The 60213-nt window shown below is 58.0% G+C and overlaps 1 protein-coding gene across 1 annotated transcript; it reads right to left on the bottom strand.

Moving 5' to 3' along the window:
* Positions 1-15779: 15779 nt before the first annotated feature.
* On the bottom strand, positions 15780-53972 carry CARS1 (cysteinyl-tRNA synthetase 1). Its single transcript, XM_007535863.3, has 22 exons — positions 53889-53972; positions 49298-49389; positions 48242-48330; positions 47005-47101; positions 45759-45857; positions 45437-45586; positions 32864-33004; positions 32568-32656; positions 30985-31106; positions 27882-27994; positions 27386-27514; positions 27054-27183; positions 26851-26954; positions 25908-26005; positions 25261-25450; positions 24612-24680; positions 21273-21354; positions 19189-19269; positions 18751-18818; positions 16537-16596; positions 16233-16316; positions 15780-16013 (listed from the first exon to the last, which is right to left on the bottom strand). Exons 1-22 carry the CDS (start codon positions 53911-53913, stop codon positions 15879-15881), a joined length of 2247 nt encoding a protein of 748 aa, XP_007535925.2. The 5' UTR covers positions 53914-53972; the 3' UTR covers positions 15780-15878.
* Positions 53973-60213: the final 6241 nt, after the last annotated feature.

Below are 60213 nucleotides of genomic sequence, written 5' to 3'. Positions count from 1 at the left end.
ACGGAATCACGGTGCCGTGAGGGTGTCGTGAGCGTCCCTGCAGGAGACCAGGGTCCGGAAGGTGCGCGCGCCGCTGGGGGAGCCGCCAGACGCCGGGATTTCTGTTCCTTTCCACATCTACCCCGGCTCCCAAAGCCTCTGTGCCGGTGCCCAGGACGCACAAAGCCCGGGCCCTGACCTGCCTTCCTCCGGCGGCTGCGGCCGCAGACCGGCTCTCCACCAGCTCTCAAACCAGAGCGGACCCTCCCTCACCTCTGCCGGCACCAGGCCTCCTGCCACAAGGAGAGACAGAGGGGCCGGAGAGACAGAGGCAGCCGGAGGGCTGCACGGAGGAGGAGTCCGGAGGCCCCGAGCCGCCCACGTGGCCGGCCAGCTCCCCGCGCATGCGCCCCGCCGCCTTCCCGGCTCCGCAGGTTCGAGACCCGCCGTCTGCGGGGGGGGCAGCGGGCGCATCGCGGACGCCGGGTCAGAGGTCAGCCCGGGCCTCCGCACCGCCGGCGACAAGCGCCCGTCCCCGGCCCGCGCCCACCTCACGCCGCCCGGCCGCCTCACGCCGCCCGCAACCACCTCACGGCCCGCGCCGCCCGCGCCCACCTCACGCCCCGCGCCCACCTCACGCCGCCCGGCCGCCCGCGCCCACCTCACGCCGCCCGCACTCACCTCACGGCCCGCGCCGCCCGCGCCCACCTCACGGCCCGCGCCCACCTCACGGCCCGCGCCCACCTCACGCCGCCCGGCCGCCCGCGCCCACCTCACGCCGCCCGCGCCCACCTCACGCCGCCCGCAGCAGTGGCGCCGAGTTTCACTGGCTCCGGGGCTGCGCCGCCGTGGCCGCCAACAACGCCGCCGCCCATTGGGCGAGCGCCGGGCCCCGCCCCCGGGAGCAAGGCGCGCGGCGATTGGACGAGGCCTTCGCGCGAGGCAAGTGGCTTCCGGAGCCGCGCAGGCGACCAATGGGCGGCGGCCCACGGCGCGCTCAGACTGAGGGGCGCGGGAGGAGGCGAAGGACGCGTGACGTCAGCGTGCACGTGAGGGGCGGGGCGGGGCGGGGACCACGTGGAGGGCGGCGGCGGCGGCGGCGGCGGGGCCTGCGGGGAGGAGGCGGCAGCTCGGCCTGAGCCGCCCTGGGCGCCTGCTGCTGCTGCTGCTGCTGCTGCTTCTAGCGTTGCCCTTCTTCCGCAGGAGCTGCGGCCTCAGAGCGCGGCGCCCGGACCGGAGCAGCACCCAGCACCCAGACCAGCACCCAGACCAGACCAGCACCCAGACCAGCACCCAGACCAGCACCCAGACCAGACCAGCACCCAGACCAGACCAGACCCAGACCAGCACCCAGACCAGACCAGCACCCAGACCCAGCACCCAGACCAGACCAGCACCCAGACCAGACCAGCACCCAGACCAGCACCCAGACCAGACCAGCACCCAGACCAGACCAGCACCCAGACCAGCACCCAGACCAGACCAGCACCCAGAACAGTCCAGACCAGCACCCAGACCCAGCACCCAGACCAGACCAGCACCCAGACCAGACCAGCACCCAGAACAGTCCAGACCAGCACCCAGACCAGACCAGCACCCAGACCCAGCACCCAGACCCAGCACCCAGACCAGACCAGACCAGCACCCAGACCAGACCAGCACCCAGACCAGACCAGCACCCAGACCAGACCAGCACCCAGAACAGTCCAGACCAGCACCCAGACCCAGCACCCAGACCAGACCAGCACCCAGACCAGATCAGCACCCAGCACCCAGACCAGACCCACCATCCAGACCAGCACCCAGACCAGACCAGTACCCAGACCCAGCACCCAGACCAGTCCAGACCAGCACCCAGACCAGACCAGCACCCAGACCAGACCAGCACCCAGACCAGACCAGCACCCAGAACAGTCCAGACCAGCACCCAGACCAGACCAGCACCCAGACCAGATCAGCACCCAGACCAGACCCACCATCCAGACCAGCACCCAGACCAGCACCCAGACCAGACCAGCACCCAGAACAGTCCAGACCAGCACCCAGCACCCAGACCAGCACCCAGACCAGACCAACACCCAGACCAGACCAGCACCCAGACCAGCACCCAGACCAGACCAGACCAGCACCCAGACCAGACCAGTACCCAGACCCAGCACCCAGACCAGACCAGAACAGCACCCAGACCAGACCAGCACCCAGCACCCAGACCAGACCCACCATCCAGACCAGCACCCAGACCAGCACCCAGACCCAGCACCCAGACCAGACCAGACCAGCACCCAGACCAGCACCCAGACCAGACCCACCATCCAGACCAGCACCCAGACCAGACCAGTACCCAGACCCAGCACCCAGACCAGACCAGTACCCAGACCCAGCACCCAGACCAGACCAGCACCCAGCACCCAGACCAGACCCACCATCCAGACCAGCACCCAGACCAGACCAGTACCCAGACCCAGCACCCAGACCAGTCCAGACCAGCACCCAGACCAGACCAGCACCCAGAACAGTCCAGACCAGCACCCAGACCAGACCCAGCACCCAGACCAGACCAGCACCCAGACCAGATCAGCACCCAGACCAGACCCACCATCCAGACCAGCACCCAGACCAGACCAGCACCCAGAACAGTCCAGACCAGCACCCAGCACCCAGACCAGCACCCAGACCAGACCAGCACCCAGACCAGACCCAGCACCCAGACCAGCACCCAGACCAGACCAACACCCAGACCAGACCAGCACCCAGACCAGACCAGCACCCAGACCAGACCAACACCCAGACCAGCACCCAGACCAGACCAGCACCCAGACCAGCACCCAGACCAGACCCAGCACCCAGACCAGCACCCAGACCAGACCAGCACCCAGACCAGATCAGCACCCAGACCAGACCCACCATCCAGACCAGCACCCAGACCAGACCAGCACCCAGAACAGTCCAGACCAGCACCCAGCACCCAGACCAGCACCCAGACCAGACCAGACCCAGCACCCAGACCAGCACCCAGACCAGACCAGAACAGCACCCAGACCAGACCAGCACCCAGAACAGTCCAGACTAGCACCCAGACCAGACCCAGCACCCAGACCAGACCAGCACCCAGACCAGACCAGCACCCAGAACAGTCCAGACCAGCACCCAGACCAGACCCAGCACCCAGACCAGACCAGCACCCAGACCAGATCAGCACCCAGACCAGACCCACCATCCAGACCAGCACCCAGACCAGACCAGCACCCAGACCAGACCCAGCACCCAGACCAGCACCCAGACCAGACCAGCACCCAGACCAGACCAGCACCCAGACCAGACCAGCACCCAGACCAGACCAGCACCCAGACCAGACCCACCCTCCAGACCAGCACCCAGACCAGACCAGCACCCAGCACCCAGACCAGACCAGCACCCAGCACCCAGACCAGACCAGCACCCAGACCAGACCAGCACCCAGAACAGTCCAGACCAGCACCCAGACCAGACCCAGCACCCAGACCAGACCAGCACCCAGACCAGATCAGCACCCAGACCAGACCCACCATCCAGACCAGCACCCAGGCCAGACCAGCACCCAAAACAGTCCAGACCAGCACCCAGCACCCAGACCAGCACCCAGACCAGACCAGCACCCAGACCAGACCCAGCACCCAGACCAGCACCCAGACCAGACCAACACCCAGACCAGACCAGCACCCAGACCAGCACCCAGACCAGACCAGACCAGCACCCAGACCAGACCAGTACCCAGACCCAGCACCCAGACCAGACCAGAACAGCACCCAGACCAGACCAGAACAGCACCCAGACCAGACCAGCACCCAGAACAGTCCAGACCAGCACCCAGAACAGTCCAGACCAGCACCCAGACCCAGCACCCAGACCAGACCAGCACCCAGACCAGACCAGCACCCAGACCCAGCACCCAGACCAGACCAGACCAGCACCCAGACCAGACCAGCACCCAGACCAGACCAGCACCCAGACCCAGCACCCAGACCAGACCAGACCAGCACCCAGACCAGACCAGCACCCAGACCAGACCCACCATCCAGACCAGCACCCAGACCAGACCAGTACCCAGACCCAGCACCCAGACCAGTCCAGACCAGCACCCAGACCAGACCAGCACCCAGACCAGACCAGCACCCAGAACAGTCCAGACCAGCACCCAGACCAGACCCAGCACCCAGACCAGACCAGCACCCAGACCAGACCCACCATCCAGACCAGCACCCAGACCAGCACCCAGACCAGACCAGCACCCAGAACAGTCCAGACCAGCACCCAGCACCCAGACCAGCACCCAGCACCCAGACCAGCACCCAGACCAGCACCCAGACCAGACCAGCACCCAGACCAGACCAGACCAGCACCCAGACCAGACCAGTACCCAGACCCAGCACCCAGACCAGACCAGAACAGCACCCAGACCAGACCAGAACAGCACCCAGACCAGACCAGCACCCAGACCAGACCAGCACCCAGAACAGTCCAGACCAGCACCCAGACCAGACCCAGCACCCAGACCAGACCAGCACCCAGACCAGACCCAGCACCCAGACCAGACCAGCACCCAGACCAGATCAGCACCCAGACCAGACCCACCATCCAGACCAGCACCCAGACCAGACCAGCACCCAGACCAGACCCAGCACCCAGACCAGCACCCAGACCAGACCAGCACCCAGACCAGACCAGCACCCAGACCAGACCCACCCTCCAGACCAGCACCCAGACCAGACCAGCACCCAGCACCCAGACCAGACCAGCACCCAGCACCCAGACCAGACCAGCACCCAGACCAGACCCAGCACCCAGACCAGCACCCAGACCAGACCAACACCCAGACCAGACCAGCACCCAGACCAGACCAGCACCCAGACCAGACCAACACCCAGACCAGACCAGCACCCAGACCAGACCAGCACCCAGACCAGCACCCAGACCAGACCCAGCACCCAGACCAGCACCCAGACCAGACCAGCACCCAGACCAGACCAGCACCCAGACCAGTCCAGACCAGCACCCAGACCAGACCAGCACCCAGACCAGACCAGCACCCAGACCAGCACCCAGACCAGACCAGCACCCAGACCAGTCCAGCACCCAGACCAGCACCCAGACCAGTCCAGACCAGCACCCAGACCAGACCAGCACCCAGACCAGACCCAGCACCCAGACCAGCACCCAGACCAGACCAGCACCCAGACCAGTCCAGCACCCAGACCAGCACCCAGACCAGTCCAGACCAGCACCCAGACCAGACCAGCACCCAGACCAGACCCAGCACCCAGACCAGCACCCAGACCAGTCCAGACCAGCACCCAGACCAGTCCAGACCAGCACCCAGACCAGACCAGCACCCAGACCTGCCAGAGCTGAGCAAGGCTCTGAGGAAATAAGAAAAGGAACAGTCCATCCCATCTTGTTCTCAAAAAGGTCTGCAGCTGCTCTGAGCACACAGGTGCAGGGCGGGTGGAGCAGGGGCCGCCAGCTTGGTCCAGGGAACCTGACAGAACTCTGTGAAGCCGGGGTGGGGTAGACAGCGCCGTGAAACCCCAGCTCCTGTCCCTTGCCCTGCCATGAAGCAGTGATAATCAGAGGTCTGGTAAAAAATGAATAAATATTAACCAATTAAGAGGAGGAAGTAGGGAGCCGGGAGGCAGAGCAACGGGTTAAGTGCACATGGTGGAAAGTACACAGACAGGAGTAAGGATCCCGGTTCGAGCCCCCGGCTCCCCACCTGCAGGGGAGTCGCTTCCCAGGCGGTGAAGCAGGTCTGCAGGTGTCTGTCTGTCTCTCCCCCTCTCTGTCTTCCCCTCCTCTCTCCATTTCTCTCTGTCCTATCCAACAACAACAACATCAAGAACAACAACAACGACAATAAACATCAAAGGCAACAAAAGGGAAAAAATAAATTTAAAAAAATAATAAGTTAATAAAGAAAAGAGAAAGTCATGAAGCCTGGCCAAGCCACCACCACACACCCCAGCTCTGCACAGAGTCCAGGGTAGAAACCTCAGACAGAAAGCGGGCACCAGAGAGTCAGAGTCAGGCGGTAGCGCAGCGGGTTCAGCGCACGTGGCGCAAAGCGCAAGGACCAGCGTGAGGATCCCGGTTGGAGCCCCCGGCTCCCCACCTGCAGGGGAGTCGCTTCCCAGGCGGTGAAGCAGGTCTGCAGGTGTCTGTCTGTCTCTCCCCCTCTCTGTCTTCCCCTCCTCTCTCCATGTCTCTCTGTCCTATCCAGCAACAACGATAATAATAACTACAACAATAAAACAACAAGGGCGACAACAGGAAATAAATATTTTTTAAAATTTTAGAAAAAAAAGGAAGCGGGCACCAGTGTGATCAAGCAGTGGGTGGCGGGGGGCTGCTCTGGCCCCTCCCCTCGTGGGCTGCACAGTGGGGTCCTCTGTGCGCCGCTCTCGGCTCACCCACACAGCAGGTGCGAGTCCGGGAGCCCTAGGTGGGGGTGTTGGAGCTGGGTATCAGGGCCCCGGGCCCAGCAAGGTGCCGGCTCAGCTCCGGGCCTCTGGCTCTGTCTCCCGAAGTGGGAACACGGCACCCTGAAGGACCGGCCCTCGGTTTTGGGAGACGGAGCGACTGGTGCCGTCCTTAAGCTCCACATGCGTCAGCATGGCCGTCCCCGTCCCCATCCCCGAGAGCCGGCCCGGCCCAGCACCTCGGTGGCCCTGGCCAGGTCGACAGGCTGCCTGTGGCGATGGGCTTTTCTTCTTAATTTTTAAAAATATTTCCTTTGGGGCCGGGTGGTGGTGCACCTGGCTGAGTGCACGTTGGAAGGCGCGAGGACCCAGGTTCGCGCTCATGGTCCCCACCTACAGGGGGGAAATTTTGTGAGTGGTAAGGCAGGGCTGAAGGTGTCTCTAGTTTCTCTCCTCTCTCTCTCTCCTTCCACTCAATTTCTGGCCGTCTCTAGCCAGTAAATAAAGATAATAGAATATTTTAAATATCTTATTATTGATGTATTTATGAGAGGGATAGGAGGAGAGAGAGAAAGAACCAGACATCACTCTGGTACATGTGGTGCTGGGGATTGAACTCGGGACCTCATGCTTGAGAGTCCAAAGCTTTATATCACTGTGCCGCCTGCTGGACCACCCAAACTTCATTTTTTGTTTCAATAATCTTTTTATGTATTTGTTGGATAGAGACAGCCAGAGATTGAGAGGGGAAAGGGAGACAGGGGGAGAGAGACAGAGAGACACCGGCAGCCCTGCTTCACCATTCGCAAAACTTTCCCCCTGTAGGTAGGGACTGGGGTCTTGAACCTGGGTCCTTGCTCATTGTAACATGTGTGCGACCACCCAGACCCCCAAACTTCTTTGTATTATTTTTGGCCTCCAGGGTTCCCTCTGGGGCTCGGTGCCGGCACTAGGAATCCACTGCTCCTGGAATCCATTTTTCCCATTTTGTTGCTCTTGTTGTTGTTATTGCTGTTGTTGTTGTTGGAGAGGACAGAAAGAAATGGAGAGAGGAGGGGAAGACAGAGAGGGGGAGAGAAAGACAGACACCTGCAGACCTGCTTCACCGCCTGGGAAGGGACTCCCCTGCAGGTGGGGAGCCGGGGGCTCGAACCGGGATCCTCACACCGGTCCTTGCGCTTTGTGCCGCGTGCGCTTATCCCACTGCGCCACCGCCCACCTCCTCAAACTTTTTTTTTTTAAGATTTTATTTATTCATTCATGAGAAATGATAGGAGAGAGAGAAAGAACAAGAAGACGTCACTCTGACACATGTGCTGCCGGGGATTAAACCCAGGACCTCATGCCTGAGAGTCCAAAGCCTTATTCACTGCGCCACCTCCCGGACCACACTCATGCTTCATTGTTCAAGAATTTTATTGTTCAAGCCCCTGATCCCCACTTGCAGGGAGACAGCTTCATATGTAGTAAAGCAGGGCTGCGGGTGTCAGTCTGTCTCCCTGTCTCCCCCTCCCCCTCCCTTCTCAATTTCTTTCTGTCACTATCCAATAATAAACACTTTACAGAGGCAAAATTAAAGAAAGCTTATTTCATTTATTTCTTTATATATTTATTTATTTATTTTCCCTTTTGTTGCCCTTGTTGATTTCATTCATTTTTTATAGGACAAAGAGAAATCAAGGAAGGGGAGAGGGAGAGGGAGAGGCCTGTAGCGCTGCTTGTTGAAGCTCCCCTGCAGGTGGGGAGCGGAGGCTCAAGCCCAGGCCCTGTGCAAGGTCACCCGCGCACTTAGCCAGGTGCTCGCCCAGGCCCCAGGACAGTTTCTGGCAGGTGCATCCCTGAGCTGACCGACCCCGAAGGCCTCTGAAGAACATGGAATTTGGGGCCAGGTGGTGGGGCACCTGGTTGAGTGCTCACGTCACAGTGCACAAGGTTCCATCCCCCGGTCCCCACCTGCAGGGGAAAAGCTTTGCAAGTAGTGAAGCAGGGCTGCAAGTGTCTCTCTGTCTCTCTTCCTCTCTAGCTCCCCCTCTCCTCTTGATTTCTAGTGGTCTCTGTCCAAGTAGTAAAGATAATTAAAAAAAAAAAAAAAAGGGTGTCGGGCTGTAGCGCAGCGGGTTAAGCGCAGGTGGCGTTAAGCTCAAGGACCGGCGTCAGGATCCCGGTTGGAGCCCCCGGCTCCCCACCTGCAGGCAGGTCCCTTCACAGGCGGTGAAGCAGGTCTGCAGGTGTCTGTCTTTCTCTCCCCCTCTCTGTCTTCCCCTCCTCTCTCCATTTCTCTCTGTCCTATCCAACAACAACGACATCAATAATAACTACAACAATAAAACAACAAGGGCAACAAAAGGGAATACATAAATAAATAAATAAAAGAGGAAAGTCGGGCGGGGGCGCAGCGGGTTAAGCGCAGGTGGCGCAAAGCACAAGGACCGGCGTCAGGATTCCGGTTCGAGCCCCCGGCTCCCCACCTGCAGGGGAGTCGCTCCCCAGGCGGTGAAGCAGGTCTGCAGGTGTCTGTCTTTCTCTCCCCCTCCTCTATTTTTCTCTGTCCTATCCAACGACGATGACATCAAATAACAACAACAACTACAACAGTAAAACAAGGGCGACAAAAGGGAATAAATAAGAATAATAAAGAATGTGGCGAGTGGGTGGGTGGGGAGAGTACAGATCCAAGAAGGATTCAGAGGACCTAGTGGAGGCTGTATTGTTAGATGGGAAACTGGGGAATGTTATGCACGTGCAAACTATTGTACTTACTGTTGAATGTACAACATTAATTCCCCAATAAAAAAAAAAATCCATGATTAAAAAAAAGAGTGGAATACCATGCCTCCGGGAACGTCCCGGACCTTTGTGAAGATCGCCCTGGACACAGGCCCCTGGGCAGCCCCTCATGCCCCCTGTACTGTCCATCCTTACTCCAGTCCTTGCGCTTTGTGCCACCTGCACTTAACCTGCTGCACCACCGCCCGACGCCCTCTGTTCCCCCAGAGCACTGTTTAGCTCTGGTGGCGGTGGTGCGGGAGGCTTCTTGAGTCTGGGATTCTGGAGCCTCAGCCACGAGAGTCTCTTTGCGTAAACATTATGCCGTCCACCCTCTGCCCGTCTCCTCCCCTTCTGACAGTGACCCCTCCAGAGGAAGCTCAGTCTTCTGTGGTGTGCCCCTCAGCTCCTGGCTGCTGTTCCTGTGCCCGGCACTCAGGATGAACAGGAAGTTGGGGGCAACCTTGCCCGGCACTGGCAGAAAATGGAGACGAGGAGCTGGAGTTTGAAGGAGGCCCCAGTGGTGGCACGGCCTTCCTCTGACACCGTGTGTGACAGTGGGAAGTGGCGTGTGCTCCCCACCAGGCCACGGGGCCCGGCAGGGGCCGCCCGCTTGGCCCGAGACTGAGTCCTGAGCCCTGACAAGCGTCCGGACTCCCACGCCGCGAGCATGCCCAGCTCTGCCAGCCGCCCTCCCTGTGCCCTCCGCGGCCGTGCCAGGCCTGACTGGGGCCTGGCTCTCTCAGTGCTGCCACACGTGCGCCACCGTGGCTGCTGGCACCTCGGCTGCAGGGTGCTCTCCCTCTCCGTGGGGGCCTTCCCGCGGTGCTGAAATTTGGTTTCTGTGGAAGGAGAAGCGCTTCTTCTGTCACAGGTAGGTCTGTAGACTACGGAGCTGACGCCTGTGGCCTGCAGTGGTGGTGAAGCTGCTCGACATCCTGGGTGACATCACTGTGGCGGCCTGACCCGTGGCCCATCATCCTCACTGCTGCTCTGGGCGTCTCAGACTCGGCCAGAAAGAGCTCCCCCCCCTTTTTTTTTTTAAAGATTTTATTTATTTATTAATGAGAAACATAGGAGGAGAGTGAAAGATCTTTGCCAGACATCACTCTGATACATGTGCTGCCGGGGATTGAACTCAAGACCTCATGCTTGAGAGTCCGATGCCTTATCCACTGCGCCACCTCCCGGACCACAGAGCTCCTCCTTTTAAAATTATTTCGAGGTAATTCTAGATTCCCAAGAAGTTAAGTTGCAGGGCCCCTTCCTTCATCCCAGGCTGTTGTACCTGCACAGCAATCCACTCCTCCCAGTAGCTTTTTTTTTTTTTCCCATAAAGGGCTACTGCTGGGGCTCGGTGCTGGTACCACAAGTACACTGCTCCTGGAGGCTATTTTTTTTCCTTTTTGTTGCCCTTGTTTTTTTTTGTAATTGTTATTATTATTGCTGTCGTTGTTGGACAGGACAGAGAAATCGAGAGAGAAGACGGGGGAGAGAGGCAAGCCCCTTGCAGGTGGGGAGCCCGGGGCTTGAATCAGGATCCTTAGGCTGGTCCTTGTGTGTTGTGCCATGTGCACTTAGTCCACTCAAGCCCGCCCCCTCCCAGTACGTTATTTTTTAAATATTTATTTATTTATTCCCCTTTGTTGCCCTTGTTGTTTTATTGTTGTCGTTGTGGTTGGACAGGAGAGAGAGAAATGGAGAGAGGAGGGGAAGACAGAGACAGAAAGACAGACACCTGCAGACCTGCTTCACCGCCTGTGTACCAACTCCCCTGCAGGTGGGGAGCCGGGAGCTCGAACCAGGATCCTTACGCTGGTCTGTGTGCTTTGCACCACGTGCGCTTAACCCCCGGCTGCGCTACCGCCCGACTCCCCCATTATTATTATTATTATTATTTTATTTATTTTTTCCTCCAGGGTTATTGCTGGGCTCGGTGCCTGCACCATGAATCCACCGCTCCTGGAGGTCATTTTCCCCCCTTTTTGTTGTAGCCTCATTGTGGTTATTATTATTGCCATTGTTAATGTTGTTCGTTGTTGGACAGGACAGAGAGAAATGGAGAGAGGAGGGGGAGAGAAAGACAGACACCTGCAGACCTGCTTCACCGCCTGTGAAGCGACTCCCCTGCAGGTGGGGAGCCGGGGGCTCGAACCGGGATCCTTATGCCGGTCCCTGCGCTTTGAGCCACGTGCGCTTAACCCACTGCACCACCGCCCGACCCCCTATTATTTTTAATTATCTTTATTTATTGGATAAAAACAGCCAGAAAATGAGAGACAGAGAGAGAGAAGCAGAGAGACACCTAGAGCCCTGCTTCATCACTTCATCACAGGTGGGGACCCCCTTGAACCTGGGTCTTTGCATGTACTATGTGCTGTCAACAGAGGCACCACCACCCGGCCCCAGCTTTCCCCTTCTTCGGTAGGACAAACTAAGAGAAGCGAGGGGCGAAGGCACCTGCAGCCCTGCCTCGCCATTTGCAGAGGATGGAAGCCGGGGCCTCCAGCCCGGGTGTGCGTGGCAGCGTGCCCGTCGCCCCTCCCCCGTCTTGTCGCGGGCGTCTGTGGGCATGATTTTACCGCAGCACTGCCCGGGTCTGGCTCACGCTGGTGCTGGGGACTGAACCTGAGGTCTTTGGTGCACCAGCTGTGAAGTGTCTTTGCTGAACCACTATGCTGCCTCCCAGCTCTGCAGGCTTCGGGTGCTGTTCTGTGGCCTCAGAGGAGGGTGCGGTCTACGTGACCCCGGGCGACTTCTCGGTCTGCTGCTGTGACATGCTGAGATGTCATCACGTGGCTTCCTCAGAATGTGACCGTGGGGGAGCGTGCGCGGGCGGGAGCGCAGCGGGTTAAGCACACGTGGCGCAAAGCACAAGGACCGGCGTGAGGATCCCGGTTCGAGTCCCCGGCTCCCCACCTGCAGGGGAGTCGCTTCACAGGCGGTGAAGCAGGTCTGTAGGTGCCTGTCTCTCCCCGTCCGTCCTATCCAACGACGACGACAACAATAATAACAATAAAACAACCGGGGCAACAAAAGGGAATAAAAAAAAGAATGTGACCATGGGGGTTGGCCCTTCTGCTCCTCAAAGGTCCCGGACACATGCCCAGCTGTGGTGTGTGTCCTCCTGCCGGGACTCACCAGCTTCTGGAAGCTTCCCCCTTGGGGACCAGATGGCCCTGGGCTCCCTCACTTTGGACGCGGCCGTGCCCGTCCTCCAAGGAGAAGCTGCGTGTGTCCTGCTCGACTCTGGCGTGTGCAGGTAGCCGGCCGCGCGGCTCCCACCTGCCTGCAGACCCACCTACGCTGCTCCTCTCTGCACTACAAATCCACTGCTCCTGGAGGCCGCTTTCTCCATTTTGTTGCTCTTGTTGTTGCTGCTGTTGCTGGATAGGACAGAGAGAGATCGAGAGAGGAGGGGAAGACAGAGAGCCAGACACCTGCAGACCTGCTTCACCGCTTGTGAAGAGACCCCTGCCCCCCGCAGGTGGGGAGCCTGGGTTCAAACTGGGATCCTCATGCTGGTCCTTGAGCTTTGCACTATGTGTGCTTAACCCGCTGCGCTACTGCCTGGCCCCCACGGCTTTTTAATTTTTATTTATTCATGAGAAATGACAGGAGAGAAAAAATCTAGTACATGTGCTGCCAGGGACTGAACTCAGGGCCTCATGCTTGAGAGTCCAATGTCCTAGCCGCCGTGCCACGTCCTGGACCCGTACATTGTGCCTTTAAAATTTTTTTTGACATTTCCTTTTGTTGCCCTTGTTGTTTTATTGTTGTAGTTCTGTTGTTGATGTCGTTGTCGGACAGGACAGAGAGAAATGGAGAGAGGGGAAGACAGGGGGAGAGAAAGACAGACACCTGCAGACCGGCTTCACCGCCTGTGGCTCGAATCGACCGGGATCATTCGCGGGTCCTTGCGCTTGGCGCCATGTGCGCTTAACCCACTGTGCTACCGCTCGACTCCCTGAAATTTTTTAAAAAAATTATTTGTATTGGATAGAGACAGCCAGAGAAGGAGACAGAGGGACACCTGCAGCCTTGCTTCACCACTCGAGAAACTTTCCCCCTGTAGGTGGGAACCAGGGGCTTGCACCCGGTCCTTCAACCAGGTGGGCCACCGCCTGAGCCCACTGGCAGTGTTCTTGCATTCAGGGCTGGCATGGCAGCCCGCTTTGGAGACTGTGTGTGTGTTCACCACGGGCACAACTTAGACCCAGGACGCTTCAGGGCTGTGGTGTCGGTCTCTCCACGTCTACCTTTCTAGCAGAGAAGCCGTGCCTGGACTGAGTAAGGAGAAAGGTCACTGCAGCGGTGAAGCCCCAGTGACGGCAGAGCTCACAGACACGGCGGCTGACAGTCAACACGCTCACTGGGCTCGCACACTATACAGCTTGAGTAAGAGGCCGATGTGACTGGCAACAAGACTGGGTCCAGTTGGATTTCTCTGCTTTCTCGTTCATTTTGTGTAACGTGCCAGGGCTTGAGGACTGCATGACCCCACCCCCAATCACAGACAGACAGACAGAGAGAGGGAGAGAAAAAGGGAGGTGGGGAGGCTGGGCAGACAGCACGGGGTTCTGCACAGACTCTCCTGCCTGAGACTCTGAGGGCCCAGGTTCAATCCCCAGCACCACCATCAGCCAGAGCTGAGCAGAGCTTTGGGGAAAAAAAAAAAAAAGAACAAAAGAACAAAAGACGGAGTGGGGGGTGGAGGACACACTGGCCACTTGGGGGAAGCTGGTAGCACCGGTGGGCACCTGGGTCCTCAGGAGGGTGAAGTCTTTGCTGGCCCACGCCTGGACTTTGTTGGCCTCAGAATCCACCCCAACTGGGGCTGGGGAGATACTTGTCGCAGTCCCAATTTGCATGCTGGAGGCTCGGAGGCCGTGGGTTCGATCCTCGGCACCCTGGGGCCAGAGCCTGAGCAGGCCTGTGACAGTCTCTCATTCCTCTTGCTCCTAAGTAAGCTGGTATTTCTGCTGTGATCAGAGCAGAGCTCAGCTCAGCCCTGGCTTGGGTTGTGGGGGTGAAGCTGGGCTCCCAGAGCCCCGGCCTTTTGTAGAGCCATCTTGCTGCCTCCCCACCCACTGTATTTTTCCAAGAGTGAGGCTATGCCGCGTAGGGCTGCACAGCAGGGGGCTGGGCGGTGGCGCACCTGGTTGAGCGCTTGTGTTATAATGTGCAAGGACCCGGGTTCAAGCCTCTGCTCCCCAGCTTCAGGAAAAAGCTTCACAGGCAGTGAAGCAGGGCTGCAGTATCTCCCTCACGCTCTTCCCTATAAAAGATGGACGGGGACCGGGTGGTAGCACAGCTGGTTGAGCACAGGCGTTACAGTGGGCAAGGACCCAGGTTCAAGCTCCTGGTCTCTGCCCGCAGGGGGAAAACTTCACAAGTGATGAAGCAGGGCTGCAGGTGTCTGTCTTCCTGTCACCCCCTTCCCTCTCAATTTCTGGCTGTTTCTATCCAATAAAGATTAAAAAAAAAAATGGACGGAAAGTTACGACTACTCAAGTGTGTTAGTCTTTTTCTGGTTCCCTGTGCAGAACCTTCCTGTACCCCTCCCCAGGAGTGTGGGCAGGCCCTAGGGACACCCTCACAGAGCAGAGACCACAGAAAACTGACTTTTGAGGTGAGGTCCTGGGAGTACAGCAGCTGTTTGGAGAAGTGCATTTTGGGAGCTGAGCCAGAAGGGGCAAAGCTGCCAGTGTCCCGGCCCAGGACGCAGGGGCCAAGGAGTGTGAACGGGTCCCGCTGGCCCAGGACGCGGGGCCAAGGAGTGTGAACCGGCCCCTCCCCAACCATCAGCCTTCACGTGACGGAGTGGGGCAGAGAGCACGGCTGCTCACACAGCAGAGGGTCCAGACTCCAAACCCGCCCCACCGCAAGCCAGTGCTGGGTGGCACGCTTGTTAATTATGTCTCTGGAATTGTCAGTCTGTCCGTTTGGGGTGGTGTCAGTACAGACAGACATCTGGCACGCTGCCTCAGAGCCTTCCTCCCTGGGTCGACGCTGTCTATATGGGACACACTGACACGGGTAGATGTGTAGACACTGGAGTCCTGGGCTTACAGGGTATTCCTGTGCCAGGCTGGGTGCCCGCCCGAAGCCTGCCTGTGCCGTCTCTGGACAGTGTCCTAAGGGGCCGAGGGGCAGTAAAAGGCCCACAGAGGCTGTCCCTCCGCACTGATGCCCGTGTCCAGGAGCCTGTCCCCGGTCCTAGGCACCCACCCCGGGCCGGTTCCTGGGTCTGCCCACAGCCTGAGCAAGCGTGAGAGTCAGGGCGGGGCCCTCTCCTATCTCGGCCGCGTGCCGATGGCTCCGGCTGCCGCCGGCCTGCCCTGCTGAGCCAGCCCTCGAGGGGCCAGGACACCGGTGTCCGCTCGCTCATAGAACCAGAGGGGCTTAGTGAGTGGCCTTTGTCTGGGGGCCAGCGGGGCCAGCCGGTCTGAGCCGGTCTTTCCCTACTCAGCACTCGGGGAGATCAGCTGGTAGCAGCCCCCGCTGACCCGTGGGACCTGCCTGCTGAGCCAGCACCCCGCACAGTGCTGAAGCCCAAGGTGGCCGCAGAGACCCCGGCCCTGAGTTTAGAAGGATTTATTGCAATGTCTCCGACGGAGGGCGCGGGACAGGCACCCGGACTCGACTCAGTGTAGGTCCGAGGGCCTGGGGCTCGAGGTGTCACTGGAGGCTCCCGTTCTGAGCCGTCTGCAGGTATTCCTTGTGGAGCTTCTCCTGGGCTTCGAAGAGCTTCCTCAGCTTCTTGGCTTGGCCCTTGCTCAGCTCCTTACCTTCCATGTCGTGTGTGGGCAGCCCCTGGAACCCAGAGGGAGTGTGAGGGGGGCTCTGGCCTGTCAGCAGGGGCAGGAAGCCAAGGGTAGGGGAGGCAGGGACCTGGGGACAGCGGGCAGGTGTAGCCGGGAAGGAGCCCCCGCCCTCGCCCCACAGGCCTGAAACAGGCCGGACAGTGCCCCCCACAGCCCCACCCGGGTGTGCTCTGCTCACGCAGCTGGGCCAGAGGAAAGGAGCACTCACGTTCTCATCAAACCGGGAGTACTTGTCTCTCTCAGACAGGAACATCTCACTGGGCGGGACCTTCATGCGGGCCAGCTTCGCCGCCTAGAACAGACCTGTGGTCACCACCGGCCCCGCCCCAGACCGGGTCCTGCTGCCCACGAGGGGCTATGGTGCTGGGAGTGAGGGAGACCAGGGCGCGTATCGGGCTGGCGGGGTGGGTGGGGCACTCAGAACCACCTCGGGCCGTGAGGCGTGGGCCACCCTCAGCCTGGGCTCCCTCAGGGCCACCCTCCCTCACGACCCCTGGTAGGGAGAGAGCCACCTCTTGCTCCTGCTTCTTCCTGGCAGCCTCCTCCTTCTTCTTCCTCTTCTCTTCTTCCACCTGGGGAGAGAGCAAGGTCGGTGAGCCAGAAGTACTCAGCAGGAAGTACTGTGTACTGTGTGCCCACCCTGCTCCAGACACAGCAGCCCGGTCGGTGAGGGCCCTGCTGCGCGCGCCCCCGGCCCTGAGGAAGTCGCGGAAAGGAGGGTCAGCGTCACGGGAAGGACAGCGAGCCCGTGTGACACGCCAGAGGCCCACTTCCAGTCCGAGAAGCCCTTGGCCGAGGAAGTGAGACGCAGGCCGGGTGTCTCCGGAGGTTGGCTCAGGCCACCGTGCAAGCAGCCGGGCCGCAGGGACAGGGAGGAGGAGCAGGTCTGGGAAATGAAGGGGCATGTCGGGTTTCAGGCGCTCAGGCCGGTGGCGCACACAGGAAGGAGCCTGGGGAGTCGCCCCCACAGGGACTGTGGGGGTCCCGGCAGACGAGGTCCCCTGGGGAAGAAGGTGCTGGGGGGGGAGGGGAGGTCAGCAGTGGGGGTCTCAGCGGGCAGTGACGGGAAAGCGGGGGACGGAGGGCCGCAGCAGACACGGCAGAGCTCAGGAGGGCCTGCTCTCCGCCCAGGAGGTGTACTCAGCCGGGCGCCCACACCCTGAGAGGAGCGCAGCGTGCCACTGGGCCAGTGGGCCTCCCTCCCCGCCCACCCAGGGCCGCCCCTGCCGCTGTCTCCCCCACGGTGGCCACAGATGGAAGGGGAGCCCCGGGTCAGACGTGAGCTGCGGGGAGGCAGGCCCAGGCTGCCACCCGCCACCCTGCACGGCTCTGAGTGGCGCCGCACCCCGAGGGCAGAGCTCCCTGGAGAGGAGAGCCGGGAGCCCGGTCAGGGTGGCAGGGACATGAGCAGCCCATGCCGACTCCATTGGAGGGCCACAGTGGGCCAGACGCCATGGAGCCCAGAGAGGAGAGAGCCCCGTATAACCCGGGTGGCAGAGAGCGGTGGGAGCGGGGACCCTCCACAGGCTGGCCGAGCCCCAGCTCCAAGGGCAAGTTCTGTCTCATGGAACGGAACATTCCAGGTGTTCCGGCCGTGAGCCTCCTCTCCTCTCCTCTCCTCTCCTCTCCTCTCCTCTCCTCTCCCCTCCCCTCCCCTCCCCTCCCCTCCCCTCCCCTCCCCTCCCCTCCCCTCTCCTCGGCCGTGGCTCTCTCTGCGGAGCCAGCCCAGAATCTTTCCGCCCTGGTCGCCCGGCCTCCCCAGCTCACTGCTCCCGTCTCCTCCTCAGGCTTCTTCTCTGCGGCCCTCTTCCCCGCGCTGCCTCCTGCTTCTGCCCGCACGCTGCTGGGTGCCTCACAGGCCAGGCCCAGTGGCTAGGTTCCGGGGTCTCGTGCATGGCAAAGCCGTCACTCTATCCTGCTAGCCCCAATAAATCGTTTTAAAGAACATGTATTTTATGTGAGCGAATGCGAGAGAGCCCAGAGCCCTGCTGAGCTCCAGCTGATAGTGCTGGGGACTGAACCTGGGGCCTCGGAGCCTCAGGCAGGAGAGTATTTTAAAAAATATATTACTGTTCGAGCCCCCGACTCCCCACCTGCAGGGGAGTCACTTCACAAGCTGTGAAGCAGGTCTGCAGGTGTCTGTCTTTCTCTCCCCCTCTCTGTCATCCCCTCCTCTCTCCATTTCTCCCTGTCCTATCCAACAACAACAGCATCAATAACAACAACAATAAAAATAAATAAATAAAATATATTTTTAAAAAATTATTTATTCCCTTTTGTTGCCTTTGTTTTTATTGTCTTAGTTATTATTGTTGTTATTGATGTCGTTGTTGTTGGATAGGACGGAGAGAAATGGAGAGAGGAGGGGAAGACAGAGAGGGGGAGAGAAAGATAGACACCTGCAGACCTGCTTCACCGCCTGTGAAGCGACTCCCCTGCAGGTGGGGAGCCGGGGACTCGAACCGGGATCCTTACGCCGGTCCTTGTGCTTTGTGCCACCTGCGCTTAACCCGCTGCGCTGCCGCCCGACTCCCTCTGGGCGGATCTTTTCAGAGAGGGAGAGAGGGAGAGAGGGACAGCTACCACTGCTCCAAGACTCCCTTCAGGCTGCGTGTGGCGGGTGGGCCGCCCCTCTGCCTCCAGGCTCACTGGGCGCCGCAGGCAGGAGAGCCCCAGCGGCATCTGTTTTCAGAACACGCCGCACTCGAGTCCCCCACTGCACTCACCCTTCTCTTTCCTTCTCTCTCTTTCAACAAGGTGTCTCTGTCAACCAGCTTGACGACGGTCGGAAGCCCTGAAAAGTGAGGCCCTGGTGAGAGGAAGCCCGTACTCTGGCCCTGCGGGCGGCACCGCTCAGAAAGGCCACGCGCTGCCTGTGGCTGGACAGTCTTGCTCGCGACAGAGGCTCAGGGTGGTGGGGAGGCCGCCGCCTGACGACGGCCCTGTGACACAGCATCAAGTGACCCAAGTGACGGGTGGGGTCCTAGGAACAGACGGCGAGTCCAGCGAGTCTAAGTGAGGGTGGCCCAAGCGTGGACGCCACGCCTGTCGGAGGCCAGGTAGGTGACCTGGTCCGTCCTCTGTCCCAAGACTCCATGCCTGCCCGGCCTCTCCCGCCTGGTGCCGTCCAGTCAGAGCTCCGTGTACTGAGCACCAGCACCCACCTTCGTGATCTTCAAGCCGCACGCCGAGCTCGGGCAGGACGTCATCCCGCAGGGTGTCACAGAGCTGCAGGACCTCGGGCACTGCGGGCAGAGAGGGCAGGGAGTCCAGGGGGACTTCACAGGCCTGCAGGGACACACGACTCCCGCCCAGCACTCACCAGACGCCTCAAAGCCCAACCACTGAGGAGAGTCACACTCCTCAGGGGACTCTGACCTCCCAGCACGGCAACACCCGCACCCCACTGCTGTCCTCCCGCACCCCACCCTGCCCCAGAAGGGCCATTGTGAGGGGTCTCCCCAGCCCCTCAGGAAGGGGCTGGCCTGGGGTTGTCCGGAGGACCCCTGAGGTGCAGTGACGTGAGGGCTGGCGCTCCAGCAGCCTCCCCTCTGCGCGGGGCTCGGTGCCCGCCCCGCAGGGCTGCACCTTTTCTCTCCTCCTCTTTTACTTGGTAAGACAGAGAGACAGTGAAAGGAGAGATCGAGAGACAGAGACCCCTGCAGCTCTGCTTCCTGCTCATGAGGCTTCTTGAACTTGTGTCCTTGCACAGGGTGGGGTGTGGGCTCAGCCGGGTGCCCCTGCCCAGCTCCCTGGGGCTGTCTTTCTCCTCAGCCCTTTTCTGGGTCCCTGCTTGGAAATGGAGGGTGGCAGGTCTCATCACACACAGAAAGGCGACAGGGACACGGGCCGTGCCAGCACCGAGGACGCACCCTGCTCCCCCTTCCTCCCTGCGTGCGGCCCGCCGTCTGAACTCTTCCCAAGCGGCCCCTGGTCACGCACCAGCAGCTTGTGGCTCTCCAGGCCAGGCCTGACCCTCCTGCCAGCAGGACTGTGGGCACTGAGCTTCCTGTGTCTGCCCAGCAATGGGCCGGGGCTGGGGGTGGGGGCAGAGGGTGGACCCAGGTCAACCCTGAGATCCTCATTCAGTCTTTTAAAAATATATTTATGTGGGGAGTCAGGCCGTAGCGCAGCAGGTTAAGCGCAGGTGGCACAAAGCAGAAGGACTGGCGTGAGGATCCCGGTTCGAGCCCCCGGCTCCCCACCTGCAGGGGAGTCACTTCACAGGCGGTGAAGCAGGTCTGCAGGGGTCTGTCTTTCTCTCCCCCTCTCTGGCTTCCCCTCCTCTCTCCATTTCTCTCTTTCTTACCCAACAACAACAACAACTACTACTACTACAACAATAAAACAGTAAGAGCAACAAAAGGGAATATTAAAAAAGAAAATCTAAAGAATAAATTTATGTGGTCTGGGAGATGGTACAGTGGATAAGTGCTGGACCCTCGAGCATGAGGTCTCAGGTTCAGTCCCTGGCAGGCAGTGCTTGTGCCAGAGTGACGTCTGGTTTCCTCTCTCTCTCTCTCTCTCTCTCTCTCTCTCTCCTATCCCTCTCATTAGTAAGTAAATAAAATATTTGACAATCTATTCATTTTGGATAGAGAGAAATTGGGGGGCGTAGACACCTGCAGCTACTTCACCACTCGTGAAGCTTCCTCCTGTAGGTGGGGACTGGGGGCTTGAACCTGGGTCCCTGCACACTGTAATGTGTGTGCTCGGCTGAGTGCGGTCCCCCCGTTTCAGTCTTAGTGACTCAAGGCCACCCCAGGGTCCCGTAGCCAGGCGGAGGCAACGCTGTCTGTCTGGTGCTCAGACCGGGTCTGGGAGAGACCCCCTCGACCCACTCATCTGGGAACCGCAGGACTCAAGGCTGGCTGGGACAGAGAGCAGGTAGCTGGGGGAACCCCACCCCCCAGGGCAGAACGAGACTCCTGGGTATCCCCCGCCGGGACCCACACGCACTACAGGCCGGCTGACCCAGCAGAGTGGCCGCTCAGGAGGGCGGGTGCTTGAGCCCTGAGGGTCACCCCTCGCTCAGGTGACAAAATCCCGGTCCCTCCCTGAATCCTGGTCCACCCCCGCTCCCCGGCCGGCTGCCCTGCCCTGCAAGGGACCCCCAAAGAAGCCTGCAAGCACCGGGCTCGTTCAGGGGTTTGCTGCCAGGCCCGGGTGTCAGGACACCGCGGCGCCCACAGTGCTGGGCACAGAAGCTGGCAGGGAGCTCACCGAGCCCACAGAGCGGCGGCCTCACCTCTCTTCTCCCGGGCGATCCTTCGCACCCCTTCCCGGAACTCGGACAGCGCCTGCAGGTACGGCATCACGGTGGCCTCGAGCTGTGGAGAGAGGCGCCCTCAGAGCAGCTCGCGGGCTCGGGGGACACTGTCCCAGAGCTCGGACTCGCCGGTCTGACGCTCGCTCCACGCCAGGCACGCAGGTCGCAGGTTTAGGGCGCCCGGCAGAGGCTCTCTCCTCGTGCAGGGGGACCAGACCGAGAGCAGGCTCGAGACTCCCCACTGAGCTAGCCAGCCTCACGGGGGCTCTGGGGCTGAGTCCCGGGGGCAGCCCCTCACGGCCGTGAGCAAGAGCGAGCAGGGCTCTGTGGAAACACAGGAGGAGGCCCTCGCCGCTCTCTCGGCCCTGTCTCTGGTCTCCTCTCTTCTCTAGCCCTTCCTCGTCTCCATAAATGCTCATCTATCTCCCTGAGCAAGGAAAGCTTGGCAGAAAGCGAAACTGCCTCCCTGCGGGCTAGGATGGGCAGAGGGTGGGAGGTGGACTGAAGCGCGGCGTCCGGAGCCCCAGCCCCGCGCCGCAGACGCCAGACCGACGCTCTGCCCCGCCTCCCTCACCCTCTCTCCTACCTGGGATCGTGAACAGACGGACACTCACCGAACATAAAGACGCCACCCCCCGAGAGGCGCCGAGATGTGGTCTGGTGGCAGAGGGCACACCTCCCGTAACTAGGGTCCCCGGTTCGAGCCCGGCAGAAACACCACCCCGCAAAGACAAACCAGGGGCTGCCGGGTGGTGGCCTACCCAGTCGGACACCCGCTAGTCACCGTGCGGGAGGCCTGCGCTCAAGCCCACGGGCCCCAGCTGCAGAGGCGGCCTGGAAGCTTCGTGAGAGGTGACGCAGGGCTGCAGGTGTCCCCCCCTCTCCCTTTCTCAGCCCTGCCCTTTGTCAAAGAAGAAAAGGAAAGGAAGAGAAAAAAAGGGGAAACAAGTAGCCACACAGCCGCCGGCGGCAGAGGGACCCCGAGAGAACCGAGGGAGGGAGAGCGCGCGGAGGCGGCGCTAAGCTCGCCGGCTGGGGACTGCGCAAGCCGGCCTGCGGTCAGCACCTACAGTGACAGAGGCCGCCTCGGACGCAAAGCCGGACAGACCGCTGCCCCGAGAAGTCTGCGCTCATCGCCGCTGTCTCTACGCTTCTGAAGTTCCCACTGAGCCGCGGCAGCTGGACAGCGACGGCGCGGCGAGGGAGGGACAGCAGGCCCACGGCCCTAGCCCGCGCCGAGGCCCAGCCCGGACTTCCAGGGGCAGGTGCCGGTGAGCCCGGCGCAGCGGAGGTCGGTCACCCGCCAGCCTCGGCCGCTGCACCTGAACAACGTGGCCCCGCCCGCAGGCAGGCGAGGTGATGCGTGACGCGGGCCGGGCGCTGCCTCTGAGCACCCCACCTGCTGGGAGCTGTGGGCCGGGCGCCGGGCACAACACCCCACACAGCCACGTGGCATCTCGCATCTTCAACAGCTTTTTCCCTTCAAGTCCAAAGACCGGCGGAAGGATCCCGGTTCGAGCCCCTGGCTCCCCACCTGCAGGGGAGTCGCTTCCCAGGCGGTGACGCAGGTCTGCAGGTGTCTGTCTTTCTCTCTTTCCCCTTCTCTGTCTTTCTCCCTTTCTCTGTCTTTCCCCTCCTCTCCCCATTCCTCTCTGCCCTATCCAACAATGACAACATCAACAACAATAAAAGCTACAACAATAAAAAAACAAGGGCAACAAAAGGGAATAAATAAATATTTAAAAAAAAGATAAGAAAGATCGGGAGTCGGGCGGTAGCGCAGCGGGTTAAGCGCAGGTGGCCCAAAGTGCAGGGACCGGCAGAAGGATCCCGGTTCGAGCCCCCGGCTTCCCACCTGCAGGGGAGTCGCTTCCCAGGCGGTGAAGCAGGTCTGCAGGCGTCTGTCTTTCTCTCTTTCCCCTCCTCTCCCCATTCCTCTCTGCCCTATCCAACAATGACAACATCAACAACAATAAAAACTATAAAATAAAAAACAAGGGCAACAAAAGGGAATAAATAAATAAATATTAAAAAAAGAAAAGAAAAGATCTAGCATCACTCACACAAGAACAAAGCAGCTCTGTGAGGGAGCGTCTACAGTGCCACAGTGACGGCAGGGTCTTGGGCTCACAGAGCCACCGGGCACGTGGCGCCCCTGCTTATGGCATCAAGCAGTCTCTCTGCTCGGCAGCTCTGCAGAAGCACCGCAGCCCCCTGCAGGCTGGGGTCTCAAACCCCTGCTGGGAGGGAGCCTCTCCAGGCTGCACCGGACTCCTCTTTCACGTCACCATTAGTTCTTGTTTCGCTAGCCATGATGCTGTCTCCTCAGCCCTATACTTAAGCTTGTGCAGATGCACTGTTTTTTTAAAAAAATATCTCTATTATTATTTTTATTTATTGGATAGAGACAGCCAGAAATCAAGAGGGAAGGGGGTGGTAGAGAAGGAGAGAGACAGAGAAACACCCGCAGCCCTGCTTCACCACTTGCAAAGCTTTCCCCTGCGGTGGAGACCGGGGGCTCGAACCCGGGTCCTTGAGCATTGTAACACGTGCGCTCAACCAGGTGCGCTACCACCCGGCCCCAGATGCACTGTTTTTATAATTTGCTTTTCCCCCACTTTTGTTGCCCTTGTTGATTTATTGTTGTTGTTATTGATGTCGTCATTGTTGGCTAGGACAGAGAGAAATGGAGAGAGGAAGGGAAGACAGAGAGGGGGAGAGAAAGACAGACACCTGCAGACCTGCTTCACCGCCTGGGAAGCGACTCCCCTGCAGGTGGGGAGCCAGGGGCTCGAACCGGGATCCTTACGCAGGTACTTGTGCTTTGTGCCACTTCCGCTTATCCTGTCTGCGCCACCTACCACCTGTTTTTTAAAGAACGGCCTATTGGTGAGGGAGAGGGGACCTGGGCACACGTAATGCCAGGGCTCAAACTTAAGACTTCCTGCTCGAGTCCAGCGCACACCCCGTGCCGTCTCCGACGGGATGCCGGGGACACTGGTTCTAGCCAGAGGCCTTCTTAACTGGCTAGCGTGTCTGCTTACTATGCTGTCTCTCCTGCCCCGCCAGGCAGGTGTGAGGGCGGGTCTGTGCGGAGCCCGATGCCACAGCAGCAGAAACCATGGTGCCAGTCACTTGCCAGCTACATTTAGTGGCACACAGGAGGCAGACATGTGGCTGAATGTCGTGTGTCTGAACACAGGTCCACACACGCAGGGAGACGGGGCCCACGAGGAACGGGGCAGCTGGGACAGGAGGTGGGAGAGTGCCCTCACAGTGGGCACGGGGCTCTGGGGCAGGCCAGGCAGCTCTACTCACATTCTGGCCGGTGCCAGGTCCCCCGACCGGGAAGCCCAGGGAGCTCTCCCCTTCGATGGCCCCAAAGATCTAGGGGAGAAACACACATTCAAGGTGAAGGTCCCGGGCGCAGCACGTGGCACCTGCACTTGGAGGGTGAAGTGACCTAGCTGGGGGAGCGGGACAGAGAGAGGGACACTCTGAAGAGCCTGCTCCCCGGTGAGACCCGGCTGTGTGGTCTCCGCCGGCCGAGGTGGCGGGAAACGACAGCAGTGAACAGCAAGGGCCAGTCGCCCAGCCCGCCAGGCTGCAGACTCCGGGATGTGCTGGCGGGAGGGGACATGCAGTGAATCCACCTCACCTTCAGCGTGTGGGGGAAGGACAGTGTCCCCTCACCTTCAGCATGTGGGGAGGGACAGGGTCCCCTCACCTTCAGCATGTGGGGAGGGACAGGGTCCCCTCACCTTCAGCGTGTGGGGAGGGACAGGGTCCCCTCACCTGCAGCGTGTGGGGAGGGACAGGGTCCCCTCACCTTCAGCATGTGGGTGAGGTACAGGGTCCCCTCACCTGCAGCGTGTGGGGAAGGACAGGGTCCCCTCACCTTCAGCATGGGGGGAGGGACAGGGTCCCCTCACCTTCAGCATGTGGGTGAGGTACAGGGTCCCCTCACCTTCAGCATGTGGGTGAGGTACAGGGCCACGCTCTCCAGCAGGGCACGGTTGGGCTGCCTCCTCTCCGCCTTGCGCGCTGCCATGTATAGGTTGCACTGGCTGACCAGTGCCCGCAGCTCCTCCAGGACGGTGCGTGTGTCCACGTTGTCACAGAGCGCCTCGTGAACGGAGCTTTTCTTGTCGTAGAAGCTGAGCGAAGGGAGTCGGACGGTAGCGCAGCGGGTACAAAATGCAAGGACTAGGGTAAGGATCCCGGTTCGAGCCCCTGGCTCCCCACCTGCAGGGGAGTCGCCTCACAGGCGGTGAAGCAGGTCTGCAGGGGTCTATCTTTCTCTCCCCCTCTGTCTTCCCCTTCTCTCTCCATTTCTCTCTGTCCTATCCAACAACGACAACAATAATAACAACAAGGGCAACAAAAGGGAATAAGTAAATAAATATGATAAAAAAAATTATATAAAAAAAGAAGCTGAGTGAGAAGGGGAAGGGGCTGAGGACAGTCAGAACGACACTTCGGTGGGTGCCGTGCGGCCCCTGGTGGGCAGTGGCCTCAGTGAGGTTATGGTGGCCTGACCTTCTCCCCTCCCCCCCAAGAGCGTGGGACCCGGGTCTGTGGCACAGGGAGGGGTGTTGGCAGGGCCCTCCTCACCTCTGGTTTAGTTCTCTTTCCTCCTCGTCCCACTTTTCAAACTGGCCGGTTATATCCACAGGGGCCCGAAGAATGTCTTTCACATTCAGGAAAAACTCCTAAAGTCAGAAAATTCAGTTTAATTTAGACAACCCTTCCAGCTAGAAGATACCTGATAAAGAACTGTGTGTGGGGGGGGAGGGCAGACAGCATAATGGATATGCAAACAGACTCTCATGCCTGAGGCTCCAAAGTCCCAGTTCCAATCCCCCCCCCCCCACCACTATAAGCCAGAACTGAACAGTACTCTGGTTAAAAACAACAACAACATAAAAACTGTGTGTGTGACTTTAAGTAAAATCTGAAAACCTGGGCTGGAGAGACAGTACAGTGGTTCTGCAAAAGACTCTCCTGCCTGAGGCTCTGTCGTCCCAGGTTCAGTCCCCAGCACCACCATCAGCCGGAGCTGAGCAGGGCTCTGTCGTGTAAAATAACTAAAAATAAAAAATCTGATAACTCACAATCCAAAGACATCACACACATCGTAAGAAAGAAAATTTTCTTTTCTTTTCCATTTCTTTCTTTCTTTCTTTCCTTTCCCTTTCTTTACAAAGCATTGCTCAGCTCTGGCTTATGGTGGTGTGGGAGCTTAGACCTGGGACTTTGGAGTCTCAGGCATGAGAGTCTCTTTGCAGAACCATGATGCTATCTACCCTCACCCAGAAAGTAGAGTTTAAGTTTTTCTTTGGGACAGAAGGTATTGCCCCTTGAGCTGGGGAGAAGCTGGGTCAGTGGATTCAAGTCTGAGAGAAACGGACACACAGAAAAGCCGGTCTCAGGAGCCGGCAGAAGCCAGGACCGACCCTTCCTCCCCCGCTCTCGCTCTGCTGTTTCTGCCTGAGAGGCAGGCGCGTGTGTGCGTGTGGCGGGCACGTCACCTCAGGGCAGGAGGGAGGGGACTCACGCTCAGGAACCTCTCGTACTGCAGGGCCGACTCCATGGTGTTGCTCGAGTAGTCCAGCGTGTCCTTCCAGGAGTGCATGAGAAAGGCCAGGCGCAGCTGCCGCGCTGGGGGACGGGACGGGACAGGACGGGATGGCTGTTCACACCCCGCGGCCCGGCTCGGCTCGAAGGGGAAGGCCGGGGCCCTGGGGACGGCGCGGTTACCTGAGTGCTTCTTCAGGGCGTCCTTGATGGTGATGAAGTTCTTGAGCGACTTGGACATCTTGCAGCCTGCGATCGTCAGGTGGCCCGTGTGCAGGAAGTACCTGACCCAGCAGTCGTTCTCAAAGTAGGCCTGTGCGCGGGAGACAGACGGGACGGTGGCCGTTGGCACTGCTGAGGCCCGAAGGGCGTCCCCCCCCAGCTGGGGCGGCCAGAAGCCAGGCCCCCCTGGCCGAACGCAGGCTGTTGGCGGAGTCGCGCTCTACGGGACAGCACCCGTGACGGCCCCCCCGCCATGGGCCGGCCAGGAGCCAACGGGCGGAGGCCTCGCCTACCTCGGACTGTGCCAGCTCGTTGTCGTGGTGGGGGAACCGCAGGTCGAAGCCGCCTCCGTGGATGTCCATGGAGGCTCCCAGCAGGGTCCCAGCCATAGCGGAGCACTCGATGTGCCATCCCGGACGCCCCTGGGGGCGCAGGAGCCGCGTGACCCACGGGCCCCAGGTGTGAGCCTCTGCCAGTGCAGCTCACGTGGGCTCGGAGGCCCTGCTCCCAGGAGAAGCTGAGCACGTCACAGGGACCGGCAGAGGGCAGGCACACCCCAGAGCCGTGACACTGAGCCCAAGGCCTTCAGCAGCGGGGCTTCCGAGAGCCTGCGCCCCTCACGCCAGCAGCACGCGCAGCCCACGTGCCCAAGCGGAGTCAGAATCTCCAGCCGGGCTTCTTCATGAGGGGCGCCTTGTGGCACGTACAATCACTCGGGGTGCAAGAGCCCCAGAGGGAAGGTGTCCCTCTCTGTCCCCCATGGCCTCTGGTCCCAGCCCCAGGGCTCACCTTGCCCCATGGGCACGGCCAGGACGGCTCCCCTGGCTTGGAGGCCTTCCACAGGGCGAAGTCGTTGGGGGCCCGCTTCTCGCTCAGGCGGTCCGCCGAGATGCTCAGGTCACCTGTGCACACGGGGATGAGCCCCTCAGTACCCCGGGGCCAGGACTCTCTCCTGCCGGGCTGGCCCTCAGGCCGCAAGGCTCATGCCCTCCTTCCGGCTGGCTGTGACCAGGCTTGGTGCTGTCTGGTGCGCTGATATGTGGGCCGCCTGGCAGCTCTGAGGCCACTGGCTTTCACCCCGAGGACCTTCCCGCTGCCTTCCCGCTGTCCCCTCTGTCCCTCACCCTCACCCGCAACAGATGACAGAGGAGGCCCCAGTGGTCGGGCACGCCGCCATGGGGACTCTCGTCCTAGCCCCTTCTTTGCAGGAAACGAGGGGAAGACGACGGGAGAGTAGTGTCTGAGAGCCATGAGCACGAGCAAAGGGGAGCGAGGCTCTAGAGTCCGGGGGCTGCAGGACTAGGGCCCCAGAAAGCAAGTCACCACCGGCCCGAGGGGAGCCCGCCAGGCCGGGCCGGAGTGTGGGGAAGGGACGGCAGATAACACTGAGCCGGGCGAGCCACACACAGGGCGGAGGGGCCAGAGCCCCGGGACGGGACTGTGTGGCACCACGGCGGTTTCGCTGGCTCAGACTGCGGGCGTGAGGGAAAAACCTTGTGGTCACCGCCACCTGCCTATGACGGTGACCTGGTGACCAGAGAACAGCCTTTGGCCGACACCAGGCCCCAGAGGGCCTCCGGAGTGACTTGACTTTCCCGGGGTGTGAGTGTACCTGGCGTGTGTGTGTGTGTGTGTGTGTTTATGTGTCTGTATCTGGTATGTGTGTGTCATCTGTATCTGGTGTGTGTGAGCGTACCTGGTGTGTGTGTGTGTACCTGGTGTGTGTGTGTACCAGGCGTGTGTATGAACCTAGTATGTGTGTGTATATGTACCTGGCGTGTGTGTACCTGGTGTGTGTATGTACCCGGTGCACGTGTGTGTGTACCTGGCGTGTGTGTATACCTGGTGTGTGTGTGTATGTACCTGGTATGTGTACCTGGTGTGTGTGTGTATGCGTCTGTGTGAGTGCATCTCGTGTGTGTGAGTGTACTTGGTGTGTGTGTGTTTATGTTTCTGTATCTGGTATTTGTGAGCTGTCTGTATCTGGTGTGTGTATCTGATGTGCGTGTGTGTGTGCGCGTCTGTGTGCGCGCGTGGTGGAGGTGGAGGTGGTGGTCTATGTGCTGCCCTTTCCTGGGTCCTGTCGCCCCCTTGTGGAAACTCTTATCATGACAGGGCTGCAAACAGTAAAGTTATCCAAGACATTTCAAGCAATAAACTAAGCCACAGGGCTGAGCTGCTGGACAGCCAGCCCAGAGGGAAGTGCGTGGCCGCCAGGAGGGTGCAATGGTTAAGGGCTGGGCCCACAGGCCTGAGGTCTTAAGTCTGATTCCTGTCACTATGTGCTAGAGAGATGCTTACAAGAAAAGCCTTTACGCTATAAAGCAGATATTGGGAGTCGGGCGGTAACACAGAGGGTTAAGCGCACATGGAGCCAAGTGCAAGGTCCGGTAAGGATCCCGGTTCGAACCCTGGCTCCCCACCTGCAGGGGAGTCGCTTCACAGGCGGTGAAGCAGGTCTGTGGTGTCTGTCTCCCCCCTCTGTCTTCCCTGCCTTTCTCTCTCTCTTTAAAAGATTTTAATTTATTTATTAATGAGAAAAATAGGAGAGAAAGAACCAAGCATCGCCCTGGTACATGTGCTGCCGGGGACTGAACTCCGGACCCCATGCTTTAGAGTCCAGTGCTTTATCCACTGTACCATCTCCTGGACCACTTCCTGTCCTCTCTCGATTTCTCTGTCCTAGCCAACAAGGACAGCAGCAACAACAATGGCAGAAAGATGGCCGCCAGGAGCAGGGGATTTGTAGTGCAGGCAGGCACCAAGCCCCAGCAAGAACACTGGAGGCAAAAATAAATAAATAAATGGGAGTTGGGCAGTAGCGCAGCGGGTTAAGTGCATGTGGCGTGAAGTGTAAGGACCCTGGTTGGAGCCCCCGGCTCCCCACCCGCAGGGGAGTCGCTTCACAGGGGGTGAAGCAGGTCTGTGGGTGTCTGTCTTTCTCTCCCCCTCTCTGCCTTCCCCTCCTCTCTCCATTTCTCTCTGTCCTGTCCAACAACGACAACAATAACAAGGGCAACAAAGGGAATAAATATTTAAAAATAAATAAAAAAGAGGGCGGGGGTAGATAGCATAATGGTTCTGCAAAGAGACTCTCATGCCCGAGGCCCCAAAGTCCCAGGTTTAGTCCCCTGTGCCCTCAGCCAGAGCTGAGCAGGGCTCTGAACAGGGGACTCTGACGGGAGAAGGGTGAGGGCCTACCGGCTCCACTCCTGCCTGCAGAGACGGCAGTGGGCGCCCGCTCACTCACAAGAACAGGGCAGCGCCGAGCTGTGCGTGTGCAGTGCCAGGGGTCAAACCTGCAGCCCGGGGCGGTAGCCCCATGCTCTACGCCAAGCTGTGGCCCAGGCCGAGACTCACTCCTTGTTTCTTAAAAGCACAATATTCCGGGAGTCAGGCTTAGCGCAATGGGTTAAGCATATGTTGCACAAAGCACAAGGACCGGCGTAAGGATCCCGGTTCGAGCCCCCGGCTCCCCACCCGCAGGGGAGTCGCTTCCCAGGCGGTGAAGCAGGTCTGCAGGTGTCTGTCTTTCTCTCCTCCTCTCTGTCTTCCCCTCCTCTCTCCATTTCTCTCTGTCCTATCCAATGATGACGACGACAACAATAACAACAATAACCATAACAACAATAAAAAAACAAGGGCAACAAAAGGAAATAAATAAATATATAAAAAACATTTTTAAAAAAAGCAGAATATTTTGGGCCAGCAAAGCAGACCACATGCACAACCACATTCAAGCCTGGGACGGTGGGAACTGCGGGCGTGATGCTGCGGTGGGACACTCACCCCCACGCCCACTGTGTGGTCTCAGTGTAGAAAGGACTCGACACCCTTTGTGGTGTGTGAGCACTGCCCCCAGCTCTCAGTGCTGGGCCCCCTGGTTCCTTACCTTCCCCCTCCTGCAGGGCTTTCTGATCCCCCACGGCCTCCGGAACCAGCTTCCCATAGGAGTGCTTCTCGCTGGCAGCGAACTTGGCCGTGTCAAAGTAGACAGACCCATTTGAAGCGTAGCTGGAAGACAATGAGCGTCAGGCAACGGTGACGCACGGGTTCAAAGTCGGCAGCCCCACGGCCCCAAGGCCTGAGCCGGGGCCCTTCCAGACCACAACCGCCGTGGAGCTGAGTGGGGACACAGTGTCCGCAGCAAGGACACTGGACAGCCCGGGCAGTGGGTGGCCCGTCCCTCTAGCAGACCCCCAGCATGCAGCTCCCTTCCTGTCCCTTACCGCGGCGACAGAGCCACCTCTGTGTGGCGTGTCTTCCCCATGGTCCCCAGTCTACCCGCCTGCAGGACTGGCCAAAGCCCTGCACCTCCCAGAGCCACCCCTGACAAGCCCAGCCCGGAGCCCAGCTTCTCTGCCCCGGGCTGGGTACACAGTCTGGTGCCGACTGGGCATGGTGCGGGGCCTCACGCGCCCCCTCTGGCCAGGGCACTCAACATCCGCCTGCCTCCTATCTGCACCCCTTTCACCCATCTCTTTCTGAGGACGCCACTGCAGAGCCTGAAAAGGGCTTCACGCGCACACAGCGTGCTAGAACGCAGGTCTGGCGCAGGGCAGCTGTGAGGACGTGGGGGGCCAGCTGTCTGTGAGTCGTGACACTAGGACGCGGACCTCCCAGGGCCTGTGGGTGACCTGGCAGTGCCACGCTCACCAGCCTGTTGCCACGGCTGTGACCCTCGGCCTGGCGCTGAGCTCCTGGTGGGCTGTGGCCGGCCAGCTCATTCAACATCTCTCACCCCCACTGTGGCCCCCAAGTCGGGCCCCAGGCCCAGCTGCCTGGCAGGTCCCAAGTCGTAGGAGCAAGTGCAGGGGCTGGGGGACAGCCAACAGCGCCCTCACACTCTTCCTCCAGCCCCCAGCTGAGGGCAGAGGGCTGTATGTCTGGGACCTGCCAGGACCCAGAAAGCCTAGGGTTCCCCAGAAGGCAGTCTGCTGAGGGTGAGCGTGAGGGGTGCTATACGGTGAGACCACAGGCTCAAGCTGCCCAGCCTCAGAATGCCGGGGACGACTGTGGAAGGGGCCACGGGTGCTGGGCCTGCAGCAGTGAACAGGCAGAGAAGCCTTGGTCTCCACCTCTCCTGAAAGAGAGGAAGACTCCCAAGGAGAGGAGGGGGCTCTTGGCTGGGCCAAAGGGAAAACGGATGTGCAGAGGGCTAGTGCGGCGTGACCAGTGTCCTGATTGGGGAGGCAGGGAGACTCGAGCATGTGCAGAGGGCTAGTGCGGTGTGACCAGTGTCCTGACTGGGGGGGCGCAGGGAGACGCGAGCACGTGCAGAGGGCAGAACGGCATTTACCAGCAAGGACAGACCCTGCCTGCACGACCCTCAGAGGAAACCTTAGTTCCGGTCCTTGGAGCTGTCTGAGCTCCGGGGTTCTGGCGCGGCTCCGGCAGGAAGGCCTGGGGAAGGCTCCCAAGGGCGCTCCTGACTCAGAAAACCTGCGCGGGGTGGCTGGCAGCGCCGGGGCTTACCCATAACCGTTGTCCACAATCTGCTGGACAAAGTTCACAATCTCTGGCACGTACTCGCTGACCCGCGTGAGGACGTCGGGAGGTAGAACCTGAGGCGACAGCAGAAAGCCCGGGCCCTTCTCTCTGTAACCCGCCTGAGCACACGGCCTCACGGCAGCCTCGCTGACCACAGGCCCCGTGCGTCCCTCGGGTCTAACTTTAACCACGTCAGTCTTGAAACGTGAGACATCTTCCCGCTTCCAGCAAAGGCCCTGAGCCCAAGACAGAGCAAGGGGGAGAAAGGGGGCAGCACTCACGTTCAGGGCTGCCATGTCCTTGTGGAACTCCTCTTCCCAGAACTTTGGCAGTCTGGAGAAAATAGAATTGTCCACCACTTCGCTGCCATGCGTGGAATCCAGCCAGTCAGAGAGCAGATCCTTTGCTTGTTCCAGCAACGTCTGAAGGAAAGGAAATACGGCGTCACGCGAGGCCAGGCCCTCCAGGGCAGTCATGGCTCCCGGAAGCGGGAGGGACACGCTGGGCTCTCAGCCAACAGAAGGAGCCGTTCAGGGGTCCAAGGGCCAGGCTCGGGGGCGCGGGACAGGAATGGGAAGGGGGCAGGGTGGCTGTGCCTCCTCGAGCTGCGTTGTCGGTGGTTCAAATGAACCAATATAAAGACCGAGACCACCAAGTTAGAGATGCTGCCATGATGCCACCCTGACCTCCCTGGGCAGACGCCCTCACCCGTGTGTCCTGGAGCCTCCCCTCCCCCGAGCCCTGCCCCACTAGGGACAGACAGAGACAGGCTGGGGGTGTGGATCCACCTGCCAACACCCATGGCCAGTGCAGAAGCAACAACAGAAGCCAGAACTCCCACCTTCCGCTCCCCATAAACAACCTTGATCCAGACTCCCAGCAGGGAGAAGTGACAGGAGGAAGATCAGAGGGGCTCTGCGCTCAGCTCCACCAACACCAGAGAGACAGGAGGAGAGGAGAGGGACACAGGGGGGTGGTAATCTTGTCAGGAGTGGCTTGGAGGGGAGAGAGGACTGGATCAGGAATAAAAGGGGCAGCTCTGTGTAAATGTGGACAATGAGTCGTAGAGATGACGGCTGGCCCTTGTGCGGCCTGCAGTGAGGAGGCTGAGGATTCAGAACTCTGGTGGCGGGGATGGTGTGGATTTAAGCCCTGTTGACATGGAATTTTGTCAAATGAAAAATAAAAAAAGAGAGACCGAGACCTAGTCATGTTATTTACAAGAAACGTCCTTTGAATATGAAGGCCGGTCATAATTGTCTTGACTGGCAGTGAGGAGATTGTTGGCTTCATAGAATATGGTTACAGACTCTTCCGGAGGCAGAGCTACGAGCAGCAGCAGATCGCTTTCTCTCTCCCTCCTCTCCTCTCCTCTCCTCTCCTCTCCTCTCCTCTCCTCTCCTCTCCTCTCCTCTCCTCTCCTCTCCTCTCCCGGATCAACTAGGAATACCAAAGGAGACCACCTGGGACTGAAACAATAGAATGACCACAAGAACCCACTAAATCACCGGTGAGGTGAGTGCAAACACGTGTGGCTGGTGACAGAGAGGAGAGAGGAGCCTAAGGAGAGATTAAGTGGCTGCTAACAGTTCAGCAGTTTATCAGTGGAGACACCACCTCCAGTCTGCTCCACCAACAAGGGGACAGCTGAAGGGAGGAGAGGACTCCCCAGAGACTCACCAAGTGCAACTCTGAGTCTCCATTGCTACTACCCCCAGAATCTGGAGCAGCGACAGGGAGGGACACCAGGGGACAGAGATCTAACCAGGAACCTCAGGAACCTCAGTGGCATAGCTGAGGGGCTGTGAAAGTCTCTTTGCATAACCACTGGATTATCTCTGCCACGCCCTGCTTTATCTCTTGGTCAGGAGTCAGTGATTAAGCTGATGCCTATTGATAGTTTAAAAGCCCTCAGGCTCCCATAGCCTACAGGGAAGAAAAAAAAAAAAAGAGGCTTTTAAACCACTGAGCTCCAACTCAGGGATTAAAATACTATTGAAACAACTGTTAACTTCCACCACTGTGAACCCTTTAATTAACTTACTTAGACACAAGTCAATCCAGGCAGTAGTGATCAGTAATTTGAAAAGTACTGATAAAGGGAACTCATAACATAATATATAAAATGGTTAAAACAACAAGAGGAAATATTGGAGAATCGAACCAGGACAAGAGTCCAGCTAAAGTCCCCCAGAGGGTGAAGCACAAAATAACAAGTTCAACATCCAAACATTAGCTAAGGAAATAGTAACAGGAGTGAGTAAAGAATTTGAAAAAATTGTAATCAGAAATACAGGAACAACAAATGAGACTATGGAAGAAAATACTAATTATCTCATGGTTATTAGAGAGCTGAAAGCTGAAATCGCTGAGCTAAGAACGCAACTAGCTGAACAAGCTAAAACAGTATCAGAACAGGGCAACAAAATAGATGAACTCCAGAAAACAGTAGAGGGGAGAGAGAATAGAATCAATGAGGCTGAAGACAGAATTAGCAAGATTGAGGACGAATTAGAGACAACTAAAAAAGAAGTAAGAGATCTCAAAAAGAGATTAAGAGATGCTGAAAACAACAACAGAGTCCTATTGGATGACTTCAAAAGAAACAATATAGGCATTATTGGCATACCAGAGGAAGAAAGAGAGGGAGAGGAAGAAAGCATTCTTCAGGCCATAATAGCTGAAAACTTCTCTAGTCTAGACAACATCAAAGACATAAAGATTCAAGAAGCCCAGAGGGTCCCAAACAGAATTAACCCAGACTTAAAGACACCAAGACACATCATACTTGGAATGGAAAGGAATAAGGATAAAGAAAGGATCCTGAAGGCTGCAAGAGCAAAACAAAGAGTCACCTACAAAGGAAAAGCCATAAGATTAGCAGCAGATTTCTCCACACAAACACTACAGGCCAGAAGAGAATGGCAAGATATCTATCGAGTGCTCAATGAGAAAGGCTTTCAGCCAAGAATACTATATCCTGCTAGACTGTCATTCAGACTAGATGGAGGCATCAAAACCTTCTCAGACAAGCAACAGTTGAAGAAATCAACTATCACCAAGCCTGCCCTGAAAGAAGTTCTGAAAGGTCTCCTATAAACAATCAGACCACCACAAATAGGACATATATCAAAACACTCTAAAACTCTACAAGAATGGCATTAAAATATCTTCAATCTTTGATATCAATAAATGTCAATGGCCTGAATTCACCTATTAAAAGCAGAGTAGGAAGATGGATCAGAAAACACAACCCAAGAATATGCTGTCTACAGGAAACCCACCTAACTCAACAAGACAAACACAGACTTAAAGTGAAAGGATGGAAAACTATCATACAAGCCAATGGCCCACACAAAAGGGCAGGAACAGCTATTCTCATATCTGACACGATAGACTTTATAATAGATAAGATTAAAAAAGATAGGAATGGACACTACTTAATGCTCAGAGGATCAGTCAATCAAGAGGACTTAACAATTATTAACATCTATGCACCCAATGAGAAGCCATCTAAATACATCAAACTTCTACTGAAAGAGCTACAACAATACATTAACAGCAACACAGTCATAGTAGGGGACTTCAACACCCCACTCTCTCAACTTGACAGATCATCCAGGCAGAAAAATCAATAAAGACATAAGGGAGCTAAATGAAGAGATAGATAAACTAGAACTATCGGACATTTCCAGAGTGATTCATCCCAAGAAACTGGAATACACATTTTACTCAAATCCACATGGATCATTCTCAAGGATAGACTATATGTTAAGCCACAAAGACAGCATCAGCCAATTCAAGAGCATTGAAATCATCCCAAGCATCTTCTCAGACCACAGTGGAATTAAACTAACACTTAACAATCAACAAAAGATTAGTAACAGTCCCAAAATGTGGAAGCTCAACAGTACACTTCTTAACAACTTCTGGTCAAAGAGGAAATCAAGGAAGAAATCAAAAATGTTTCGAGACTTCAATGAAAATGAAGACACAAGCCATCAAAATATTTGGGACACAGGTAAAGCAGTCCTAAGAGGGAAGTTCATAGCCATACAAGCACACATTAGGAAACAAGAAAAGGCACAAATAAACAGCCTGATTGCACATCTTAAAGACCTAGAAGAAGAACAACAAAGGAACCCTAAAGCAAACAAAAGGACAGAAATCACTAAAGTTAGGGCAGAAATAAATAACATTGAGAATGAGAAAACCATACAAAAGATCAATGAAAGTAAATGTTGGTTCTTCGAAAGAGTAAACAAAATCGACAAACCTTTAGCCAGACTTACAAAACAAAAAAGGGAGAAGACCCAAATAAATCGGATAGTAAATGAAAGAGGAGATATCACAACAGACACCGCAGAAATCCAACATATCATGCGAGGCTTCTATGAATGACTATATGCCACCAAGCTAGAGAACCTGGAAGAAATGGACAATTTCCTAGATACCTACCAACTTCCAAAACTAAGGAAAGAGGAAATGGATAACATGAACAAGGCCCATCACAGCTAATGAAATTGAAACAGTTATCAAAAATCTCCCCAAAAATAAAAGTCCTGGACCAAATGGTTTTACAAATGAATTCTACAAAACCTTCAAAGAAGAACTAATACCTCTACTTTTAAAAGTCTTCCAGAAGATTGAAGACACTGGAATACTCCCTGCCAGCTTCTATGAAGCCAACATCACTCTGATACCAAAAGCAGACAGGGACACAACCAAAAAAGAAGAGTACAGACCAATATCTCTGATGAACATAGATGCGAAAACACTGAACAAAATTCTAGCCAACCGGATACAGCAGTATATCAAAAAGATTGTTCATCATGACCAAGTGGGGTTTATCCCAGGCATGCAAGGTTGGTTTAATATATGTAAATCAATCAATGTGATCCACCACATCAACAAAAGCAAGACCAAAAACCACATGGTCATATCAACAGATGCAGAGAAAGCCTTTGACAAAATATAACATCCCTTTATGATCAAAACACTACAAAAAATGGGAATATATGGAAAATTCCTGAAGATAGTGGAGTCTATATATAGCAAACCTACAGCCAACATCATACTCAATGGTGAAAAACTGGAAGCATTTCCCCTCAGATCAGGTACTAGACAGGGCTGCCCACTATCACCATTACTATTCAACATAGTGTTCTTGCCATAGCAATCAGGCAGGAGCAAGGAATTCAAGGGATACAGATGGGAAGAGAAGAAGTCAAACTCTCCTTATTTGCAGATGACATGATAGTATACATGGAAAAACCTAAGGAATCCAGCAAGAAGCTTTTGGAAATCATCAGGCAATACAGTAAGGTGTCAGGCTATAAAATTAACATTCAAAAGTCAGTGGCATTCCTCTATGCAAACACTAAGTTAGAAGAAATTGAAATCCAGAAATCAGTTCCTTTTTCTATAGCAACAAAAACAATAAAATATCTAGGAATAAACCTAACCAAAGAAGTGAAAGACTTGTATACTGAAAATTATGAGTCACTACTCAAAGAAATTGAAAAAGACACAAAGAAGTGGAAAGATACTCCATGTTCATGGGTTGGAAGAATTAACATCATCAAAATGAATATATTACCCAGAGCCATCTACAAATTTAATGCTATCCCCATCAAGATCCCAAGCACATTTTTTAGGAGAATAGAACAAATGCTACAAATGTTTATCTGGAACCAGAAAAGACCTAGAATTGCCAAAACAATCTTGAGAAAAAAGGACAGTACCGGAGGCATCACACTCCCAGATCTCAAACTATATTATAGGGCCGCTGTCATCAAAACTGCTTGGTACTGGAACATGAATAGACACACTGACCAGTGGAATAGAACTGAGAGCCCAGAAGTGAGCCCCCACACCTATGGACATCTAATCTTTGACAAAGGTGCCCAGACTATTAAATGGGGAAAGCAGAGTCTCTTCAACAAATGGTGTTGGAAACAATGGGTTGAAACATGCAGAAGAATGAAACTGAATCACTGTATTTCACCAAATACAAAAGTAAATTCCAAGTGGATCAAGGACTTGGATGTTAGACCAGAAACTATCAGATACTTAGAGGCAAATATTGGCAGAACTCTTTTCTGCATAAATTTTAAAGACATTTTCAATGAAACGAATCCAATTACAAAGAAGACCAAGGCAAGTATAAACCTATGGGAATACATCAAATTAAAAAGCTTCTTCACAGCAAAAGAAACCGCTACCCAAACCAAGAGACCCCTCACAGAATGGGAGGAGATCTTTACATGCCATACATCAGACAAGAGTTTAATAACCAACATATATAAAGAGCTTGCCAGACTCAACAACAAGACAACAAATAACCCCATCCAAAAATGGGGGAGGACTTGGACAGAATATTCACCACAGAAGAGATCCAAAAGGCCGAGAAACACATGAAAAAATGCTCCAAGTCTCTGATTGTCAGAGAAATGCAAATCAAGACAACAATGAGATACCACTTCACTCCTGTGAGAATGTCATACATCAGAAAAGGGAACAGCTGCAAATGCTGGAGAGGGTGTGGGGTCAAAGGAACCCTCCTGCACTGCTGGTGGGAATGTCAATGGGTCCAACCTGTGTGGAGAACAGTCTGGAGAACTCTCAGAAGGCTAGAAATGGACCCACCCTATGACCCTGCAATTCCTCTCCTGGGGATATATCCTAAGGAACCCAACATATCCATCCAAAAAGATCTGTGTACACATATGTTCTTGGCAGCACAATTTGTAATAGCCAAAACCTGGAAGCAGCCCAGGTGTCTAACAACAGATGAGTGGCTGAGCAAGTTGTGGTTTATATACACAATGGAATACTACTCAGCTGTAAAAAATGGTGACTTCACTGTTTTCAGCCGATCTTGGATGGACCTTGAAAAATTCATGTTATGTGAAATAAGTCAGAAATAGAAGGATGAATATGGGATGATCTCACTCTCAGGGAGAAGTTGAAAACAAGAACAGAAATGAAAACACAAGTCGAACCTGAAATGTAATTGGCGTATCGCACCAAAGTAAAAGACTCTGGGGTGGGTGGGTGGGGAGAATACAGGTCCATGAAGGACGATAAATGACATAGTGGGGGTTGTATTTTTAAATGGGAAACTGGGGAATGTTATGCATGTACAAACTATTGTGTTTACTGTTGAATGTAAAACATTAATTCCCCAATAAAGAAATTTAAAAAAAAAAAAAATGAAGGCCGTATGGAAGGCAGGCAGGCAGATGGGAAGACACCACACTAGCACCAACCGAGAGGGAAGGCAGAGCATCTGCAACGGACTCTGAATGGGGAGGCGAGGGGGAAGCACCAGCAGGGAGAAGGGCTGCGTCGGGTCAGGTCGGGTCGGGTCGGGTCGGGTTGGGTCGGCAGCGGGCGAGGGTGCTTTCTTCTTGCCTGGATGCAGGGTTACGGTGGGGCTCTGTGCGGCCCCTTCCTCCCTTCCCTCCCTCTCTTCTTTTTTCTGTTTTATTCAATAGACATTGAGAGAGGGAGAGAGGCAGACACCTGCAGATCTGCTTCACCACTTGTGAAGCTGTCCTCCTGCAGGTGGGGAGCCGGGGACCTGAACTGGGATCCTGGCACTTAGTGCTACGTGCACTTAACCGGGCGCGCCATCGTGTGCCCCCGAGGCCTGGCACCTCTTAATATGCATGCTCCTGAAACCAGAACATCAAAGCAAGGAACCAAGACAGAGCCCCAGGAAACAAAGCAGCCTATTCAAAAGGAGACTGGCACGGCCGTGGAAGCGAGCCGACCAGAATGTGGAAGGTCAGAGTGCGTGCAGATGCCCGAGACGGACGCGCTGGTCGGTCGCGTGGAGTGACACACCGGAACATTCGCCAAGGCAGACCGCCCAGTGGGCGGAGAGACACACCTCGACCCCCTGAGGAGAGAAGAAGTTAGAAAGCTCTGCTCTCAGGCCGCAGCGGATCGGACCAGCCCTGCCAGAGCGAGCCGCAGACAGACCCGGCACACGAGAGCCACACACCTCTGCCTGCAGTCCACCGAGGGGACTCATGCGGGGACACTTCAAGCTCTCCCGGCTGACTCTCCCAGACTGAAAGAGCCTGGAAGAGACACAGTGAGAGACAGGGAGACAGGTACCGAGACACTAAGTCTCGTCAGTGCCGCGGGACTCCTGTGCCATGGGATTCAAAGGACAACAGAGAAAAACTGTAGCAACCTGGGAGGTGTGTAGTGGTTAGAGGCTGCATCTGAAGGGGCCAGGCAGTGGCAAGGATCCAGGTTCAAGCCCCATCCCCACCTGTAGGGAATACACTTCACAAGCGGTGAAGCAGGGCTGCGGGTGTCTCTTTCCCTCCCTTCCCCTTCCCGCAATTTCTAGTTAAAAAAAAAGTAAGTAACGCAGCAGATCAGTAGGTGTACTCATCGCAGCAGCAAACTGAAGAAAAACCACTTGGTTCTGTCAGCAGACGCAGAAAAAGCTTCTAACAGAATCCAACACCCATGCCTCTGGTTGGGAAAACCAGAGAGAACTTCTTTAACCTCACCGGGTGTCTCTGTCACACACCTGGCGGCCGCTCACACCTCCCCACCCAGCTGTGAAATGAGGCGGCCAGGAGGCGGCCTTGCGTGGAGGTGCTCACCCCGCGGGGCAGGACCGCAGAGGCGGGAGGCGGGAGGCGCACGCAGGCTCGACTGGCCGGCGGTGTGTGGGGTCAGGAGCGACTGACTGCTGGCCCCGCAGTCACGGTCTTTCTTAAACTGCCGCCAGGTTCTAGCTGTTTGCAGGACTGACGCGACACTGGCGACACCACGCCGAGCTGTGTGCTCCCTGTGGGCTCCTGTGTGTACCTCCACCTGGCACTTAAAGTCACCAGGACAACAAGGACAACAAGGGCAACAGAAATGGGAAAAATGGCCTCCAGGAGCGGTGGGTTCACGGTGCGGCACCGAGCCCCAGTGAGAATCCTGGAGGCAGTCAATCAATCAATCAATCAATCCATCAATCAATCAACAATAACTGACTAAATGAAAGGACGCTCGGAAGACCCCCGGGGCAGACAGGCCTGTCAGCAGCACCACTCGCCCACTCAGCCGGACCGACGCGCACAGCAGAGCCGCTGCTCACGGCCGCTGAGCTCCAGGTGAGGCCGACAAGCCACTCGGGACTCGGCCGGCCGGCCGGGCTTGTTGAATAGAGGACTTCCGTGGGCGCCCAGTCAGGAGCTGAGCTGAAGGCACCGCTGCCACTGCAGGCGTCTCCCTCAGACTGCTGACTGGGGACAGGGCTGGGGGGCCGGCGCAGGGTTCTGCAGAGACTCCCGCCTGAGGCTCCAAAGTCTCACGGTCCGTCCCCGCACCACCAGCAGCCAGAGCCAAGCGGGCCTCTGGGAGAGAGAGGAAGAGAGAGAGGGAGAGGAGGGAAACCATAAAACTGACGAAAAGAGCAAAGGGAGTCAGAGCAGAAAGAGTCCGTATCAGTCCCCGGCACCGTCACCAGCCAGAACGGAGCAGGGCTCCGGTGTCTGCTGTGTCTCTCCGCAGATATTAAACGTAAATACTCCTCTAGCTCTCTCATCACCATATTCATTATCATTTTTTGAAAGGAAAAGACACTGTCGGGAGGATAAAAGAGAAGCCATGAGGGTTGGGTGGCGGCTTCGCAAGAGGAGAAGCAGGCCTCGGGGCTCTCTCTTTCTTTCGCCCCATCTCCCCCTCCTCTCTCAAGTTTCCCTCAGTCCCAGTCAACAGCAAAGGCAAACATGAGCCTCCGGGAGCGCGGAATTCCTCGTGCAGGCAGGCACCAGGCTGCAGCAAGAGAAAAAAGACAAAAGGCGAGCCGCAGACTGAGAGAAAGTCTCCGCAACGGCCCAGAAAGGCTACTAGCCAAGACAGACAAAGAACACGAAAGCCCGCACAGACAGCAAGCGGCGAAGTTTCAAGGCCAAGAACGAAACAGACTGCACACAAACGTTTTCAAAAGCTTCTCACCGAATACCTCCAGGGAAGGCTTACTGAAACAGCAGGAGAGGGCTGGGGGCTGGGGGCTGGGCGGTGGCGCAGCGGGTTCAGTGCACGAGGCACGAAGCTCAAGGACCGGTGCAAGGATCCCGGTTCGAGCCCCTGGTCCGAGCCCCACCTGTAGGGAGGTCGCTTCGCAAGCGGTGCAGCAGGTCTGCAGGTGCCTGTCTTTTGCTCCCCGTCTTCCCCTCCTCTCGCCATTTCTCGCTGTCCTGTGCGACATCAGCAGTAACAGCAACAGTAACAAGGGTAACAAAAATGGAGGAAACTATGGCCTCCAGGAGCAGTGGACTTGTACGCACTGAGCCCCAGCGAGAACCCTGGAGGCAAAAAGCAAAACAAAAACAAGAACGAACAAACAATAGTAGGAGAGGGGTGGCGGCCCACCTGGCTCCGCGCGCGTATAAACGTGTGCAAGGGCCGGGGGTCAAGCCCTGCTCGCCACCTGAGGGGAAGCTTCACGAGCGGCAAAGCAGATCTGTAATGTCTCTTTCTCGCTCCCTCCTGACCTCCTCTCCTGCCTCCATTTCTCACTGCTACAGCCAATAAAATAGAGAGAGAAAGGAGGGAAGAAAGGAAAAAGAGAAAAAGGAAGAGGAAGCAGTGGCCGCCGGGAGTGGTGGGTCCGTGGCGCGCCACCCATCAAGCCCCGGCGGCGACTCCGGAGGCAGGAAATGAACCAGCAGCGGCAGGCCGTGCGCCGTGCGGGCCCCTGCAGGAGCTCCGCCCGCTGTGGTGGGAACGCGCGGGGCGGCCACCCTGGGGGCAGCCTGGCCGCTCCGTACAAGACCGAGCACACTGGCCACCGTGTAACTGGCAGCCACGCTTCTTGCGTTCGCTGCAAAAGGTCTGCCGACTTCTGTCCACAGCAGCTTTGTGCAGAGCCAACTAAGGTGTCCCCCGCGGGGACGGGCAGCCTGGGCTCAAGCCAGGGCACAGGACGCTGGTCACTGGAAGCGAGAAGGGAGCGGCCGAGCCCTGAAAAGATGGGGCGAGCCAAGCGGGAAGGGCCAGCCTGCGTGCCCTCACGTCCAGGAAAACAAACGCGTGGTGTGACTTGTCAGTGGCTGCCGGGCCCCGGGGAAGACCACCAGGTGGGTGGGCGGGCCGGCCGGGGGCAGAGGGATGACCTGGGAGGCAGGAGTCTCTGCAGGAGACTCGACTGCGGCTCCCGTGCCCTGTGATGGGGTGGGGCGAGAGCCAGGCCTGCTGAGGACAAGGCTCCGGAAGCGGTCGGTGTGCGTGTGGTGCCATGCCGCCAGGCACTCTGTGAAGACCAGGCGGGCAATGTGATGTGGTGATGTGCTCTTGTCATTTTCAAAATTCTTTCTTCCCCCCGCCGGCAGCAGGAGCGACCAACGCAGAGGCTCCGAGCCCACCCCACCCCTGACATTGCTGCGGGCGTCGTCGTCCGGGAACAAGGGGCCCACCCTGCTCAGGAGAGCCCGAGGCGCTCCACAGTGACTCTTGAATCTAACCGGATAAATGCTCACTCACATAGATGTCAGCTAACAGCTAACAGTGGTGGCAGCCTCCTCTGGTGAGCCCGGCAAGCCCTGTCTCCTGCTCCTGGCAGCACATGAGCCCCACAACTGTGGACCAGACCCGCCCAAGCAGACCCGGTGCTCAGAGGAGGACAGTCCGCGATTCCAGAAAATCTTGCTACACGTATAAGCCCAGCCACGGGCCCTCAGTCCTGAATGTCATGCCAAGCACGATGGCTGCAAGAGGAGGGCGGCCGTGACAAGATGGGTGTGGGGACGCAGACGGACTTTCCCGGCCAACTACGAGATCTCCCAGTCAGAGAACTCCCCCGCCTGTGTTGCCAGCCAGAGACCTACGAGCACTGAGCACTGATGCTGGAGTGTGCGGACGGACGGCAGCTTGGCCCCGATACGGGCACGTCACGTCCTGCTCCCGTGCGGACAGCGCCGGGGAGCTGCCACCCAGGCTGACCGTCCAGTGTGGATCTGACAGCTGAACGACAGGGACGGTCACCAGTGAAGAAAACCGAACACTTGCCTGTCACGCAGGAAGTGAATTCTCACTGCGATGTATTTCTCTGACTGGCTGGATCTCACAAATAAATATCGCTCTGCAAGCAAAGAAAAAAAATTTTTTTTTCCCCAGAGCCCTGCCCAGCTCTGGATTATGGTGGTTTGGGGATTGAACCTCAGACCTTGGAGCCTCAGGCATGAGGGCCCCTTTGCATAACCAGTATAACCAGTATGCTGCCTACCCCCGCCCTGCTCTTGCCACTGTAAAACAAGTGAGCCGGAAAAGAGATGGCAGGGTGGTGGCAAGCAGGAAAGTAACCCGGGGGACAGACAGGCGGAGCGAGACGCCTCCAGACTCGCTCGGAAGCACACCGGGTGGACACGTCTGTCCCGAGAACAGGGACACAGGCCAAAGCGCAGAGCCGGCCCAGCCAGGTGCCCGCAGCAGGCGAGGGGCACACGGGCAGGATCAGAGCAGCAGAGGGGCTGGGCCTCCCAGAGCCTTCCCACAGGAGGCCAGCAGAGGGCGCCAGCTGGCACAAAGGAGCCCTGCCCCCAGAGGCGCCGGGCAGAGGGGAGTCCCGGGGCAGAGGCTGCCCCCAGGTGCTCGCTCAGTCTGCAGGAACGTTCTCACAGAGGCTGTGAGGGGAACACCCCAAGTCTGACTCCCCGCTCCTGCCCCCGAGAGGTCATTCAGCGGCGGGAGAGGCCACTGCAGAAGCCCACCTGCCCGCCCGCCCGTCACCCGCAGCTCCTCGCGGAGGGGCCTCCATACCTCCCCCTCCAGAGGTCACGGGAGGGTGCGGACCCACCCCGCCTCCGTCTCCGCACACCACAGGCAGGACCCACCTCCGCTAGGCCACGGACTTCGTCTGCGGGGCGCTGGGTCCGCACGGCCGTCTCCAGGGGCTCCTGGGCCCGCTCCACGGCCTGCTGAATGCGCGCCAGCATCTGCAGCGTGGCGGGGTCCGTGGTCTCCTGCAGCTTCAGGGCAAGGGGCTGCAAGGAGGGGCCGGGCTTACCCGAGCTGCTCAGCGGGCGCAGCGGCAGGAAGCGCCACACAGCCCACGGCCCTTCACGCGCCTGGGAAGCCCAGCGAGGACAGTCGCCGACTGCTGGAGGGACAGCGGGGACCGCAAGCAGGAAGGGGGTGGGCGGCAGGAGGACCCACCTTCAGGGCCGCGTGAACATCCTCCAGGAGCTGAGCGGGCAGGGGCCTCTTCTGGAGATACTGCTCAAACAAGTGGTTCTGCCGTGCCCTCCTGATGATCTGCGGGAGAAGGGGCGGGCGGGCGGGGGCTGCAGGCGGGGCCGCCCTCCCTCCTCTGCCGGCCAGAGCGCCCGAGGCTTCCTGTCCCGCCCTCCACCTGGCCCTGAGCAGGCAGGTCTCTGAGGCTCCTCGGGCTGAGCCCACCTGGACTCTACCTGCCCATCACCGCCGGGGCCCTACGATTCGGAAGGGCCATCCCGCGCCTGCCACCCTGCACCGTGCCCACACCCTCGGGGTAAGGTCGTGAGTTCTGGGTGAACACAGAAGCCGAGGTAATCGCGGGACCGGAGGCCAAGTCCCGCGTGGAGGGCAGCCTCATGCCCTCAACATGCTTGTATTCGACAGCTGTGCGTCTCGCCGAGGGGCGGGGTACATACACCCGTGCCCCTCGCCCACCCCTTCCCTCCCTGCCAGTGGTGTGACGCGTGATCTTTCTTTCTGGGGCTCTCTAAGGAAACCCTGGATCCCAGAAATGCAGAACCACTCTCTGCTGCATTTAAAAATAAAACACAAAACTACAACAACAATTAAAAAAACAAGGGAAAATAAAGAAATAAAAAAATAAAACAGAGAGGGCCCAGGCAGTGGCACACCTGGTGAAGCGCGCACATTGCAGTACACAAAGACGGGGGTTCAAGCCCCTGGTCCCCACCAACAGGGGGAAGCTTCACATGTGGTGAAGCAAGTCTGCAGGTGTCTCTCTGTCTCCCTATCTCCCCCACCTCTCTCAATTTATCTGTGTCTATCCAATAATAAAAAATATTTTAAAATGAAGAAAGGGGTAGATAGCATACTGGTTATGCAAAGAGACTCTCATGCCAGAGGCTCTGAAGTCTCAGTTCCAGTCCCCACACTACCATCAGCTAGAGCTGATCAGTGCTATTAAAAAAATTAATAAAATAAAAATCTTAAAAAAAAAAAAAGAAAGCCACCAAAGCAAAAGACTCTGGGTGGGTGGGAGGGTGGGGAGAATACAGGTCCAAGAAGGATGACAGAGGACCTGGTGGGGGTTGTATTGTTATGTGGGAAACTGGGGGATGTTCTGCATGTACAAACGATTGCATTTACTGTTGAATGTAAGACATTAATTCCCCAATAAAGAAATTTAAAAAAAATTAAAAAATGAAAACCCTGAGAATCCCTCTACCTTATCATCAATGTCTGTGATGTTCATGCAGTAGAAGACGTCGTACTTGAAGTAATCCCTCAAGACTCTTCTCAGTATGTCGAAGGAGATGTAAGACCTGCCGAGAGAAGCCAGACCTTCCCAGCCAGCAGCAGAGACAGGGCGGGGCCCGCGGCACCCCCAGACTTCGTGCCCACCAAGCCTCAGGAGCGCGCATCCTGGACACGGCGCCGGAGCTGCGGGTGACGGTGCCCACGCACAGCCCAGCCCGCCAGCGTGGGGCCTGGTATGCTTGCCCACGGTGAGCGTGGACGCCTGTGGGATTAAGTATCTCACCTTCAGAGTAAGAGAGGGAGCTGTCGGGAAGTTCGTGCAGCCAGGTGCAAACGTTATCACGAGGGGGACCCAGGTTTGAACCCAGGGCCACCACGCAGGAGCACCTGCGGGGGAAGCTGCACAAGCAGCAGTGTAGTGCTATAGTGTCGTCCCCTTTTCAAAATGAGTTTATTGAATTATTAATGAGAAAGCTCGGAGGAGAGAGGACCAGACGTCACTCTGGTCCACGTGCGGCCGGAGATTGAACTCAGGACCTCACGCTTGAGAGGCCAGTGCTTTATCCACTGCGCCACCTCCCGGACCCCCTGTCTCCCTCTGCATCTCTGTCTCTCAACCTCTCTTTATAGGAGACAAAAGGAAAATGGTAGCCAGGCGCAGCGGAGCTGTGCAGGCACTGAGCCCCAGTACTAACTCTGGTGGCAAAGCAAAGAAGGGAGGGACGGAAGGACAGACAGACAGAGACAAAGAGCGGGTGGTGGTGCACCTGGCTGAGCACACACGTTACCATGTATGAGGATCTGGGTTCAAGCCCCGGCTCTCTACCTGCAGGAGGGAAGCTTTATAAGGGGTGAAGCAGGGATGCAGCTATCTCTCTGTCTCTCTCCCCCCTTCAACTTCTCTATCAAAATAAAATAAAATAAAATAAAATAAAACAAGGTAAAGTGGCTGCCAGGAGCAGAGGCTTGTTGTGCCGGCAAAGCACGCTCAGTAAGCCGGGTGGCTATCAAAACAACGAAATATATGAATAAATAAAAATGAAAATGAAAATGAGAAAACGAGAAGAGACACTCAAGGCTGACGGCCCGCTGAGACCCCGGCCACCTGTAGAAGACCAGAGATCTCTTTAGAGCGAGGCCCCGCCCTGGGTCCCGGCCCACCCCGCACAGGCTGCCGGACGGCGGTTGCCCGCCTCGGGCCCTACCTGGCGTGCCCCATGTGGGAGGCATCGTAGACGGTCGGTCCGCAGCAGTACCACGTCACCTTCTTCCCATTCTGAGGAACAAACACCTCCTGTGTGAGAAGGGAAGGAAAGGGTGAGGGTGGCGGGGGCCGGGGGAGGGCCGCCTACCCGCAGGCGTCTCCAGGCCTCTCTGCGGTCCCCGGCAGGCCCAGGGCCTCGGCGTCTAGCTCTGCTGCCTCCTTCCAGTTCAACAAGGAAGCGGCCTCTGGGGGCGGTGAGGCCTCCATGCCGAGCCCCGCGAGGGCTCTGCAGGCCGCGGGCACGGGAGGGAGGGTACCCTGCCACGGCACGGCCGGGGTCACACCCCAGGCTCACACGGCGAGGCCGCAGACCCCGAGGACAGTGGGGTCTCCTGGTCTACACACACCTGGACGGAGTCGCCGCCTAGACAGACCTGTCTGGCTGGACGGATGAAGAGCACACCTAGTAGAGCGCACACCTTCCAGTGCGCAAGGACCCAGGTTCAAGCCCCTGGTCCCCACCTGCGCGTGTGTGTGTGTGGGGGGGCGCTTCATGAGCAGAGAAGCAGGGCTGCAGGGGTCTCTCTAGCTTCCCCTCCCTGATGTCTCTGTCTCTGCCCAATAAATAAAAAGCAGTCACAAAGAGCGCAGAGGCGGCAGACCCTCAAGACAAAGCCCTCGGACTGGGGGCAGGGTCCTCGCACCCCCCATTCCACTCATCCTGGGCGGGGGACGAGGCCGAAACGCTGCTGTGCCGGAGCAGACCCAGGCTCCGCCTCACAGTCCGCCGGGCTCCCGGCACCGCCGAGGTCTGCGGCTTGGCAGGCCCTTTCTGCCGGGCTTGCCGGTGGCACCCGCTACCCACGCCCACCCTCCTGAGAGCGAAGCCAGTGGGCGCTCGGCCCGGGTCCGAGAGAGTCCGAGAGCCTCCTCGCACTCCCTGCCTAGAAGTCACTGGGCCGGCTTCCCCTGGGCGAGTGGTCACCAGGGCGCCAGCCTGCGGCTTTGGAGGGCAGCTCTGCCCCGTCCCGGCCGCCCCGCCCCGCCCGGCGCCTACCTTGCTCCGGGTGAGGCTGTTGTACAGGCGAAGTCTGCACGGCTCGGACCCGGCCGGAGGAGACCAGTGAGGCTGCACCCGCCGGCCTCTGCCTGGAGAGAGAGAGGGCAGCTCAGGCGCCGGGCCGGGGTGGGTGTGGCACCCGAGCCTCTGCTCTGACGACAGCGACAGCGACAGCGACAGCGACGCCCGTTGAGGCCCACCCACCAGTGCCACCTTCACTGCGCTCGACAAGGCAGACCCCGGCATGGCCCGGGCCAGTGGGAAGTGCCCGCGACGCCCACCGTCCCCCGGCTACTGTGCTCGCAGTGACCCAGCTGGGGGGGGCAGGAAGCGGGGCCACTGTGATCCCCGCTACTGGCCGACAGGCTACTGTGGGGCGTCCTGCCCTGCCCTGCGGGACAGCCCTCGGGAAGCGGCAAGGACACCTCAATTTCTGGCTGTCTCTACCCAATAAATAAAGATAATAAAGGAATTTTAAAAAATAGAGTAGCTGAGGAGAGGCAGGTTTCTGGGGTGGTGGGAAAGCTTCAGAGGATCGAAGTAGTGACAGCTGCACGCCCAGAACATTCTCGTCGCCAGCGAACCAAGCACAGAGTGAAAAGCGGGTGGAACAGCAGACCGGGGCGGGCGGGCGGGCGGTGGCGCACCTGGCAGAGGGCACACACCCCAGTGCACACGGACCTGGGATCAAGCACGGGCCGACTGCAGACTGTAGATGCCTAACTGGGCCAGAACTGACTGCCCCTGACGTGGAGAAGTGCTAAGGGCGGCCCCCGGCCGAGCCCCTCCGGAGAACAGCACAGAGTCCTCAAACAGATGCAAACGGGGAGTCGGGCGGCAGCGCAGCGGGTTAAGCGCAGGTTGAGCGCAAGGACCAGTGTAAGGATCCCGGTTCGAGACCTGCTTCACCACCTGCAGGGGAGTCGCTTCCCAGGCGGTGAAGCAGGTCTGCAGGTGTCTGTCTTTCTCTCCCCCTCTCTGTCTCCCCCTCCTCTCTCCATTTCTCTCTGTCCTACCCAACAACAACATCAATCACAACAATAATAACTGCAACAAAAGGGAAAAATGAATACATATTTCAAAAAATGCAAATGGAAAGGTCACAGGACCCGGCGATGTCACTGCTCAGCATTTACCCAGAAGATAGAATAACCCAGGGCTGGGTGGGTGGTGGCGCACCTTGTTGAGCGCATGTTGCAATGCACAAGGACTCAGGTTCGAGTCCCTGGTCCCCACCTGCAGGGGGGAAAGCTTCACAAGTGGTGAAGCAGGGCTGCAGGCATCTCTCTATCACCCCTCCTCTCTCGATTTCTGGCTGTTCCTAGCCAATAAATAAAGACAATAAAATATTAAAAAACAACCCACTAATTTGAGGGGGCATATGCACCCCCGTGTCTGAACCCACATGGTCACACACACCGAGAGAGCCCACCGGGTGGCCACCAGTCAGCCACGGCTCTGGGGACTCGGCAAGCACAAGCTCCTGTCTGCAAACGGCACACTCCCTCGTCTGTCCAGAGCCCTGGCAAGAGCGACCCACTGCTCCCAGGCCAGCTTTCTATTATTTTTATTCCAGGCAGAGACACCACAGCACCAGCCCCCTCCTTGAAGTACCAAGCTCTCGGGGTGCTGGCGTTTAGACCCAGGACCTTGGCCAACAGGACAAGTTACTGCCCTGAGTCCAGAGACCCTCTCACACAACTGTCCCCATGTCCCCAGACGTGAACTGGGCTCTCACTAGGAAGAGCGTCCCACCCTCACCTAACACTCTACACCTGGCACTCCCAAGCCAGGGCCCAACTCGGCCCGCCAGACTCAGGGCAAGGTGCTGGCCAGGGAGCAGAGTAAATCAGAAGCAGCGGTAAAGACGCCACCAGCAGCATGGAGGACCCTCTCTCTGCAGACCCCCGCCTGGCCGTGGCTGTGTCCTGTGTGTGGAAGCACCTCACCCAGAACGCGGGTTCAGCTCGAAACGGCCCCTCCTCCCAGGAGCCGCAGGTCCAGTGCCCGGAACCACCCCCGGTCGGAGCCCAGCAGCGCTCCGGTTAAGAAACCAAACGGGTGGTCCAGGAGATGGCGCAGTGGATACAGTGTTGGACTCTCAAGCTATGAGGTCCCGAGTTCAATCCCCGGCAGCACACGTACCAGAGTGATGTCCGGTTCTTTCTTTCTCTCCCTCTCTCTCTCTCTCTCCCTCTTATATTAAATATTAAATAAATATTAAATATTAAAAAAAAAGGAGAAAGACACCAAACGGTAAATTTTGGGTCAGGGAGACAGCACAGGCGCAAAGAACCAGACTTTCCTGCCCGGGGTCTCGGAGCTCCCAGGTTCAAGCCCACCGAGACCCCGACATCAGAACTTGAGGGGGGCAGCCCCAGGCACCACAGGTTGCCAGGAGGGGGTGGCCTGAAACACGCGGGGCTGCAGCCTGCTGAGGCGTGAAGCCTCTCGTCTGGGCTTAGCAGGGGCCTGAGTCCCCGCCACCCGGCCCTGCGGCAGAGGAGCCCCCCACGTCTCCTTTCCCCTGCGGGGCTCGGACCCTCGTCACTGCCCCCGGCAAACGCTCCTCGGCATCCCCGGCCAGGCCTTCTCCCCTGCTCGTGAGACAGCCCCGTCTCGTCAGCGTCTCGTCAGCGTCTCGTCGTCACCGGGGCTGCACGAGAGGCTGAGAACCAGCTGCCCAGCGGCAGGCTCACAGGGGCGCCAGCAGGTGCCGACGCCCAAAGGCATCCAAACCCGGCCGGCACCCTCACTCGCACGGGGTGGGGCGGCCTGCCGCCTAGATGCAGCCCCAGCAGAAGGGCTGTCCTCCCTGCTCCGCCTCACTCCCACTCATGCCCGGGGGGAAGCAAGCAGACCGCCTCCAACACTCAAAGGCCGGTGTGCTCAAGGCCCCGCACACGGAAGCACAGCAGGGCTCGGCTCTCCTCCTCCAGGCTGTCCCCCATCCCACCCCAGCCTCGTCTCCGGGTTTGGGACTAGACACTGGGAGAAGGGACGCCCGAGGCCCACGTCCTGTGACAGATGCAGGGCGCGGTCGCAGAAGGAAGGAGCCGCCGTGGTGACCCGCCTCCCCGTGGCAGAGGCTCGGGGGCCCAGCCTGTCCGCCGTGCTGTCCCCACGCGCAGTCACGAGCAGAGCGAGACTGGACTTCCCACACGGGACGGCGGGACTGTCGCTGGCGGTGCAGCCTGGACACGGGGAAGGGCACCCCCGGGAAACAGAGGGCAGGGGGCTGGAACCCGGGGCTCCACCGAGTGCGACATCACCCAAGCCCAAGACGACGCCTCGTCCAGACGTCGGGGCCACCCCGTCCCAGAAACAGGCCGCGGGCGCGTCTCCCCAGCAGCTGGCCCTCGGGGCTGATCCTCCCCGTGGGGGTCACGTTCACGAACCCCTCACACGGTGTCACTAAACACCACCGCGGCTGGGCCAGCGTGACGGTTCTGCAGACTCCCGCCTGAGCCCCCAAAGGCCCCGGGTTCAAGACCCTGACGGGCCCCAGGCAGACTGAGCAGGCCCGGGAGAATCAAGATGCTGAAGCGGAGACAGGGCTGCCTGCGGGGCGCCCACGGGGGGTGGGGCAGCCATGCTGCCTCCCGGCAGGTGACAGGTAAGTCACCCAGGCGGGTGGCAATAAAGCGACAGGGACGCCAGAGGACCAGGGAAGGCGCCCTGCTGCTGCGTGGGGAGCAGGAAAGGGCCTTTCATGTGGGTGCCCCACCCCGCGCCCCAGGAAGCTGCCAGCCCAGCCCTGGGGTGGAGACCCCACAGAGACGGGATGGGCGTCCCCACTCAGTCCAGGACACAGCACCCTGCACTCGGGGCGCCTGCTGCTCTCCTGTGGGACTTGGGGTCCCTCACTTCCCCGCACTCGGGTCCCTCACACACACTCACCTCACACTCGGGTCCCTCACCCACACTCAGCTCACACTCGGGTCCCTCACACACACTCAGCTCACACTCGGGTCCCTCACCCACACTCACCTCACACTCGGGTCCCTCACCCACACTCACCTCACACTCGGGTCCCTCACACACACCCACCTCACACTCGGGTCCCTCACACACACTCAGCTCACACTCGGGTCCCTCACACACACCCACCTCACACTCGGGTCCCTCACCCACACTCACCTCACACTCGGGTCCCTCACACACACCCACCTCACACTCGGGTCCCTCACACACACCCACCTCACACTCGGGTCCCTCACACACACCCACCTCACACTCGGGTCCCTCACACACACTCAGCTCACACTCGGGTCCCTCACCCACACTCACCTCACACTCGGGTCCCTCACACACACCCACCTCACACTCGGGTCCCTCACACACACCCACCTCACACTCGGGTCCCTCACACACACCCACCTCACACTCGGGTCCCTCACCCACACCCACCTCACACTCGGGTCCCTCACACACACCCACCTCACACTCGGGTCCCTCACACACACCCACCTCCCCCGCACTCGGGTCCCGCCAGTCAGGTCCGGTCACCCCGCCCACCCATCTCCTCAGCACCCGGCGTCCTCCCCCGTCGCGGACCCTCCCCGCCCTCAGACTCGGGCGCACTCACCCTGCTCCCCCGTGGACCCCGCCATCGTCCCTCTCGGCCCCGGCGACAGCTCCCGAATCTGATGCAACCGCCGCCCCGGAAGTCCCGCCCCCTGAACACCGCCCACTTCCGGGCGTTGCTAGGGACGCCGGGTCAGCTGTGCGCGATGACGTCGGGCGCGGGCCACACCCCCAGGGGCCTGGGTTCCGCCACGTCACACCTTCCGCTCCCGCGCTCGGGACAGGGGCCATAGTGTCAGAGAGCCGGGCGGGGAGGGGACGCCCAGCTATAGCCCCTTGACGGTCAACGAGTGACAGGCCTGGCCGCCCAGCTATAGCCCCTTGACGGTCAGCGGCCTGAGAGTCAGCAGGTGACAGGCCTGGCCGCCCAGCTATAGCCCCTTGACAGTCAGCGGCCTGAGACGTCAACGAGTGACAGGCCTGGCCGCCCAGCTATAGCCCCTTGACGGTCAGCGGCTTGAGAGTCAGCAGGTGACAGGCCTGGCCGCCCAGCTATAGCACCTTGACGGTCAGCGGCCTGAGACATCAACGAGTGACAGGCCTGGCTGCCCAGCTATAGCACCTTGACGGTCAGTGGCCTGAGACGTCAGCGAATGACAGGCCTGGCCGCCCAGCTATAGCACCTTGACGGTCAGTGGCCTGAGACGTCAACGAGTGACAGGCCTGGCCGCCCAGCTATAGCACCTTGACGGTCAGCGGCCTGAGACATCAACGAGTGACAGGCCTGGCTGCCCAGCTATAGCACCTTGACGGTCAGTGGCCTGAGAGTCAGCAGGTGACAGGCCTGGCCGCCCAGCTATAGCACCTTGATGGTCAGCGGCCTGAGACGTCAGCAGGTGACAGGCCTGGCCGCCCAGCTATAGCACCTTGATGGTCAGCGGCCTGAGACGTCAGCAGGTGACAGGCCTGGCCGCCCAGCTATAGCACCTTGATGGTCAGCGGTCTGAGAGTCAGCAGGTGACAGGCCTGGCCACCCAGCTATAGCACCTTGACGGTCAGCGGCCTGAGACGTCAGCAGGTGACAGGCCTGGCCGCCCAGCTATAGCCCCTTGACGGTCAGCGGCCTGAGACGTCAGCAGGTGACAGGCCTGGCCGCCCAGCTATAGCACCTTGACGGTCAGTGGCCTGAGACGTCAGCGAGTGACAGGCCTGGCCGCCCAGCTATAGCACCTTGACGGTCCGCGGAGAAGGCTACAGCCTGGCCTCAGCAGGGAGGCCAGCCAGCTTCTGCCTCCACACTGGGTCCTTGAGCAAGACAGGAAGCTCCCCCAACACAGACAAATGGCTGCTCTGCTTACCCAAAAGATGGCACCTGAAAGGAATATGAACAGTGAACTCTTGCCTAAGCACTGGGCACTCAGTTCCTTCCATTTCCTTGTTGATTGATTTATTTGTAGTGGACAAGAGAAAAAACACAGAGAGTGCGAGAGATGGACAGAGACCGAGCCCTGCTCAGCTCTGGCTTATAATGGACCTGGGGGTTGAACCAAGACTCTCAGAGCCTCAGGGTCCTTCTGCAGAACCACTGTACTGTCTCCCCAGCTCCAGTTGGGTTTTCTTTGTCGACTTGCCCTCATCTGCCTCACTTTGGTCAGTTTTTTTTTTTCTTTTTTTTTTTTTTTTTTTTTTGGGAGTCATCAGGTATTTTATTAACAGCAGAACAATTTGCAGAATGAATCAAAGATTGCTCCATTATTTTTCCACTGTTTGAACACAAAATGTATCACTAGCGGTCACAAGCCAACGACCTCGTTCCAGCAGTCTTTGTAGCGTTCTCTGGAAACACGCCCGCACACCTTTTCTTACAGAAATCTAACATCTTGAGGGGGGAGACCGATCAGAGGGGAAAAAATCCACCAGGTCGGGGCAAGACTGCCATGCCCAGGATCGAACCCGGGGCCTCGTGGCACCTGCCGGTTGACTCTGCCAGAGTCCAGGTAGTCCAAGGACTTTGACGCCCACCTGCGCCCATGTCTGGGCTCCCCCCGCTGGCCGGGGCTGACTCCCTTCTGGGGGGTGGGGGTGGGGGGGCAGCTGCCAGGGGCCGGCAGAGGTCGCCGGGTTGGCAGAACCAGGCAGAGAAATCAAGGGGGGCATGGAGGGGGGGAGGAGAGGAGGGGCCTCAAACCCGGGTCCTTGGGCGGGTTAATGTGTGCGCTCTACTGGGTATACCACCTGCCCAGGTCCCCAGACATTTTTGTGGTTGGCTGCTGCCAGGGCTTCAGAGTTTGGGCCTGATTATTAATAATAATAATAATCCACTTGTTCACTTATCAATGAGAGAGAGAGAGAGAGAGAGAGAAAGGGAGGGAGAGGAGCCCCCAGAACATCACTGTCCCCACATCCTTCCTTTTCCTGTTTGTGACTACCCAGAATGCCCTGCTCCTGGGCAGCCACTTTTCTTGGCTACCCTGAGACACCATGGAGAGGGTGCGATCCAGCAGCATGGCCTCGTGCCCCTGTGCACCCCCCCCCCCCCCGCTCCCCAGGCTGGTTTTATTTTCTCTTCTTGGACACAGAGACAGACACCGCGGCGCCAAGCTTCCTCCCCCAGGCATTTGGGGGGGAGGCTGGGCTTGAACCAGGGCCTGCACCACGGCAAAGCACCGCTCCTTGCGAGCCCCGGTTCAATCCCCCGCACCGCCAGAGGTCAGAGCTGAGCGGGGCTCGGATGGGACAAAGGGCAAGGAGACCCCAGCGCCAGTCAAAGCTGCCACCGCAAAGTGCGCCAAGGATTCCGGGCCTTTTTTTTACCCACTCCTGATCTCTCGGGCTCATGGCTGTCCAGAGGGTCACAAACCACGACTCCAGCCACCCCTCTGCAGATCTGTGGGCCTCTGAGCTCTCCAGGGCTCAGTGGGGGTGTGTCTGTGTGTGGGGGAGCCCAGGGGGGTCCCCGAGGAAGGACGGGAAGCCAAGTGACCTGGGGACCCACAGCGCCAGCCCCATGTGGGGTCTGCCACGACAAGAAGAGCGCCACACCTGTCAGCAAGAACTGGTGTCTCTGCCGCCCCTACCCCCCAACCGCCTGGGGCCCGGCTGTATTTTTTTTTAATATTTATTTTCCCGTTTGTTGCCCTTGTTGTTTAACGTTGTGGTTATTGATGTCGTCGTTGTTGGATAGGACAGAGAGAAATGGAGAGAGGAGGGGAGACAGAGAGGGGGAGAGAAAGACAGACACCTGCAGACCTGCTTCACCGCCTGGGAAGCGACTCCCCTGCAGGTGGGGAGCTGGGGGCTCGAACCGGGATCCTTCCGCCGGTCCTTGTGCTTTGTGTAACGTGCGCTTAACCCATTGCGCCACCGCCGGCTCCCCAGTTGGTTATTTTTTTTAGACTTTTTTTTATTTTATAGTGTTGCTGGGGATGGAACCTGGGACCTTGGAGCCTCAGGCAGGAGAGTCTCTTTGCTGAATAACCACAAGTAAAGCCTTCACCTGTGACACTGCCCTCTCCTGCCCTGGATGCCCACTGGGTGCTTCCTGTCTGTGCTGACTTTCCAGCCGCCAGTAGCAACTGTTATGAATCGAAACTTGTGGTTCTAAGTCACTGGAAGATATTCATGCGATGGATTGGACTTTGCTGCCCTCCCCTCCCGTTGGTGCCCGGCCATCCCTCCGTATCTGCTCACTTATCTGTGGCCTCCTTCTGGAAGCCTCTCCTCAGCTGCCTCAGAAGACACCCTTCTGGGTCAGGCGGTAGCGCAGCGGGTTAAGCGCATGTGGCACGAAGAGCAAGGACCCTTGTAAGGATCCTGGTTCGAGCCTCCGGCTCCCCACCTGCAGGGGAGTCACTTCACGGGTGGTGAAGCAGGTCTGCAGGTGTCTGTCTTTCTCTCCTCCTCTCTGTCTTCCCCTCCTCTCTCCATTTCTCTCTGTCCCATCAGATGACGACAACAATAACAACAACAACACTCAAAACAAGAGCAACAAAAGGGAAAATAAATAATAAGAAGAAGACACCCTTCTAGGGGTGCTAAGGATCCTGGAGGCTGCACCCGGCAGGAATGTAGCCAGAAAGGATGTGGGAACAAAGGGAATCTCTTCACTTAGGCAGGGCCATGTCAGGCTGTGGGGTTTCAGGCATGGCTGGATCCAGGGCTCCTAATGTCACTCCTGGCACCCAGTTCTGACCTTCCCTCACTTCCTACTGGGTTGGAGACTCGCACCCAGGCCAGAAAGCCCCTGGCAGGACTCCCAGTGTTCTTGGAGAGTTAGCTGGGAGCTGCTTCCTTTTCCTGAATTCTAGAGCTGGTGTTTTCTATCCCCACCCACACCGGGGTTCAGCGCCTGCACAACGAATCCACTGCTTCCAATGGCTCTGTCTTCCTTTCTTTTTCTTACAATAGGGACAGATTGAGAGGGAGGAGAGACTGAGAGCGAGAGACACCCGCAGCCCTGCTTGTCCGCTAGTGAAGCGTCTGACCCTGTGGGTGGGGAGCCGGGACTTGAGCCCTGGAGCTGGTGCCTGGTGACGCACTCGCTCTATGGGCTGTGTCTTCCTGGCCGCGTTTTCCTGTACTGGGCACGGGTGACAGGGCTGGCTGCGTCCTCCTGCCCGCTGCTCTGTCATCCCCCGCGTCTGGCCATGCGGCAGAAATGCTGCAACGTTCAGCCGAAGAACGCCTGCCCACGGGCTTCTCCGCCGCTCTGACTCCTCTTTTGATTCTGCCGCCTCCAGGGTGATGAGTGAGGCTCAGTGCTGGCACTACAAACCCAGGGCTCCCAGAGATCATTTTCCTCTTTTTTTTCCCCTCCTATTTTACTGGGTAGGACAGAGAGAAATTAAGACAGGAGGGGGAGACAGAGAAAGAGAGAGACAGATAGATAGCTGCAGACCTGTTTCACTGCTTGTGAAGCGTTCCTGTTGCAAGGGGGAGGAGTGGGGCCTCAAACCCGGGTCCTTATGCATAGTATTATGCATGCTTAACTGGGTGCACTGTGGCTCAGCACCCCCTGCTCTGATTCTCAGCCTCTTCCTAGACACTCTGCCCTCCCCCCCCTTGCTTCTACTCACATGACGCCTTATGCCAACCACTGAGCCACACGACCACCTCTCAGCCAGTCCCTGATGGCCCAGCCTGGAGCCTGTGACCTCAGGGGAGAGGGAGGCCAGGAGGAACCCCCCTCTCCATGCACGGGTGCGAGTGGGAGTGATGGGTGGTTCCTCACAGGTGACACGGGGCAGGATGTGTTGTATGCTTTACATTGGGTTCTAGTTCTCCCCCGCCAAGAGAATTGGATCAGTCCTGTTAATTTCGCGGGCCCGCTTGGCCCCGCCCCTAGGGACCCCGCCAGAGTGCCTGAGTTGGAGAGTTCCACAGTTGGAGAGTTCCTGGGTTCCAGAGTGGAAGAGTTGCAGAGTTCGAGAGAGTTCCTGAGTTCCAGAGTAAGAGAGAGTGCTTGCGCCTCCGCAAAGAGACAGCAGAGTTCTGTTTGGTGATTAGTTTGTCTTAGTTTATAAATCGTTGTTCCTGAATAAAGAAATATAGCTTCCCTGCCCAGCCGTTGTCTCTGCATCTCTGTTACCCGCCCGGCAAGAGCCGCGGAAATTTTAACAACAAGGATGCAGGCAAGAGAAACATGACTCTCATGGGGCCACCCTCGGACAGACCTGGCTCTGTCACGTGGGCCAAGCCCCCCACTGCTCCAGGCTGGCTGGCCCCATGGCAAGGACCCTAGTTCCTGGAGGCGATGGTGGGCAGAGTGGATGCCTAGTCCAGCCCCTGACACCTTGGCCAGTGAGTGGGGAAGGGCCCAAGGTGGGCGGCGGGGCTCCTGGGTTCCAGGCCTGACATCCCCAGCCCCCGGCATAGGGCACTACCCACCGGCCTCACTTGGTCCTCATGTGGACTTTATGCTGAGGCTATTATTGTTATTGTTTTTATTGTTATTTTTAAAAAATAATTTCTTTACTGGAGGATTAACGGCTTGTAGTCAACAGTAAAATACAGTAGTTTGTACATGTGTAACATTTCTCAGTTTTCCACACAATTCAACCCCGTCTAGGTCCTCCTCCGCTATCATGTTCCAGGACCTGAACCCTCCTGTCCACCCAGAGTCTTTTACTTTGTATTGTTATTACTATTATTATTATTATTATTCCTTTTCTGTCAACACTGGGGCTTTACTCATCTGGGATGACTGTTTCCAGCAGAGACAGAGACCAAGAGGTGGGAATAGAGAGAGGCCACAGTCCTGAAATCCCCTTCGACTCGGCGCAGGTGGGGCTAGAACCTGGCTCGTGCACAGGCAAAGCTGCCGCTGGCGGTCCCCGTGCTGAGGCATTTACCACCCTCCCACCGCGGCTCAGTTTTGACCCGGGGAG

Source organism: Erinaceus europaeus, chromosome 17, assembly GCF_950295315.1.
Source record: "Erinaceus europaeus chromosome 17, mEriEur2.1, whole genome shotgun sequence".
NCBI classification, from domain to species: domain Eukaryota; kingdom Metazoa; phylum Chordata; class Mammalia; order Eulipotyphla; family Erinaceidae; genus Erinaceus; species Erinaceus europaeus.
Note: the sequence above shows the minus strand (reverse complement) of the source record. Positions and strands in the feature narration are given on the sequence as shown.

Coding starts and splice junctions, on each gene's coding strand:
- CARS1 (XM_007535863.3), bottom strand. CDS start 53,913: ATGGCGGGGTCCACGGGGGAGCAGG. Junction 48,331..49,297: donor ACAGCCTCACCCGGAGCAAG/GTAGGCGCCGGG, acceptor CTTCTCACACAG/GAGGTGTTTGTTCCTCAGAA. Junction 26,955..27,053: donor CGCCCTGAAGAAGCACTCAG/GTAACCGCGCCG, acceptor CCCGTCCCCCAG/CGCGGCAGCTGCGCCTGGCC.